Raw genomic sequence first — 72,089 nt, forward strand, 5'->3', positions numbered from 1 at the left:
ATTGAATATTCTGGTATTCACCAAGCTTTGAAAAGTTTGATCAACTTTCATGAATATATAACAGACATCAAAGTCTTTTGGAGTAATGGAACATTTTCAAAAACTTGTTATCTTTCTTAATTGAATGATGAGCGTTTTAATAGAATAATTGTATATCTTATAACGATGTTTTTCCTTTTACTTTTACTACTATTGTATCACTTTCACTTTCACTAATTCACTTTTTACTTTCACTATCACTTAAAAAACAATAGTTAACGAAATACGTATCTATTATAGTGTTTATAAAATAGGTTGTGAAAGTAAATTGTTATCTTTAATTTAATTTCTTCCATATAGACTATTATGGAGAGTTCGTTGGATATACTATGCTAATATCAACATGAAGCATGAGGGTGATAATTTATTAACTAGAAAAAGTTCTGAATACTGCAACTTTATTTTGTAGTCTGTGAGAGGGAAATCACAAATCGAGTGTCGTCACAATACATGACATGTTGAGAAATTGAGCTCGTGGGAGAGAATTTTCTCACTCAAATTTGAATTTTTTGGCTCTCTGAGGACTGGTAGTTAAGCAGCTAACACTGTATAGGGAAAAATCATTTTTATTAAATTGTAGCTTGTTTAAAAATAATTTTCGGGGAAAAACTGTACGTCAAAGTCATTGACTAATTTATTTAGGTTGTTGTTTATTTTTTGACCTGAATATGCACCGAAAGTGAATTATCACCACTTCTCTCAATTTCTATATTTTTATCACTTTTTAGCATCGCAACAGCGCCATCTCTGTGGAAAATTGCCGAAAATAAAAAAAAATCGGGACCGCAAATATTTTTTATAGAAAAACTATAGCTTTTTTTAAACATTATATCAGACGGCATTTAGATTAGAAGACAGGTTTCAAATACGCCATTTGAAATTTTAGCAAGGTTCGAAATTGACGAACTTTAGGACAAATATGAATGATTTCTGGTTGCACACAATTATGCAAATATTGTAACCATTTTAACTTCACTTCAGATCTCCCTGATTTGCCTCTGGTTTGCCACAATTCTTTGTTCGCCGATGACTCAGTCATTTCTGCTAAAGCAATAAAGTCTTCATATTTTTTGCAGGAGATTGCAAAATTTTAGACATTTTCTCATCTTATTAACAATAATTAAAGATTTCTTCTAACGTATCTAAAACTCAATTTATAATAAAATACCTTCGCGGTTTTTGCAACACGTTCTCATTAGTTATATTTTACTCAATTGTGTACCAAGGCTTTCTGGATATATAAAAGGTGTCCACGATGAAATTGCCACACACAAAATTGATTCGCAAAGTTCGAGTTTTCATCCGATTGCCATCAAATTTTCAGGGATTGAGAAATAACTATTAACCTTCATTTTACCATTTTACTCGTATTTTATTTACAGTCCATACGCAAATGCCCGCACCTTGGCCTTAACCCCAGCCATAAGATTCTGCACAACCTGTGAATCAACCGTTTTTTGCATGTAAACCCATAATTTCTTCAGTTCCTCGACTGTCTTCACTACCTTAGGTCGTTTAAGAAGGTGCTGCTTCATAATCGCCCAGTACTTCTCGATGGGGCGGAGCTCCGGAGTGTTGGGAGGGTTGAAAATTTTCGGCACGAAATTGACCTTATTGTCCGCATACCACTTCAGCACGTCCTTGGAGTAGTGGCATGAGGCCAAATCCGGCCAGAAGATTGTTGGGACGTTGTGGGCCTTCAGGAGAGGAAGCAGCCGCTTCTGGAGGCACTCTTTTATGTACACCTGTCCGTTCATCGTGTCCTGGGTCACGAAAGGTGCACTCCGCTTCCCGCACGTGCAGATGGCTTGCCAAACCAGGAATTTCTTCGCAAATTTGGACATCTTCTGAGTGCGGACATGCTCCGGAACGCTGAACTTATCCTTGGCCGTGAAAAACAGGTTGCCGGGGATCTGTTTGAAGTCGGCCTTCACATATGTTTTGTCGTCCATGATGCAGCATTCAACTTTCGTCAGCATGTTGAGGTACAACTTCCTGGCACGGGTTTTGGCGGACTTGTTCTGCTTCTCGTCGCGATTAGGGGCCTTTTGTACCTTGAACGTTCGAAGCCCAGCCTTAGTTTTGGCCTTCTGGACAAAATTTCGGCTTAGGTGCAGCTTCTTAGCCACATCCCTAACGGAGGCGTTCGGATTTCGGTTGAAGGCCCCAACTACGCGGTTGTGATTTTTGGTGTTGTACGGAATACTTTTTCCTTCACTTCTGGGCTTCCGATCGGTGGTCAACCGTTCCTCGAACCGCTTAATCACTCGCGACACCGTGGAATTCACGATTCCCAACGTTTTAGCGATGGAACGATGCAAGAGATCCTTGTTCTCGTGATGAATGCGCAAGATTTTATCACGCACGAGCTGTTCTTTCGACTCCATTTCCGCGAGTTTTGATCACAGGACTTTAAAACTTGCAGGATGTAAATAATGCACTATGAACTAAATCCACCCAAATTTTCATTAAATTCTACCCAACGGTTAAAAAGTTAGAGCAATTTCATAGTGTGGCAATTTCATCGTGGACACCCTTTATATTAATGCGTTATCATTCATCCCTGATCCCTAACCCTTTGTCGATACCTCTAAAATAAACGTAAGTTCATTGCGAAAAACCTTCAACACGGGAATAAAATAAAATTCGGAATATGTCTCAACTAAGATGCAAGCATATCATGAAAACTTTAGCATGCAAAAATGTCAGAGAAAAAAATCGTTTTGATCAATAATGAAGATTGCAAAAATTGCCTGGGGTCATATTGACCTCAAGGTACAGACAAAGGATTAAAAGATTTTCTGAAAATTTAATATATATCATTGGCTGTTCAATGGATTTTATAGAAAGTATAAAATCTCAAATACACGTGTTGTCAAAATTTGGAATTCCCACATAAGCCCAGAGCTTCTTTTATGAAGCCTAGTTGTACTTACATAGTCACTATGAACGGAGCTCCGATTAGCTGGTCAAGTCAACTGAAATATCTATTAAGATACACATCGCTGAGGTAAACAAATCATTTCATTTCAGAAATGAAGAAAAACAAATCAGTTAAACATTTCGTTTGTTTCCACTTTGCAGCCTCTTGGGGTATGGTAGTTCGAAGTACCTTTTTCCCCCACAAGGATATCCACAAAGCCACCTGGAGATCACCTGACCAACACACAGAACACCAAATCGATCACGTTCTAATCGACGGGAAATTCTTCTCCGACATTATCAACGTCCGCACGTACCGCAGTGCGAACATAGATTCGGACCACTACCTAGTTGCAGTATGCATGCGCTCAAAACTCTCAACGGTGCATAACACCCGTCGAAGTCGAACGGCGACCCAACATTGAGCAACTACGGGACGCCGGAGTTGCTCAGGACTACGCGCAGCAGCTGGAAGTTGCACTACCCACGGAAGAGCAGCTTGGCGCAGCTTCTCTTGAAGATGGCTGAAGGGACATCCGTTCAGCCATAAGTAGTACTGCTGCAGCGGCACTAGGTACTGCAATCCCGGACCGAAGAAATGACTGGTTTGACGGCGAATGCAAACTGTTAGTAGAGGAGAAGAATGCAGCACGGGCGAGAATGCTGCAACACCGCACGAGATTGAATGTGGAGCGATACAGACAAGCGCGGAACAGACAAAACTAGGTTTTCCGAAGGAAGAAGCGTCAGCAGGAAGGCCGAGATCGCGAGGCGATGGAAAATCTGTACCGCGTAAACGACACACGGAATTTCTACGAGAAACTAAATAGTTCACGCAAAGGCTACGTGCCGCAAGCCGATATGTGCAAGGACTTGGACGGTAACCTTCTCACGACCGAGTGTGAGGTGATTGAGAGGTGGAAGCAGTACTATGACGAGCACCTCAACGGTGAAGCAGCAGAAAACGAAGGTGGCACGGCAACAGACCTTGGAGCACGCGCAGAAGACGACAGGCTAGAACAACAAAGCAACTGGTGTAGATCAACTACCAAGTGAGCTATTAAAATACGGCGGTGAAGCACTGGCTAGAGCGCTGCACTGGGTAATTGCCAGGATTTGGGAGGAGGAGATATTACTGGAGAAGTGGATGGAAGGTGTCGTATGCCCAATCTACAAAAAGGGCGACAAGTTGGATTGCTGCAACTACCGCGCGATCACACTGCTGAGCGCCACCTACAAGGTACTCTCCCAAATTCTATGCCGCCGTCTGTCACCATTTGCAAGAGAGTTCGTGGGGTAATACCAGGCGGGATTCATGGGTGCCCGCGCTACCACGGACCAAATTTTCGCGATTCGGCAGGTTCTGCAGAAATGCCGCGAATACAACGTGCCCACACATCATTTGTTCATCGATTTCAAATCCGCATACGACACAATCGATCGAGATCAGCTATGGCAGATTATGCATGAGAACGGACTTCCGGATAAACTGACGCGATTGGTCAAGGCGACGATGGATCGAGTGGTGTGCGTTGTTCGAGTATCGGGGACACTCTCGAGTCCCTTTGAATCTCGAAGGGGGTTACGGCAGGGTGATGGACTTTCGTGAAGAAGAGCTGGGATAGACACGAGTGGCACGATATTCAGGAAGTCCATCCAGCTCCTTGGCTTCGCCGATGACATTGACATTATGGCAAGGAACTTTGAGATGATGGCGGAAACGTACATCAGACTGAAGGCTGAAGCTAGACGGATTGGACTTGCCATCAACGCATCAAAGACAAAATACATGAAAGGAAGAGGTTCTAGGGAAGACAATGTTAGCCTCCCACCCCGAGTTCAGATTGACGGTGACGAAATCGAGGTGGTCGATGAGTTCGTGTATTTGGGCTTACTGATGACCACCGAAAATGCAGAGAAATTCAAAGACGCATTATGGCAGGAAATCATGCCTACTTTGGACTCCGGAGGACGCTCCGGTCGAATAAAATTCGCCGTCGCACGAAGTTGACTGTCTACAAGACGCTGATTAGACCGGTGGTCCTCTACGGCCACGAGACCTGGACTATGCTCGTGGAGGACCGATGCGCCCTTGGTGTTTTCGAACGGAAGGTGATGCGTACCATCTACGGTGGAGTGCAGATGGATGACGGAACGTGGAGGAGGCGAATGAACCACGAATTGCACCAGCTGCTGGGAGAACCATCCATCGTCCACATTGCAAAAATTGGGCGACTACGACGACCCAGTGAAAATGGTTCTAGAAAGCGACCCAACAGGAACAAGAAGAAGAGGCGCGCAGCGGGCAAGGTGGATCGACCAAGTAGAAGGCGACCTGCGGACCCTTCGCAGACTACGAGGCTGGCGAAGTGTGGCCATGGATCGAGTAGAGTGGAGACGACTTCTTCGGACAGCAGAGGACAACAAGGCCTTAGTCTGATTGGTCAGGTAAGTAAGAGGGTAATCCATAGGATACGCCCTGCGGGCGTTGCTGGAAATCGTTATATCAAGCATTTAATAAATAGAAGCTGTAATAAGTTTATCTGTCCGTTGTTGCTGCCCGTTACCTAAGCATATTATTCAAAGCAGTCTTCAGATTTTGGAATTAAGAAACGGTATCAGCTCGATCCGGTTGCTCCATTGCGCCTGAAAATGTTTGTGCTCAATTGATTCTGATCGATAGGAGGTTCTCATGTGTAAAAGGTTATTAATAGTATATAGAATCGTAGATTAGAATGAAGATTTGCCCTTGGCCTAACTCCCACTGTCTGACAGTGGCATTATGGAAAAAAAAATCTGCCTGCAATCATTTCTTATGAATGCAAGAAGCTTGAACCCGGGAGTTAGAAGGCGACAGCTCTACCGCAGCTACAATAGCCCATTTCAAGAACGCAAGCATTCCAAAGCTATTTTCACATTATCGATGCAAATATACACCATTGATAATGTACTGAAACTTTCAATCATGCAGTAGTGCAGTACTTGATTGACGCGTATTTAGTAAGTTTTGAAATGATCGTCTTGAATTAGATGGATATTTCCTATCGAGGACAGAAGAACGAAAAGGTAAATAAACTTAGCTGAGCGTAACTACGCGTAGGTTAGAACAGTCGGCACCACATGCAACGGATAAGAATTTGAAAATTTTAACTTAATGCATTTTTCAACATCACTTCTGTACCTTCAAATTAACACTTTTTAAAAATGAAATTGTAAATTTATAACATTTTCACTAGAACGAAAACGACGCAGCAAAACAAAAACACGTCATTTTAGCAGCGCGGCCTACTTCGATCTCCTTCATTGTGAAAAAACTTCAACATGGGAATTAAATAAAATTCGGAATATGCCTCAATACGAAGAAGACTTTAGCATGCAATTTGTTTTGATGAATAATCAAGTCTTCAAAAATTGCCTGGGGTCATATTGACGCAAGGTACAGACAAAGGGTTAAAGAATTTTCTGGGAATTTGATGGATTTTGTTCGATGGATTTAATAGAAAGTGTGAATTCCCAAGTACACGTGTTGCCAAAGCTGCTTTTATAAAACATAGCTGTACTTACATAGTCACTATGAACGAAGCTCCGATTACCTGGTCAAGTCAACTGAAATATCTTTTAAAATACACATCACTGAGGTAGACAAATCGCGAAGAAGGACATTTAATTTCAGAAATGAAGCTAAACAAATCAGTTAAACATTTCGTTGGTTTCCACTTTGTATATTGACAAACCAAAACTTGAAATCGGATGAAATTAATTTCTTAACAAAAATAAAAACCGGAACATCCCTCCTGCAGCCGAAACACATCGTCCATCTCACACTTTTAGCCCTCTTATCTCCAAGGCCAATAAATTCTTCACTTTCTGGGTCGGCACCTTTCGGAAGGCAAAAGTGCGAGACAGAGATCGAGACTTAAAACAAACACACAAAACTCCGGATGTCGGATGGATGCAGCGAGAGAATCCCACGCGTTGGACCACCCTCCGGATTCCAATTCCCGAAAGAGCGGCTTTAGCCTATTGAAGATGAAGAAGAATAAGCAGAGACAAAACTCGAATCAGTGAAAAATTACCACCCCCACTCATTCCCCATAAAAAAAACAGCGCCAGCTGATATCAGTTCCAATTCATTCTATCCAAAAGAGCGGTGTGCTATCACCCAAAGCCTGTGACTCTTTTGTTCCCGGACGGACGCAAAGCGCGCTTTTTTGCTTAGTTCGTTGTTGTCGGTCCTAAAACAAATTGAATCGGTGGCCAGTGGCGGCCGTGATTCGGATCGGGATGGTACGGCACTTCTATTTCTGCTTCGTCTTGTCCCTACTCTCGTGTGTGTGTGTCACTCGATTCCATATCAGGTCCGGCAATCGACGGCCATCAAGCAGGCAACCTCTCGAAAGCGAGATGAAATGGAAAAGAATCCGATTGCTTTATTTATGACGCCTCTCTGTCGGACGGATGCCCGTTGACAACTCTGCGAGCGCCTTTCGTTTGCCGTGTGTAGCCGTCGTCGTCGTTGGGGGTGCCTGCCTGATCCTCTGCTGCTGGTGCTGCCTCGCCTTGGCAAGCTTTCTCGACGATTTGTGGATATTGTGAGAACAGATAGAGACGTTACCAAGGATGATAAAATGCTCTGGAATGTCGATGATGTAACGCGTTGATGGAGCATTGTTTGAAGATAACACGGAACTCAAACGATTCATACGGGTGGTAATAAATAATGGAATTCTTTGGGAATGAAACGATTTCCACGGAACTGTCACGTGTGTCATATTTGAATATATTTGAGGGTTACAGCTTGAGTTTACGGATCTGAACAAAATTCATGCCAATTTATTTATTTGTTTTTAGGGAGCCAATTGTGTGTGGCATCTTTTCGATTGAACAGCTTTGAGTCTATGGAACATAAAATGGGATTTCTTGTCTCCAATTATTACTGCCAATTTTGATTTGGTTTATGATGCTTCCCCTGAACTAACCAAATTGCCCGTTTCTCCGTCTCAGGGCACTGAATAATAAAAATTAAACAATTTGCATAATTCAAGTAGAAAATCACAATTTTATATGCTAGAAAAAATAACCATTTCGAACGGAGGCCCTGGCATAAAAAATTCATATCAACAGCCCGCATCTGGGTTGCATTATTAGTTGCCATCAAACTACGTAAAACTTATTGGCGCATGGGAGCGCGGCCAGGCCAGGGCACAGTTTAGCGTGTAATTTGTCCATTACCCGGCGATAAATCATTATCGATAATTCTCCCCTCGCGATAGAATTAGCCTTAGCCGTCTCCCTTTGCCGCCATGAGTTGCATGAGCGTGCAAAAACGGAAAATCTCCTTAATCCATCGAAAAACTGTCGGTCGGCGCTAAAAAGGCACGTCCGCTCAACAGCTCAACTGCATACGGGCGCGCATGCAATCCGGAATGGACGGACGAACGGCTTAGGTTAGAACGCGAAAATATTGACGCTTGTAATAATCAGGAAAAACTTTGCGCGCTGATTACCAGAGAGTCGAATGGCGTTGTTGAACGGAGGAAGCGCTGCGGCAAAGCAGCAACAAGACCGAAGGCTCCAAGGCATTGTGTCATTAGCGAGGCAAGCGATCAACGAGCTACGACTTCTTGGTTCGGTGTTGTTGTTGTTGGCTAACAGTTTAATGTATCCAATATTGCTCGGTGGTCGTTTAACAACATGCCATCTCACGCCAAGCTGCTTCCACCCGCATCATTACCAAGTACCAACGGCGAACCCACCACCATTCGTGATCGAAAACAGAGCCAGTAGGTTTAGGTACCTTTCTAACAATCAGCGATAGTGTACTCGCAATGTTCGTAGCATGTTGCTCACACGAAGCGAGATAAACACAGCATCGAGAGATACATATTCTCATGCAAAGAGCAACATGCATTTGGGATCTGGTTCCATGATGATGCGGTTGATTTGCTAAAATCGGTTAACTGCACTGATGCAGTGTTGCTTTCAATTGGTTTTATTACTGTAGCTCTGCTGAATTTTAAGAGCAGATTCATTGTCCGACGAGACATGATTTTCAGACAAGCTAATTTGATAATTCGCAAAATTTTGTTCGGACTTTTAGAGAATTTCAAATAAGTGTAGTACAAATGTCAACTCTCTCTTTCTAGTTTACTTTTAACATTCTCACACGTGATATTCTCTGTTACTGGATTCAAATCTGGTCCATTTAGAATATAAAAATTGCAAATTTCTTCCTTACACTAGCGTGCACAGGAGTCTTGTTAAGGAGGGGCAAATTTTTTCTATGGTGCATTTAATCTGGGGATGGGGAGTACTCCAAAGTGCGTGGGAGATGGTGCTGTCCACCCACAACTGTTTCTCTATTGTTTAATTTAGCTAATTTTATTTATTTTTTTGCTCCGGTGGTGGTTCATCTTCTTCAATGCGAACTGAGGAAATTGGCAATTTAATCGCATCGGCGATGATGAACCGTCCCAAAGTACCGTCAGTCGGGGTGACAAAAAATTATGCCGAACATTCAATATGTTTTAAAGATGATACAAAAGACAAACCTGAATTTATTGCAACGCACATAAACAGCTGTAACTTTTTAACCACGGTAACAAATGACTTGAAATTTTCATAGAAGATTCTTAGGCGAATTTTTAGTAAGACAACAATAGACCAAGGTTCAATGGCGAACTAATACCCACTTTTCAATTAGGGAATCCAAAAGCTGTCTTTAAACTTTGTACAGTTGCGAAAAAGTCCATCCTCAGAATTCTTTGAGGTTCTTTTCGAAATTTTTAGAAGTCTATGAGCTCTATTGAAGTTATTCTCAGAAGTTCTCTGGAATTATTTTTAGAACTCTTTTTGGAACTGAAATTCCCTTAGAGTTTCAGAAGAATTTCCTCAAAAAAATGTTCCTGGAATGAGCTAGAAATTATCGGTACTCCCTTGAAATTTTCCTCAAAATCCCTTTGGAATTTCACTCAAAATTTAATTTTCTTTGTATTCTTTTCGGAATTATCTAGGAACTATCTGCAGGATTCACTAGAAATTACACGCAGAATTTTCTTGGAATACTCCCCAGAAATCCTTTGAAACTGTCCTCAGAATTCAATATCCTTGAGGTTCTTCTCAGATTTTTTTAAAACCCTCCTAAGAGCTCTTTTGAAATTCTTCTCAGAAGTCAACTGGAATTATATTTATAACTCTTCATGATTTTTTTCTCAGAACACATTGGAATTGAATGAGTTAGAAATTATCCTCGGAATTCGCTTGAAATCTTGCTTAAAATCCCCGAGGGAGGCGACTCTATCTACGATGCAGGAAAAATTGTGTTTTGCTGTGGTGAGCTGCGCGCACGCTGGGTAGATATGAAGAAGATTGATGACAGTTTTGAAGATTTCCTGCAAAAAAATGATGCGCGATGCAAGTAGATGCGAGAAATCAAAAAAGATTTTTCGAAGCTTGATTCGCTAGTGTGAGATTTGTTGAGCATCTAGAATTGAGATTTAGATGTGTCGCCCCCCTCGAAAATCCCTTAGAAATCACACAATTGGATTTTCTTGGTATTCTTTTCGAAATTTTCTTGGAACTATCTGCAAAATGCACTAAAAATTATCTGCAGAATTTTCTTTGAATTCTCCCCAGAAATATTTTGGAACTGAATTCTTACAATATCCTTGAGATTCTTCTCGGAATATTTTAGAACTTTTTTTTTTCTCAGAACACCTTGGAACTGAGATTCCCCTAAAGTTTCAGAAGAATTTCCTCTGCGTTCTACAGAAAGTCTTCCCAGAATAAACTTGAAATTATCCTCGGAACTCCATTGAAATTTTTCTCAGCATCCCTTTGGAATTTCATTCAAAATTGGATTCTCTCGGTATTCTTTTCGAAATTATCTTGGAACTATATGCAGGATTCACTAGAAATTATTCGCAGAATTTTCATGTAAACATCCCCAGAAATCTTTTCTTTTAGAACTTTCCTCAGAATTCAATACCCCTGAGGTTCTTCTCGGAAATCAAGTTTAAGTTGTCCGACCATTCACCAAATCGTTGTAGTTTTTCTGTCATAAATGTTCAACAAAGCTTGCCCTTCCATTCACCAGCACTGTGCAATTTTTACATCAGACCTCTCCATGCAGCAGATTGTTGCAGATCTTACACCAGAAATTTTCAATACAAACTTGCCACCAGAAAATTTCAATTGGTCAGAACGATGCAAATTTACCACCGTTAATGTTCAATAAAAATTGCTTCTCCAATCTTCTGATTGGTGCATTTTCCACCAGACATTTTCAATATAGCTTGCTTCTCGTATCATCAGAATGTTGCAGGTTTTCCACCAAATAAAGCTTGCTTAAGCCTCGTTAAAACGATCTCTCGGCCTCACCGATCCAACAACCGCGATGTTCGGTTCGGGGTGGCGCGAGTCATCATCGACAGTAGGTTGCTTTACGGGACGGAAATTACTTGCATCGCTTCCGAGAAGCTGATTAGAACCCTAGCACCAGTCTACAACAGCTACATCCGCATCATATCTGGTCCCCTGCCATCCACTCCAGCAGACGCCGCATGCATCGAAGCGGGTCTTCTTACTTTCCGGTTCTGCTTAAACGCAAATATTGCCACAAAAGCCGCCGCCTTTTCCGCCAAGACCTCCGGAAACAATAGGATCTTTCTCCTCGACGAGGGGAACAGAGTCCTCCGCACGGCCGCCGACATCGACCCCCCCCCCCCCCCCAGTGGCCAAAGTTGGCATGGAGAGAAAAGTTGGCACTCTTCACGAATCCAATTGGACAATCGGATCAAGAACCGCTTCAAAGCAGGGGATGCATCCATCATTTTGCGCAGATCGGTCGCCGAGTTACTTGGGTCCAACTATGCCGACCACGTACATCGGTACACCGACGGCTCCCGATCGATAAACGGAGTAGGTATCGGGATTTTTAGAGACGGTATTGCTGAAAGCAGCAGTCTTCCTCCACAATGCTCGGTTTTCTCGGCCGAGGCTGCAGCGATCTTCCGTGCCGCTACGACGCCAGCCAACAAACCGATACTTATATTAACCGACTCACACAGCGTCGTTCAAGCGATCACCTCGGAAGCACCAAAATACCCATGGATCCAGGCGATTATCAAGTACGCCCCACCAAACACCGTGTACACATGGATTCCCGGACACTGCGGAGTGCCAGGTAACGAGTCTGCTGATCACCTTGCCGGAGCCGGGACATCGGGTCCCAGACTCACCAAACAAGGTACCCCTACAGGACGTCAGACGGTGGATCATGCGGACCATTCGAGTGGCATGGGAAGCTGAGTGGTTCCGCAACAGAACTGCCTTTATCCGCAAAGTAAAAGGGTCAACTGAACCATGGAGAGAACTGGACAACCTGAGGGATCAACGCGTGATTTCGCGGCTTCGAACCGGGCACACTAAACTCTACTATAACTATGGTGGCCTGCCGTTCCGCAGAAGCTGCATCATCTGTGGTGTACCTTACACCGTCGAACACATCCTGTGCAACTGCCCGGAATTCCAAAATCTTCGGGAGTCACTCTGCCTGTCTTCCAGCATCTGCGATCTGCTCGGGAATGATACTTCGGCCTCGGCAGCACTAGTAACCTTCTTAAAAGAAGCCAAAATCTACCACTTGGTATAGCAGGAATTTCTTTCGACCGTCGGGACATCTCAGCTGGATGGATTTCCCCTATTGGACCCATGCCAGCTGAGCTCTGTTTTGTTTGGATTAATCGTTTGTAGCTTGTCTTAAATCATTGTGTTTTCTGTTGTTCCTCTGTTTCATTATTTTATGTATTGTTATTTTTTCATATAAGTTGAACAGCCAGCAACCAAAGTTATTAACTAAATATTAATATACCATGTATCTAGAGGTCAGTCAAATACGAGAAGGACATGTTAAGAAAATGGAAAAAAAACTGAGAAACTGGTCACACTGTAAAGACTTTGATGGAGGGCATCAAGCGAAAATGCGTTCAATTTTACACTCAAGGCTCCATCGATTAACTTTTCTTTTGATTTTTAAAGTAAATACATATATGTATAAAACTACCCTAAAATTTTGGTTTGATTCTAAACATTATAAGAAAATTGGCATGACATTTTCGGTGTCGCAATAGTTATGTGTTCGCCCTTTAGTCATTGAATCGATGGAAAATAAACTTTTCATCGTCTAGTTACATTTGTTTATTCAAAACTTTAAGCTTGGTCAAACCAAATAAAGCTCGTAGCCTTCTTGAATTTCCTTCTTCATAAATTCGTTCTATGTAATTTGAATTGCGTAAATTTATAGTTAAAATTGTAGACCCCTAATTTGCTAGAAACATACAGCGACCCATCATAATGCACACCTTTCTGGATGTTTCAACAACAATTTCACTGTTGCTGCCATATTCTCCGGAGCTATTTATATAGCTAGCTAATTTTCTATCTTATTGTCCACTCATACCCAAAAGCTTCCGCTTGACTCTACGATTCCCCAAGCTAACCATACAATCCAAGCTTAAATATCCCATTTATACCCTTCGAATGGTTTCAGAAAACTTTAAACGGATGCGAAGGATCTTTGTGGATGGATTGATCTGGATTGGATAATCTTAAAATCACACATCCTGCTCATATTTTGCTTAAAAATTTACAGGGCTGTTACAAGATTTTATAAATTTGATCCGCGACTTCAAATACTAATCCGCGACAAAAAAACTGTTTTCATTACCTAAAAGTACCATTTCTATACTAGGCAGGTACTACATGGCATTTCAAGCTTATTGTTATATGTATAGCATATTAAATTTTAATCTGCTCTCAACTTAGTGTTCTTTGAAGTACTTTCACATTTTAATTGAGAGCTTTCTATGCCTGTACCATCCTATGCCCAAGAAAGTAGAGAAATTTTCCAACTCGAAAAATTAATAGACCGGACGGGAAACGAATCAGTCGCCTCCTGCATGGAGTTGCTTTGTGGCTGCGCCTTTACCGACTGAGCTAAAGGAGTATCGTTTGTAACCTAAAAAAATAACAATGTATCATCTTCAGTTATTTATGTATAGTATAAATTCTGATTAATTCCTGAACATAATAAAACACCCTTACATTATGAGATTCTATTAAATAATATCGGCCTAGATTTGATGAAACATTATTTTAAAAAAATGCATTTTCATTTGAAATGAAAATTTTCTTGAAAATTAACCTTTGCGTCTCTGACGTATTTTGCTGGCCTAAATGTTGTAGTTAGTTTGGCTCTAGTTTTCTCAATTTTTTACCGGTTCAAACCAAACAGCCTGCACATAATCGAGAAATTACCAGAGTTTCATAAGTCACAGTTGTTGTTCACGTCGCGGTTCTGTATTTACACGGATATTCCTTGGGGTCTGTCATGGTGAGACATTTTCATGAAATTTCTTTATTCTAATATGAACCTAACCTAACCTTTTCGTTATCATATCATAACCGAATCGTATATATGTGACATTGTATCATGCACGACTTATTACTATGTATACCGAAAATTATAGGTTTTCCAAATCGTCCAGGACATAAGTTGATTTGTTCTACTAGATCAACCAAGACTGCAATAATGCTATTTCCGAGTAATCCAGATGTTCAAGATTCTTCAAATCGTCCTGGAGTTCAGATAATTTGATCTACTAGATTAACCGAAATTGGGACAATGTCTTTAGTATCTAAATATCTCAGGACAGATGCACAGTGTCTATGTCGATCATGCATGAACTATTACCATGTATACCAGATATTTTAAGTTCTCCAAATCGTTCATTATTCTACATGACTGGGATAAAGTCTGTAGTATCGAAATTTATCCAAACAGATTCATAATAGACACTATGATAATGTTTAATTATTTCCACGTATACCAGACGATCTAGGTTCTCCAAATCGTCCTGCAGTTCAGATGATTTCTTTTTTTACTAGATCAACAAAGACTGGGATAATATTGGTAGTATCGAAATATCGATTTGGAAATCCTAGAACATTTGGCATACCCGGAAATAGGTTGGCATGATCCACATAGACGCTGCAAATTTGTTTGGGCATATTTTGATACTACAGGTATTTAATTAGTCTTTGGTGATCTAGTAGAAAAAATAATCTGATCTCCAGAATGATTTCAGAACCTATAACATCTTGTATACGTAGCAATAGGTCGGACACGATCCACATAGGCACTTTGAATCTGTTTGGACATATGTCGATACTACAGACATCATTGCAGTCCTGGTTTATGTAGTAAAACAAATCAACTGAACTCCAGGACGAGTTAGAGAACCTAGAATATCCGGTATAGATGGCAGTTACTCGCATGTATACGATTCGTTTATGATTTGATAACGAAAAATGTTATGTTCATATTGAAAATGAACAACCATGAAAATGTCTCACGTTGGACAGACCCCAGGGAATTTCCGTGTAATTGAGATCATTTCTCGATTACTTGCAGGGTGTTTGGTTTCAACCAGTTAAAAATTGAGAGCCAAATGAACAGCATAATTGATGCCAGCAAAATAATCCGGGGCGGAAAGGTTACAATGAATTCCACAATTTATGTGACAGCAAATCAGTCCCTTCGCGATTTTCGCGACATCATTTAATGTTTCCGCGATTTTCGCGACTGAAAGTTCAAATCCGCGAAAATCGCGAAATCCGCGAAATTCGCGAAATCCGCGCCTGTTGTAACAGCCCTGAATTTAACATATAAGCGAAGACAACAAATCAAGTTTCTTCTACCTTCACTGAAGTGCAGCGCTATTGTACACGCAGAAAAAAACACTGAGGCGTAAACCAACAAAATATTTTGTTATTATTCAATGCAAAATTTCTATGTGTTTCAGTTCGTAAACAAGTTTCCAATGAATACAGAAGCCCATTTAAATCAAACCAATACAATTGTTTAAAACTGTTTTTTTTTTTATTATTGTGTGTGCAGTGCACGTTTATAAATTTCTAAACTAGCAATCAGCCTTAACTAATATTTGAAATTTCAGTGTTGACGTATGATAGGGCACAATTTGCATGAGTATTTGGTTCGTCTGAACCAACGAGAAGGTGAAGATGGGGATTCCAACTTGGATAGAAGCTGAATAAATTAACCAGCGTGGGGATCATTTAGAAATGAATAAGCAAACATTTTTTCAAATTAATAAAAACCGATGTTCAATTTAATAAAGTTAGAAGTATTATTCCAACTCAATTTTATTGCTGAATCAATCCATCAATTTTATTGATCCATATTATATTCATTCTAGTTTAAAATGAAACATAATTTGTTTGGTTGAACTATTTTTTTTCTCTGCGTGTCTCTGTCGCTTGGATTCTGGCAAAGTTGCCAGTCTTCTTGATATGATGTTTTCGATATAAGCAGGGTGTCGACTACCTGGAAAATCAGGGAATTCATATCTGGACCTGGGAAATCAGGGAATCTCAGGGAATTTTCTTGAAATTCAGGGAAATATTTCGTAATCACAGAAGTATGACAAACTTCGCTAGTTTCAAACAACTTAATTACTCGGTGTAGTTTGAGGATGGTTTAAAATTTTAAATAGAGTTGCGAATTTGTGGCATTGGTTGCTCAATGCTTGATGTGGCATTTTTGCAAGTTGAGCAAGAATTACTAAAATAAAAGGGTATATTAATGATTTAGCGCCTAATACAAACTCAGTTGGCTCCTACTGGGTGTTGACACATTCCTGAGTTAAACTGAGATCCTGAGGGCAAAATATAACCTCCAAATGGGTATGTGCGTCTCTTAATAGATGTTACGCCTGATTGCGTCTGACGTAGGGGAAAAGTTGGCTTCGCCAATACCTTAACCTATTATCGTCAGGGGGGTAAACAACGTCCTTGAGAGTTTAATTTTTGGCATGTGGATACATTGTGTTTCAGAGCAACTATTGGCCAAATTTGAGTGCTCTAGGACTTTGTTTACCCCCCTGACGATAATAGGTTAAGGTATTGCCGAAACCAACTTTTCCCCTAGATCCTTTGGGCGCATTGGAGCGCTTTTTAACAAATTCAAGACTGGTAAAGAGTTAAGAGAAGAAGATGATTTTTTTCTGATCACTTGTAGTTCTTGTTCCTTATTGTGTTCTTAACAGCCTGACTAGCTCAGAAAATAAACTAAATGAGTATTTACGATAACGGCCTTGAAATAGCACTTTTATGATTGAATAATGATTCAAGAAACGTAGACTAACATTGCCTCGACAGCATATAGTGGGGTCTTTCAGTATTTTAGTTCTTCATTGTAAATCTGGTTGGCTTAGAAAATTATCTTCTCAATGAAGTTTTAGTATTGCAATTGCGATGAAATTAAGCTACTGAATTTTGGAGGTGAAAGCGTTGGTTTTAAGATTTCCCACCCTGTGGGAATCTGGCCGTGAATTAGTGTTTTGTTAAGCGTATTATCCGGAATATTTTTTTTTGTGGAGCTGGGTCTCAAATTGTACTAAAGGGAAAAAATCATAAAGGGATTAAAGGCAAGTGTTTCATATGCAAGATGTAGCAAAACTGCTTCTTAAAACCTCTTCTCATATCATGAAGTTAATCGAGTAAATTTGCTGCAAACTTTAACCGATTAAGCAAGCCTTGTTTGTAGTTTTGATATCGAGATGGTTGCATGTTGCAGCACCGACAAACCGACATGGAATGACCATAGAAATTACCACGAAATTTCTGCTCAAAGCACACTACCGACATCTGTCTCCGTGTTCGCGGAAAACGTTTGTCTAAGCCACGAGCACGTTATTTTTATCTAGATGAAAAGTTTAAGTTTCATGTCGGTTTGTCGGTGGTTGCAGGTTCCTTCACACATCATTGTTAATCGTGAATTGAACTGATTCACTGGCGCTTACAATTTGTTAATTTAGGAAAAAAGCGGTGCCTTCCCGTTTTTGGCGAACACTTTATTCAATTTGACATTGTACTGGACCACTCTCCATGGGTTGGAGGTCCATGAAAAAATGTGTAGAAAGCATTACCCAACTAACAATTTTGGCTGCAGACTACCTAATAAAGCCAAAAATGTCCTTATGCAGCTAATTTGTGCCTGTATAGGCTGGTGTTTGTTGGGTAGTACATATCTGAGGAAAGTAATAGCTGATGAGGTTGTGTTGACAAAACCATGTAGACACTTTACCTTGATTTTTTTCGAAAATTACTGGAAAATCAGGGAATTTGGTTTGCTTCATTGAGTCGAAACCCTGATAAGGGTAATGGCCTGTAAATGAATTAAATTGGACTGGAGTATTTGTATCATTATAATAAAATAATTTGAAAAAGATCACTCTGACAGTTGATGTTTATTCAAACATGTTTTTTTTTATTTTATATTTGTTGATGAATGTACGGCCTCGTGTGCGACTACTCTGATCAATTTTGAATAATCATGAGTTACTCAAATTTACTCGCTGCATAAATATTAACTCTGAGTACAGCTGGCTTGCCCCTTGATTATGTCCTGAGGTACGGAAAAATATCTAAACTTTTTTAAATTATGTCTAAAAGGATGGAATGGGACCTTGAGTGGGACTCATTTTCGATTATTTTTGCGATAAATTGTCAGAACGATTAGAAGTCGGTCCCATACAGGGGTGCCAGGTGTTTTGAGAAAAAGTCTTCAATGAGATCGGAAAAATGTCATCACATGTCTTCACCGATTCTTTTAAAGATAGTGAGCGAAGGGGGGGGGGGGCGTTCAATACCTAGATATATTTTTTAATAATCATAAAATTATAACAGAGGAATACTGGGAGAATGCTACCCATAATACTGCATTCCATAACAGTAGCTTAATAAATTTCCTGAATTTTGGAAATTTCAGGAGCTCAATCTTGAAACATTTTTTAGTTTTCAAATAATCCATGTAGGCACTTACTAGAATTTACATCCATTTATGTGTGCGATTTCTAAAGCTTTTCAAAATCTCTGATATTTTAAATTTCATAGAAACTTTTCGAAGTCTGTGAACGCTACTGAGATAAACACGAATTTTGCAAATACAGTCAACTTTCCACAACTCGATGGATTCTGCGGTCCCTTCATTTCCCCATGTTAGTCGATATTTCTACAAGTCGATGTCTCCTTTGATCGATGATCTATTTAGTGTTCAGGGCTGGTAGCGAGTCACTTTTTAGTGACTTGGTCACTTTTTTCAAGCCTCCTTTTTTAAGGCCAAGTCACTAAAATCACTTATTGGATTTTGCTCAAAAAAAAAGTCTCTGTGTTTTTATGGATTTTATCAAATTTGAACGATTAAAAAAAAAACTCTAAAATTGATTGTGTAAAAAAAAAAGATCTTATTCCGGATTTGTATCTGAAGGACGAAAATTGGAAGAGGCTGATAGGCAAACAGAAGGTCATCAAGATGGAGTGAATCAAGCGAGTTGGTCGCTGGTAAGGGCCAGTAAGTGCTGCCAGCAGATGAATCAGGTATTCGAAACAAAATTGGTAAGAAATGTCCATTCAAATCGATTTAATACAGTTGAACAAATTTCAAAACTATATACGTGCCAGATTTGGAAATAATATTTTTTGAATCTGGAAGTGTGTTTATGATACCATTATCCATTTGATAAAGGTAGAGTGAACATGCGGGGCTTATTGTAAGTAAAAGTGACCTCGGAGTGGTCGTGAATTACCAGGCATTCTGAAATGGGTCACTGGAGCTGCAATAGAGCTAACACCTTCTAACTCCCGGACTAAACCTGCTTTAATTTAAGGGTAATAAAAAGCAGTTTTCTTCCATAATAACACTGCCGGACAGTGGGGGTTAGATTGTACACACACACACACACACACCATGTATCTAGAGGTTACTCACTCTGAGCCCTCTCCTTTCTTCGGAGATGAACTAGCCATAGGCTAAAAATCTCCTTAATAAAGAACTAAAAAAAAAAGCACGGCTAGGATGGCCAACTCGATGTGAGTTCACTTCGGACCTGGAAAAAACGAGCCAACGGATCATGAAATATTCCAATTCATGAGGGTGAAGATGGGGCTGAACGCAGCAGGTCTCCTGTCCATGTACAAAGATCCCAGGAAACATTGTATTATCATCAAGTTTAAGACGGAAGAACAATTGAAGGGAGCGCTGCTACGTCTTCCCTCGTCAATGGATTTTGACTACAGCAAGTATGAGTCGACCAAGGTTACGTTCTCTGCTGCTTCTGCGGTGTTCAGGTATGTCCGGATCTTCAATCTCCCACCAGAGATTGAGGACAAAGAAATATCCACCGTGCTTTCGAAGTACGGTATCATTCAAAGGATGGTACGTGAAAAGTACGGCGTAGAGACAGGATACCCTATTTGGACATCGGTCCGCGGAGTCCATATGGAAATCAAACATGACATTCCTGCGACAATCCATGTACGGAATTTTCAAGCACGGGTGTTTTATAAGGGTCTACAGAATAAATGCTTTGTTTGTGGAAGCATGGAGCATTTGAAGGTTAACTGCCCTAAACGTAGCAACATCATTCAGCGCCTAGTGCAGAACGATGAAACGGACACGGCTGGTTCACCGAAACCAGACACATCGGAGCAAGCGGGGCCAAGTGGGGCAAACAAAACGAAACCAGGGGCATCAGGTTCAGGTTCATCCAATCCATTGTTCAGTGATATGGCAGCCGGCCGTTGGTCGGGAAGACCCACTCCGAAACCTAAAGTCGTGGAAAACAATGGAATGGTTGTGTTGAACAAAACCAAACCGGAAAAAGAGAAGAATGTTAAGGAAGATGGTGGCTCGACCGCCATTGCAGAGACAGGTGAGAATTCTATGGAGGTAGACGCCAAGGCTGTTGGCGAAGCAGAGCAGCTGAAGGACATCCCAACGGGTGATCAACTTTCTGGATCGTTGTCTAAAGCAGAAGTCGATGATGATCTTTCATCGGGATCAGAAGCATTGGAGGAAGACAGGGAGGAAAACAGGGAGGAAGAGTTTCAAACGGTCAAGGACCGTAAACGAGCACATCGATCGCGTAAAGCTAATGCTGAATCGTCATCTGATGGCTCCATCGAATCCGAGCGCGTAAAGGTGGTTACCGGAGTGACTAAAGGTATTGGAGAATCACAAAGCGTGCTTACTCGAGGTAGGTCTAAACTGATCGTTCTCAACAACGACGGAGCCACATCGGATATCAAAAATATTGAAGCGAATTTGAAAAATAAGTAACACGTTCAACTCTGATGTTTTATTTATGGAGCCTCTACGTTTTTTCAGATAGTTCAATCTATGTTATAGCATTTAATTTTTAAAAATGAATCATGTAATGAAAATCGCAACGGTGAACTTGAACAGTACTAAGACGGTACTTAATCAAAATTTACTCAGGGATTTCGTATGGAATCATGAGATTGATTTGGTTCTCTTGCAAGAACTATGTTACGAAAACTTCGCCTTTATCCCATCTCATCATGCATTTGTGAATCTGAACGACAAAGGAATGGGTACTGGTATTTTGTTGAGGAAAATGTTTGAGTACAGGGATGTTATTCTTGATCCCAATGGCCGAATAATTTCGATTATTGTGAATGATATTAATTACATAAATATTTATGCATTTTTAGGAACAAATAAGAAGAAAGAAAGGGAGGATTTGTTTTTGAATAACCTTTCTGTTCATATAAACAAGCCAGTAATTAAGTACTCTGTACTAGGAGGAGATTTCAATTGTATTTTAAATTCATCGGACACTCTTGGGAATTCTAAAAATATGTCATCCGGTCTTCAGCGAGTTGTTGAATCTTTCCAATCGAAAGATATCTTGTGCGAGCTCAAAAAGAATGAGTTCACTTTTTTTAGATCAGGTTCAGCGTCCCGTCTGGATCGTTTCTATGGACCAAAAGAATTTTCAAACTCAGTTCTGTTAGTTGAAACAGTTCCAGTTTCATTCTCAGATCATTGTGCTGTAGTGTTGAAGGTTAAGATTGATCCAGATTGCTTACCTACCAAAGGTCGTGGCTATTGGAAAATTAACTCCACAATTTTAGAAAATGAACGCGTTGTAGAAGATTTTGCTAACAGTTATATTTCTTGGAAATCTCGATCTATGTATTGCACAAATCGCAGCAGTTGGTGGAACTATTTGGCTAAAAATAAAACAAAACAGTTCTATAAAGCAGAAAGTTGGTCTAACAATCTTAGAATAGCTCAAGAGAAAAGTTATTTTCATTCAATATTGATTAACTTACACATCAGATTGCGCTCAGGAGAAGACGTTCACAAAGACATCGGTATAGTAAAATCACGGTTGATGGAAATAGAAAATGATAGATTAAAATACTACTGCAGCAAATTGAACAGCTTTTCATTTGCTCAAGAGGAAACAATCAGTATTTTCCAAGTATCTGCGCAAATACAAAGGCACTCAAAATCAAACAATTTAAAGCTTTTAGATGGAAATGTAGTTACAGGAGAAACAACAAGATTGAAAGACATCACCTTTGATTATTATTCTACTCAATTTCAAGCGACTAACAATTTTTTGGTACATAACGCAAATGACGATCCAATTAATCACGTAACGAAGTTTTTAACCTCTGAGCAGCAAAGAGTATTAATAGAACCTATAACGATCGATGAAATTTTTGATACACTTAAACTGTGCACTAAAAAGAAAAGTCCGGGTCCTGATGGACTAAATTACGAATTTTATTTGAAACATTTTGAGCTTATTAAAGAAGATTTAGTTTTAATTTTCAATAGTTATTTATCCGGTAACAATTGTCCCCCCAAAGAGTTTTCCTCAGGAATAATAACTTTATTCACAAACAAGGCAGCAGACATGAACTAGATCAATACAGGCCAATCAGTCTCTTGAATTGCGACTACAAACTTTTTACTAAAATCATAGCTCTCCGCATCCAAGCGGTCTTAGGAAATCTGTTAGGACCGGAACAAACCGCTTGTAAACCCAAGCATTCTTGCATAGACAACCTTAAAGACATTCGAAGAGTAATTTTGCGTGCTAGAGAATCAGTAAGATTTAAAGAAGCTCTCGTTAGCTTAGACCTCCAGAAAGCTTTCGACAAAGTTGATCATGAGTACCTGTGGAAAGTACTTAGGCATTTTAGGTTTCCAGATAGTTTAATCCAGTGTATTAGGAATCTTTACAGTGTTGCCACTTCTCGCGTGCTTTTTAACGGATTTTTCACTAACGAGTTTGAAATTGGCTGCTCGGTTCGCCAAGGATGCCCTTTAAGCATGATCCTGTTTGTATTGTACATAGAGCAATTGCTTAAAAAAATTAGTGATAGCATTTCAGGTGTACTTATCTACGATAAGTTTATCAAAACTATTGCTTATGCTGATGACATTAATGTATTTGTTAAAAACGATGAGGAATTTGATTTGCTCATGCAAATCTTACATTCCTTTGAAAAGTGGGGTAAAATTAAATTAAATTTCAACAAATCGGTTTTTATCAGGCTGAATAGGTGTACTTTAGGACCACAACTAATTCATGAGGTTGACGCTACAAAAATATTGGGAATTGAAATAACAAGCAAAGTTTCTTCAATAGTAAGTTTAAACTACGACAGGATAATTTGCAACGCCAAACAGGTGTTAAAAATGCATAGTCTGAGGAACCTAAATTTGATAGAAAGAAGCTGGTTGATAAATGCTTTTGTTTTATCAAAATTTTGGTATCTAGCGCAGATAGTTCCACCAAATCAGAAACAGCTAGGTGAAATCAAATCCGCTGTAGGACAGTTTTTATGGGCCAAATATATTTTCAAAACAAACCGTGAACAGCTTTACTTAGATTACGATAAGGGAGGAATTCAATTAGTTGACCCGGAATCCAAAATGAAGGCGCTCTTCATTAAAAACATTTTGAGTAACGACAATGGCAATTCTTCAGAGATTTATCTATTGGAATATTGCAGAACGCAAAGTCTACCATTCAATTTCAAGAACTGGATTGGTGTTGCCATTAACATTGAAGAAGAAAATGATTTACATTCAACAGCATCTATTTACAGATTTTTAATATCACAGAAAAACATTATTCCTAAAGTTAAAATCGATTTCCCTCAAATTGAGTGGGATATAATCTGGAAAAACTTCAACTACAATTTCATAGCATCTGAGGATAGATCGAGGATATTTGCATTTTGTAACAATATAATAGCTAATAAAGAAAAGCTAGTAGCTTATAATATTGGAAGGCTAAATGATAGCAATTGCGACACATGCTCACGACCGGATAATAATAAACACAGAATCGAAGAGTGTCCGTCGGCCAGAATAATTTCAAATTCTACAAAAAATGTTATTCAAACCAAATGTAAAATAGTTTTAAACAGCTTGGAAGATATGCTAGCATTTGAAATTGATACCAAGAGCCACCGTGAAAAAGCAGCATTATGGTTAGCTATACGATGAATTTCCTTCTGTTTGAAATGGTACCCTAATCCCAGTCTGTATGTTTTCAAAAACGAAATAAGAGAAATGAGGTGGAAACATAAAGATTTCTTTAGACGACATTTCGGAAATTGTGTAAATATTTGCTAAGAAAATCAATGAAAACAGTGATATGAAAAAGTAAAGAAAGCAATGAACAAAATTTTAGGTTAAGATAGGTTAAGTTAGGCTAAGTTTCCCTTCCCTTGTATTCGTGTGTTCGGTTATATATGTATGGATGAAATAGAGTGAGTGAATATGAATGAGTGTACATGAGTGAATGTGTTAACCCCGAGTACGCCGCTGGTAATCGGTTTCCCAAGTGTAACGTAGGTTCTATGTTAGTTTAAGAACCGTGAAAGGAAAAAAAAAGAAAAACAAGAAATGCCGGTACAGGAAAAAGAACTGCAGGTACCTGAAGAAAAATAACGGAAAATTGTTTGTAATTTTAATTTTAAACTTTTTCAATAAAAAAAAAAAAAAAAAAGTACTCCGCAACATGTTGATTGAAGTAGAGAATACCGTGAATTTGCGTCCGCTAACGCATGTGCCGATAGAAGATTCGGCACCAGCACTGACACCGAACCACTTTCTGCTCGGCTCATCCAACGGGACGAAACCGTTCACTAATTTCGACGATACCGTGGTGACCCTCAGGCAGAACTGGTGCACATCGCAGATTCTTGCAAACCAGTACTGGAAGTATTGGGTATCGGACTATCTGCCAGATATTACCCGCCATACCAAGTGGTTTCAGCGGGTGAAGCCGATCGCCGTGGGCGATATTGTGATCTTTGCCGATTCCAACATGCCTCGCAACTGTTGGCCAAAGGAGAAAGTCATAAGCATCAAAGTCAGTAAGGACGGCCAGGTACGGTCCGCAACCGTGAGGACAGTGAGTGGTTTTTACGACCCACCGGTGACGAAGTTAGCCGTATTAGACGTTCGGTGCGGGGGAGTGTTGGCCACACTGGCGATAGCGCACCTGCCGTTGGGAACATCCCTGCAGTGAGTGACAGCGTAGCCTGTCACACCGGGTGAGTGACGAAGATGAAGAGATTAAACATTAGCCAGATAACGATTACAAATCCCACGTTGATAAGTAGAAGTGATTTTATGCATCTATTTCTCAAATTATCTTAGTTTCTTAAATTACCTTAAATTAGTGATAGAGCTTAAGTTAAAAACTATCGGTGAGAAATTATTGGACTTTATTCTAACCACAAATCTAAAACTGTTTAGGATATTGTCGCGAATTTCTTTGCTAAGAGGTCGCGTAAGGAACGAATCGTAACCAACGAAGCTACACAGCTAAAAAAAGTAGTGTAAATTTCCGTTACTATGATGAACATAAATGGAGCGTCATATATCATACAATTTTAGATTATAGATCGTGTAAATTTATTTGTCATGCAATATTCCATATATTGTATGCAACCGTCCACTTTTGTTTGCAACATTTCTTGCAAGCTGCTTGTTTACGTGAAAAGGAAGTTTACATGTATGAATGTTTGCATGCATGGATGTTTACATCGCCAGTAAAATTCAGAATTTTTTGGTGTGTACAAACGAATATAGGACAAGCACACTAATCTGGTCGAGAACCTACTCAAATCCCAACCGGGAGTTATATCTGAAAGGAACTAAACGTAAATCTTACTAGCTAGAAATACCATCTAAATCAATATCGATAAACTAAACACTTAGAAATAACTAATTTAACACACACACACACACCAAAAAATTCTGAATTTTACTGGCGATGTAAACATCCATGCATGCAAACATTGATACACGTAAACTTCCTTTTCACGTAAACTAGCAGCTTGCAAGTGGACAGTTGCATACAATATAAAGAATACTGCATGACATGTCTCATAAATTTACACGATCTTTAATCTAAACTTGTATGATATATGACGCTCCATTTATGTGCATCATAGTAACGGAAATTTACACTACTTTTTTTTTTAGCTGTGCATGATGGAATCCATCTTTGACATAAAGGATCAGATGTAAACAAATATGCCATGTAAAATTAAGTGCTCCGAGACTGAAAAGTTTGCTACTTGACGATTAGGTATTTCTAAGTGTGTATATAACATTGATGTCATCTTAAAGGAAAATTATATTTTCCCAAAACCGATCATTCGCGTTGTGTTGCCGTCGGTCAGAGAATACTTTTTTGGAAACTTATTCCGTTGAAACGACTTTCAACAATTTTTGTCCACCTGCTTTGGAAATCTTCCACAGTGCACTTCAGGGTGGTCAACAGATGTCAATGCTGGCTTGTGAACAACTATTAATACCAAAGACAGAGATATTCATAGAAAAAAATTAAAAGATGTCCAAAGTAAGGAGGAAATTGTAATATTTGTTCAGACTATAGACAAGCTTTTATCAAGTTTGCCTGATAACATTTTATAAGTTACGCAGAGTACAATGTTTTATTCCGTGAAAACTTTCCCTGACGCAATCGTTTAGTTAGCTACCAGCAATCTTCAGCCACAATCAAACCGAATGCGATATTGGAGTGACTTTTCTACGCAGCTTCACCGCATCGTGTGTCCATTCCTACACGAACGGGGACAGGCCTCGCGGGTCGAATGAAAAATGACGACCGACGACGACGGTGCAGATGAAAACCACGGAACGTGCGAAAGGGCTTTCGTTCGAGTCGAGCTAGGCGTCTGGCATCGTGATAAGTTAGATTTTTATTATTATTTTCTTCGGCTTATATTTATTTGTTTACATCATGCAGTGACTTGTAATGGCATTGTTGAGTGCAAGACACCAGTTCAAGTCAGTGGGACAGTCGAGCATCATCGGTAAGCAAGGCTAGATGGAGCAATGGAAATGCACATCGTCAGAAGAGTGCGGTCCATCATCGGCGGGATGCCTTTGGGTGAATTTGGAGCAGAAGTTGGGCTGGGGGTGGCGGAAAAAAATAAATATTCAAAGTGCTACAACTATGGTGACTGGAGGTGGTCCCGGCCATGCTTCCGAGTGTTTACTTCGGCATCGCGTTCGATTCAAAGAACTGCCCGTTCCCTTCTGGGGTACAAAACCCTTCGATGTGCTTGTTTTTCAGAAGAAAGTGTACTCTGCCACTGCTGACCGGGTGGAGCTCGTGGGAGTTGATGGATACGATAGAATGTGGTTTCACTTACATGGCAGTTTGGACGGGTCTAGTTGACCGGTTAGATTTAATCGTATACCACACCGATTGAGGACAACACAAACCATACGGCGCACTCCGAATGCACTGACTGCTCCCTGCTTCTTCTGTGGAGCAAGAAACAGGCCCTTACCTCAAATTAGGTGGATGGTGTGAAAAGAAACCAGAAAGATGATGTGCTATATTATTATTAGGGGTATAGAGGTACTATGCTGACTGCTTTGCGGTTCGCCGCGCGCCGTCTCTACTAATAGTTGACCAGCGCATGATCACGCTCCGGTCGTGCAGCCCTGGAAAAAAAAAACAAAACAGGGAACCGAATCTACGGATTATGAGACATGCTTCTGATGCTATGCTCTGTTACTGCAGCAGAGTGCCGACTGAACCGATCCCCCAAACCAGACATCGTGGACCGGATCGCGCCGTATCTATCTACCTACTATAGCATGGAAGATTGCCGAGGGACCAAATCTAACGAACCAATAATTTTATGGCCAAGCTCGATTTTCGATTCGCATGAATGAGCGATGAAAACAGGGCTCTTTTCACGAAAAAAAAAAGAGGAGAAGGTGGAATAGTAGAAAACTAGTAAAAACAAGGGCTTTCGTCCGAAATTACGTGCCCCCCTGTAGGCGATGGCGCAAGAACGTGAAAGTTTCCAGTTTCCCGAGGATAAAACGTTTGAATGCGGAAAAAGGGTCAAGCATAAATTGGCGGCTTGAAGTTGTGATTTTCAGTAGGAACACGTTTACTGGCAGATTGTTTTTTTGTTGAAGGTGCTTCGAGCGTAGAGAAAGGTTTCGTCCCCGGCAATTAAGACTCGATTTTTTTTTCTCCAATTTCCAGTTCGAATACAAGCAGCACCAACCTTGTTCTCGCTATTCACGCAGGTGAACGTTGAGCAAATAGAATTATTCATCTCAAAGCTCAAACGCTCTTTATATGATGTTTGTTGATGTAAAACGCATTTATTGCTAACCAAATAAAGCACCCATACAAAAAAGAACCAGTTCAAAATGCACTCAAGTCTCGAGTCCTTCGGTCGTTGTCGTCGGCATCGGTTGGAAGCCAACCGTATTAAAGTATTTATTTTATTGGTTTAGAATGTCTTCCAACTCCCGGTCGTCCATTCTCTTCCCTTTCCTCACCTTGGCTACTTTGAGGGCTGTCTATTTGTCTGAAGTCAGCAAAAAACACAAACAAAGCACGGTGTCGAAAGAACAAAAACAAAAGGCTCATCCGGTACCTACCAGGAGGCGTCGTCTTGCCCCCGCAGATGAGCTAAAATGATGGAAGATGCTGCTGCAGCGTGTATCACTTTGCTTAGTTGGCAGGAATATGAACTTCTAGAAAGCGGATACTCATTCTTTCTACTCTCCCGACGACGACGACGACGCAGACGGAGTGTTCTGAGTGTGTTTGATGCCATTTCACAACTTTAATGCGTTTCTTATTTGCAGAAGATATTGTACTGAGTGACTCGGCAGTGAGCGTTTGAATGCTTGAGAATGTTTCCGAACAGACGGCGTGCTAGTCGGAGGTTGCTTATTCAATAAATTAAGCAATCTGTACATTCATCAGCTACCTAGACAGCTTGTTGAAGGGGGGAAGGTAGCTCTGGTATCAAGTATGTACGGTCCACACAAATTTTTCGACGTATTATTTTCTTAATTCGCTTATTTATTCAGGCTGACTTTGGAGATAAAAACTGCAAATGAAGAACACAATAAAACAAATAGGTCAGACCAAAAATCTTTTTTAGTTTAGAACCAGCCCAGGGCTGAAAGTCTGCTTAATACAGATATATAAAATAAAAACAAGACGTACACACGCCTAATGAGATCAGTTAATTATTTTTTCAGAACATTTATGCAACTCATGGTGAGAACAAGCGAGATTATCAATATTTGCCATATCTCCAATGGCCAATGATGAACATTACAGTTGATAATTTATCCCTCGATGAAATCATTCGTGCTCTTGAAACCTTGGATGCTTCAAAGGGGGCTGGACCAGATGGTTTACCACCTATTTTCTAAACTCACTTTCAAAGGAGCTAGCTAAACCTTTAGTTTGGTAATTAAATTCCTCTATGGCTTCCAGTGTGGCTTCAATTTGGATGGAATCATTTTCAATCCCAACTTTTAAAAATGAGAAAAGGTCTGATATAGCAAATTACAAAATTACTAAATTAATTCCTAAACTATTCGAATCCATCATTAATGACATGGGGTTCTCGCAGGCTAAATCCTCAATTACTAGCAAGCAACATGGGTTTGTTAAGGAAAGGTCCACAGCTACTAGCTTCATACATTTGGTAACTTTTTCTCTAAACGTAATGGATAAAGAAAACTATGTTCAAAGGTTATATACTGACTTTAGTAAAGCATTTGACAGAGTTGACATACCGCTCTTCCTTTTTACGCTATCCAAGTTGGGTTTCAACCCCAGGCTACTGAAAAGGATCGAGTCATATTTATCACAGAGAAGATTTGAAGGAAATGTATCTACCATAGTTAACGTCACATCAGGTGTGCCACAAGGTACACATCTTGGTGGTCCATTACTGTTTATTTTATTTGTCAACGATATAGAACACATTATGAAATTCCTTCATGTCTCAATATATGCAGACGACATGAAACTTGTCATTGAGATAACCAAAGCGTTTGACATTCAAACATTCCAACATGAAACTGACGTTTTTTGCAAATTTGTTAGAACTTAATTTAAAAGAATGCATTTCCATACCGTTCTCTAGAAAGTATGATATTTTTCAAGACAAAATTACTCCAGGCCAGAAAACACTTCAAAAATGTTATTAAGTTAGAGACTTAGGTGTTGTTTTCGATTCTAAGTTGTCATTTTCTGATCAAAACAATAGCATTATCTATAAAGCAAATAACATGCTCGGGTTTATCAATCGATTTTGTATGTACTTTAATTATCCTTACACAATCAAAGCACTGTACGTAGCATATCTGAGAGCTCTTCTTGAATACTATAGCGTAGTTTGAGCTCCTTATCATGATAAACATGTTAACCGTATTGAGTCTATTCAAAAACAGTTCTTGTTGTTTGCTCTAAGAAAGTTAGGTTGAAAGAGTTTTCCACTCCCATCTTATGAGTCGCGATGTATGTTAATAAATTTAGATGATTTCAAAAAATGAAGAAAGTTTGCATTCATAAATAATGATGTTTTGCAAAACATGAACAGTCCAGAGGTTTAGGAAAATATTAATTTTTATGTTTTCACTCGCTCACTAACGAATAGAATCTTATTTGATGTTAACAACCAAAGAACAAACTATGCCAGAAATGGATTATTAAAAATAATGGTGTCTTGCTATAATGCATATTACGAATAAATTGATTTAAGAGTGAGTAAAAGGTCACTAAAAAGGACTTTCTTTTCGAGGTCAGCCAGGCAAAAACATTAATTTATCATAAGATACAGTGGCAGCCTTTAAAATAGCATAATAGGCTGATTTTCATACAAACTAGCCAACGTTGGCATGTTGCAACTATGTTCTATTATAATCAATTGAGCTGAAATTTTGACAATATGCTGAATTTTGCGAGTACGTTATATCAAATTATTGGCAACGCTTGCCGGAAATTGACGGGGTTGAAAACGGCCAATAAATTAGCACATTTAAAATCCAAATCTCCGAAGTCTATTATTTCGGAAATTTTTAACCATATCGTAAATAACTTTCTTAAGCACGCCGTCCTTTATTGATAATAAGGTTGAAAATTTTAACACTCCGTATATTTCGAATTATAAATGTGCATTTTCAACCAGCCCGTCAATTTTTGGCAAGCGCTTCCAATAATATGATAAGACGTACAGGCAAATTTAGCATATTTGTAGTTCTGTGTCAAAATTTCAGCTCAACTGATTTTAACAAAACATAGTTGCAACATGCCAAAGTTGCCTCGTTTGTATGAAGATCGGCCTATTGGGATATTTTAAAGGAAACGATATTTATATATTTGTTTAAACATAGTAAAATCATAAAACAGCACTTAGGGCAACTATTTTTAAACGGTTTACAAATAAATCAATGTCTTATAAAAACTCTAATGAACCTATTAAATCCGAGATTTCAATCTGGGATGATACTGCTTGCCGCTTGCTTTTTACAGCTTCAACTTCCTTCTTTTTTGAGCATGATCATGAGCATTGACGACCATAAATTTCATATTGCTACTCCATGATTGACCAGATTTAGCGAAATTTGCATAAAGAACCATATGAATGGGGCTTGGGATTAGCAATCCATTCTCAGTGTGTAAATCCGGTGAATCCTTATTTTTGAGGTCAATAACGACCACGTCCTTACGGTCATCGAGGAGGGAATGGATTGTTATTTCGGCACCCATTATTACTAGAAACCTAGAGAGTTATGCGATCTTTTTAAGGTTTGTAAGCAAATAATGCGACCCTATCAACTAAGTAATGAAAAGGGGCTTAGATCCTTACCCACGATTTTCTACTTAGTAATCAAAAACGATCGCTCTAAGTTCACCGTACCCCTTACATCAAGCTACGACCGACGATCGTTCATTATCGGCTACAAGAAACTATTAAAATGAAATGACATCTCCGAAAGCAGTTAACAATGTCTTCCGAAGCGGCCCAAGTGTACGTTACTTTTGTCTTAACATATGAATTACTTTTTTGAATCGTTCCGCCAAGTTCCATTTCAACAATAGAGGCCTGGGACAGATCGACTCCGTAATGTAACAAGACCTCGGTTCTAACCCATGATCCTCTGTTCAATAAGCAAAAACTTTTGCTCTATAGCCACCGTGCTCCTTACATTACCACAATCTACGACCGACATACACCCTTTCCGAAAATCCAAACTTAACAAACGCATCTAATCGCAACAACCAAACTACACACGATACGCGAAAATCAAGATCAGTGATAACAAATTTATTTTGCATGCCTCCCATTTGGAACAAACGCACCAAATCCAGCCATAATCGATGTCCAATGGGGTCGTTTCACACATTTTGAATTCAAACTGCACCACCTCTGCACTCACTTGGTTCACGTCACCATGTGGCTGCCAGAAGTCGCGAGTGGTTTGTTGGGTCGCCAGTGCAATCGCCTAGGCTCACGTCCTGGGAAATAACTGTTCAATACCAGTCTAGATCAACTCCCAAGCTGCTCGCCGTGGTCGCCGGTGAAAATTCGGGTGATACGACCACCCTACTCTCTGCAAGTTGGAAAACCAAACAGGATTTTCGGGAAAACGCTTCGCAGTGTGGCAAAGCATCGCCAATCTACGTCATCGCTCGTCCGATAACGCTCCCGGCATTTAAACGGTTTGACGGAGAGTGCGTCCTGGGTAACTCAGCGGTACACGAGCGTCACATATCTCCGTCATTGCATCGGTGCTCATCGTTCGTTATATTATGATCCCGACCACTCAACGACAACTCCGTCTCAGGTAAACCACCTAACCGAATCAAGCTGTAAGTACCGTATTGTTTTTATATGAGCACCCACACGACACACACCAATACCACATAAGGTATTAGTAGGGAATAACAGACTGTTACTCTATAAAAAATCTTCACGTCCGATTTGCGTGAAATATCACGTACCTGATGTATTTAGAAAATCTCAAATGTTACGTGACGCTAGTAGCTTTGACCTGTATTACATGTCATGTCCACTTGAAATGTTGGTGAAATTGACCGTATATTCACGTAAACAGATTTAGTGTATTTGTGTTGGTGTGTTTGGGACTTCGATATTATGAGATTTACATGATTTTCAGGTCAATATGGCGTCACCGAGCGTGGTGGAAGAACTCCTTAAAGATTCGAAGTTTCTCAGCAGCTTGCTGCAAATGTTGGGTAATTAGATTCTTTTACATTTATTGATTTATGATTATATATGTAGCCTTTTTCTAGTTTTATAATTTCAGACGGTGTCATCAGCATTGTGAGTCTGCAAACAGGTGTTAGTAGTTTGTCAGAAATAAAAAAAACTCATACACGTTTCTACCTTATAATAATCAATTCGTAAATTTTTTACAATTTTATGAAATTTATACCTTTTCGATAAAATTGCATAATATTGACTGCTTCTATATATACTTCTCATTATTCTCATTAAAAAATCATTTGTACATGAAAAGCAGTTTACTTGGACGTGGAAAAGGAGATTCCCTGCTCGCTTAATTTCCTCAATTGGAAGAATATATTCTATCCGGAAAACAAGAACAAATGCTTTATGTGTAAGACTGAGGGACCATGACCAGGAAACAGAGGAAGTGGTAGAGGTACTGCATGAATGGGTAGTGAAAATGGACGTGCTAGCCCCGGGGACCAAATCCCGACAATCTGAACCCGAACTGACGGTAGAAGATTGGGCGGATCTGGCAGCACCCGAAGCGAAAGAGAAGAAAATGAGTTTGGAGTAGAAAAATCAAGATCTCAACAATTTATTGTAAACAAAAATATTAGTCCATCGGATTCGTTTAGAGGCAATGAGCCTACCAAATGAATACTTTGAAAATCACATATTTTTAATTTGGAAAAATATGTTTGTTCATTTCTGGCAGTTGGTTCTGCATAATAAAAGAACATGTATGCAGTATTCAAACTTCATACGTGAAGTATACGATTTTCATAGTTGATTGGAAATGCTATCTAACATGAAGTTTTAGTGTGATAATTCATTAGCTAAAGAAAGGTCAGCTATGGCAGATTATGCACGAGTAAGGATTTTCGGATAAACTGGCGCGATTGGTCAAGGTGACGATGGATCGAGTGATGTGCGTTGTTCGAGTATCGGGGACACTCTCGAGTCCCTTTGAATCTCGAAGGGGGTTACGGCAAGGTGATGAACTTTCGTGTCTGTTATTCAACATCGCGTTAGAAGGTGTGATCAGAAGAGCTGGGAAAGACACGAGTGGCATGATCTTTAGGAAGTCCACCCAACAAGCAATTCAGAGTCACAAATAAGCATATATATTGAATAAATGCTGTATAACAACACATAACATATGTGGAATTTCATACAAAATAACTGACTAAAAGTTGGCCCCTTTTTTGTGTTGCCTCAGTGGTATAACTGGTATAGTTGGCCATCGATCTGTCAAAATAAAATTCTCATGATATCTGATCGTTCACAAGGACCAATGTTGAAAACGAAAACAATGGCTTCTTTCGTAAATTTCTCGTAGTTCAAAGTCAATCCATGTAAGCCACCAATGCTATTGGATAAGGGGGACTCTCCCTCTACATAATTATCATGGTGGTTAACTTGAGTGGTTTTCCATTCTCGAGAAATTCGCGCAAATAGTCATTGTTTACGTTTGCGACATTGGCTCTTATGAAAGAGAAGCAGATATATGGTTGCATGCTCATTAAGCATTGACGTTTTTCGACGACTCTGCATTGCAACTCTTTACTCCTATGGTAAAATCCCATAAACATCTGTCAATCTGTGCATGAAATCTAGCGAACTTTGTATTATCTCTTCACTCCACAACACGGTAACCGCAAAATACCCAATAATTACTATAAAAGACTCGATATTGACTACAAAGTAAGTATTTTCGAGGGAGACTGGGACTACCCATTGAATGAGTAAAAAGATTACCCATTTATGAGTATTTGTTACTCACAAATGAATACTTACTACTTATTTTTGTAGTTGTAATTACTCATAAATGGGTAAAATTTTACTCATTTAAAGAATAGTCCTAGTTTCTCTCGAAAATGCTTACCTTGTAGTCATTATTGGGTTATTTGCGGTTACTGTGCATGGTACCAGTAAGGCGCCGTCTCTTCATGCAAAGCTGGACTGTATTTTAAGGGATTTTCATAGGAGTGAAAGGGTAAGGAAATGTCCACAATGTTTTACGCACAGACTGACGTTTGCTGATGAGTGTTTACCATAGGAGTAAAGAGTTACAGAGTGGCCGGCGATTTGTTTATCATCAAGGTACAGCGGCCATTTTTTTCGACTTGCTGTACAGGGGGCTTTTCAAAGGATTTTTAACTGGTATTTTCAAGTCTGTTGAAAGCGAATCAAAAGCGTTATTAATCAGTAATCTTTTTCACTGTGCTTTTAGTAAGTCAAATTATGAATATTATGATTTCAGCACGAAATATTCTGTGGATGGATGGACTTTTATTTAAAAAAAAGTTGTAATTCTTCTTAAACGGCAAGAAATAAAACTAGAGTAAATGTGCTAGTTTTAGGCCCTAGTGGTGCTCGAATTGGCCCTTAGTTAAATTACACATTTTTGTATTATTTTAATTTTTTTACCGAACAAGGTTCGAATATATGTTTAATTTAAAAATATATTTCAAATTTGATTTAGACCCTACGGCAAAAACTGGACCAAATTAGTAAACTAACTCTACGTAAAATAGATCCAAACCATTTCTTTCGTTTGTAAATAGTGCTTAATATTGATAGGAAAAATAAACCTTCCTGGTAACTTTGAGACCATCATCTGGCAGTATTACCAACAATCAATACGAAACTAACGATTTTAAATTGGCTTACTACTTGACTAGCCTATTGGTCCCAAGCAAACGATTAACGTACCCCATTCTAGTCGAAATTCTAGTACTACGCAATGTTTGTTTTGATTCGCTATGAAAGTTTGACAGATAAAATGAGGGGTTATTGGTTTTTCCTATGTTTCGAGGGGTGAATCGATTAGCTTGAGACCGAAGATAGTACCAGAGCTGAGCCAAAAAGTTGAGCACGTTATTTCGGGATCTTCTAGTCTTAGAGTTACCTCTATGGTATTACCCTGGGACCTTAGCCATACAAAGTTTTCTACACGCAAACCAAAAATCTATTACAATGAATGTTAGTTCCGTTTCCTATCATCCTCTGTTCATGAACATCGCAACGAATGTTAGAAATTGACCATGCAGGCGATGTAATGGTTTTTTTGTCTTTTTTTATTTCGTGTTCCATCTACGCTTTCGACTATACCAGTAAGCTTGTAGAACGACGTACATTGTAGAACATTGTAGAACGACGCACACACTTAACTCGAATCTCTCCTGCAGAAAAAGCATACGAAGTCGAGCATTTTTATTTCGTGTTGCATCTACGCTTTCGACTATAGGTACCAGTAAGCTTGTAGAACGACGCACATTGTAGAACATTGTAGAACGACGCACACACTTAACTCGAATCTCTCCTACAGAAAAAGCATACGAAGTCGAGCATGCGAGAAAATGAGCGCTTCATGTTTGCTTTTAGGCTGACCATATTCAGAAGCGTGGAGAGAGTAGTGGAGAAAGTACAGGTCTGATAATCGCAACGTCCGTGGTTCGAGTCCAGTCGGCAACCTTTTTTCTATTTTTTTTCGACATAATTAATTTCACTCACTAATACAACTCCACATTTTTCGATATCCAATTTTCTTACATCGGACCGCAGCTAGGTATATCGCATCCTCGGTTCATGCGGTCTCCACTTACATCCTCTGATGATGAATCCCACATAATTGTAAGCGAATCTTACATCCACCGGTTGGGTGTAGGATCCTGTTTCGCCCGTCCTTTCCCTTTTAGATCACGTTTTTTAGTACAAAGTAATTGGAGTAGATCTTTGTGCTGGGGTTTGAGCATTTGGCCGGAGTTGAGAAACATATGGAGGGCTGAATCCTTGGGTATTACAGGTATCGAGACACTCGATTTGTTTTATCGTCCTGCTTGCGAAATTATTGCGAATAAAACGATGGTCACCTGAAACACTGCAAATTTTTAGCTTAAACCTGGTCACTTGCTGCAAAATTGCTGCTTCGCTCTGGACTTCAAGATGTAGGTACATGGTTCGAATCTCATGCAAAGATATGTATAAGTATTTAATAAATCTTCTAATATCTGTGTAGTGTGAGCCACGTCAGCAATAAAAAAAAACAATCACTTAGAAATACACCCTTCCCTTTCCCCGTCCCTCTTATTTTCGGGTTAATTATCCCACAGTTGAATAATGGATTATTAAATGTAAAATAATGTCTTATTAAACGCTTCACGTGAGAATCAAGCGTATACAGAGCATCACTGTTTTAAGGAAGCAGTGATGCCTAATAAACGCTGAATAATAAAAAAAAGGGTTGTGTCCTAGATACGATCGCAGTATGACATAGAACCACGCAAAATTGATGTTTGTCATGCATTTTTGACTATTATACTTATTATTAAGAATGGGGCGGGGTAGAAAGTTTCTTTTGTGCAGAATATGTAAAAAGGATGGACTTTGGATGTTAATCTAATTGCATATATAGAGGTACCCGATATGTTTTACAGTCAGTTGTTGGTAATTCATCGAATGTATGTCTCCTCTTAAGCAACTTTTTTTTTTTTTGAAAATTTTGGCTCTGCGTGTAAAAAATAGTTTTTACTTATAAGGGGCTGTTCATAAACTACGTAGACAGAGTTTAGGGGGGGGGGGGTAATTATCTTCAGCCCATACAAATTAATCGTTTTGTCAAGCTTCTGCATTCTTGTTGCATCAGATGTCACTGCTGTTGTTTGCGGTGACACCTATCGGAAACTACACACAATGTGTTTTCCGTTAATTGTTCATAGAGGACACTGCAGTGCAAAACATGTCTGGTACCTTGGAGGCGAACCAGCCTAAGGCTGAAAGCCTCCTAAATAAAGCTAAATTAATTAATTAATGTCTGGTACCTCTATAAATGCATTTAGATTAACATTCTCTTTTAGGGACTTCCTCTCTTTTAACACATTCTGTACACAAAATTGCTCACCCCTCAAATAATTTCCCGCCGATTTTTATGTATGGGGCGGGGCAGAAAGTATCTTTTAGGCAGAATATGAAAAATAGGAGGGACTTCAAATAATAAACTAAAAATAGAGGTTCCAGATATTTTTTGTAGTGACAGGTACTCTATGTTGTAATCTGTGAAAGGTAAATCCCCAAGCAACACGGCTTGTCATAAAGAAGTTGAAAATACTTTTTAATGACTTACGTAAAGAATCAATAATACTTTAATATACGTCATTTAATACATTTATATAACCTAAAAAGTGCAAGACGCGGAGCTTATACAACTAAATACTGGTCTTATAACATGTTTTGGAAACATCATAAATCCCAGCAGAAAAAAAAAAATCACAAAAAAAACTGAGCATGGGATTCGATCACGGGTCCTTGGCGTGGTAGACTTATTACTTCCTTACTAGACCAACTCCGCTTGATGAGAGGTTTGTTATAAGTATCTATCATGTTCTTGCCAATGGCATGAAAATTATATCCGCGTACAACACGCTTTCGATCCGTCATAAAGATGTTTTGATAGCAGCAAAACATCTTTATGACAGAATGTTATTTTAAAGTATTTTCATCTCCTTTAAAGACAACTTGCACATTTTCAGATGTATTAATTTATGAGATGTCATAAAAAAGTGTTTTCAACTTTCTTTATAACAAACATCCGAATACCTCATAAGAAACTGCCAATCACTGCGTGAAGAGACAGTCCGGCTCAATTGCGCCTTCAATGTTTAAGTCAATCTGGAAAGTTCAGAACTTTATAAATTCAACTAAGATTGATTTTGTATACGACAAGTTTTATAGTGGTATTAAAACAGTAAGATGCACGTTTAAATAACATTTAAATATAAAAGCAAAATAAAATTATTTTGGAAAATGGTGAATCTAGGAAGTATGAAGAAAACGTCTATAAACCTCATACATTACGTGGAATGTTTTCTGCATCACTTATAATACATTTATATAACAAGCCGTTCTAATTATTTTTCAAAAAGATGTTTTATGTGTTACTTGGGTTACAAATCGAGCGTCATCAGAATACATGGCATGTTGAGAGATTGAGCTCGTGAGAGAGAATTTCTCTCTCAAATTTGAAATTTTTTGGCTCTCTGGGGACTGGTAGTAAAGCAGGTAAAACTATATGGGGAAAAATCATTTATATTTAATTGTAGCTTGTTTAGCATTAATTTCCGGAAAAAACTGAACGATAAAGTCAAGTCTTTTTCGGGTTGTTGTTAAGGGGGGGGGGGGGGGGGGAGGAAGGGTTTTACATGCATAATTTTCCAAGTCTAATTCCTCGTTGTGGGGGTCATGGTCACGCCGTTATCCACCTTTAGCCGCTGTCTTGGTCCTGTTTGCTGCAGGACCTAGTGCCACGCCGTCCGAAGCGGTAATCAGCAGAGGTAGTATTTTAGTAAAATTTACGTTTATTTTCTGGGTTTTATGTTTCAACATTTGATTTAACATTTCAATTGGTTAGCCTTTGGCTCTTCATCTTTGTTCTTGTTAATTGGTTATTCTAATGTGATGATTGCGTTTAGCGCTAATTTACAGGATACCCTTTGTGGGATTGTTTTGGTTTGAATTTAAAAATTTGATAACCTACCTACTTGAGCACCTAACTACTTAAACTAGGTTGCCAAATCACGAATGATCTGGTGGTTTGATCGCAGACAGGCGACTCTGAACCTTTCCAGCGTGGAAGTCTTTCGCTCCTCGAGTGTTTGAAGACCGGCCAGGTGGTGAATCTCAGAATTACGAGTTCGCGGTGGACTGTTAAAGATCATTCTGAGGATCTTGTTTTGGATCCTCTGAAGCTTTAAGTGGTGGCACTTTGCACAACTCTCCCAGATTGGCATACCATACTCAATAGCCGGCAGAATGATTTGCTTGTGGACAGCAAGCTTGTTTTTCAGGGACAGGGTGGACTTCCTGTTTATCAGAGGGTAGAGCGACCTGATCAAGATGTTACACTTGGTGGATGTCTTGTCCACATGGGATCGGAATAGCAATTTGCTATCGAGGGTGAGACCAAGGTAGACTACTTCACTCGACCATTCAATGGGAGTGCTATCAAGATGGATCTTGACGTTAGCAGACGGAACAAGCCGAGGTGAATACGAATGTGGAAACAGAATGGTTTGTGTTTTAGCTGCATTGATACAAATCTTCCAGCTCTTAAAATAGTCGGACAAAACATCCAGGCCTGATTGTAGTTTACTCGCCAGAGCACGGATCACTCGACCCTTATAGATGATGGAGGTGTCATCTGCGAACATTGACAGGATACCACCACCCGGCAGGGGAGGAACGTCTGACGTGAAAATGTTGAATAGGATAGGCCCAAGCAGGCTACCTTGAGGGACCCCTGCATCAACGTTGAACGTATCAGAGGAGACATTGTTCAAGTAGACCTGGAATGATCTGCCCGACAAGTAGTTTTTGATGATCTTCACGAGGTAGTTCGGTAGTTGTATCGATGCAGCTTGTACACTAGACCATCATGCCAGACATTGTCGAACGCCTTCTCGACGTCCAACAATGCCATGGCAGATGTATTGGAAACGGACTTGTTCCGCTTGATGATGTTAGTAACCCGTGCGAGTTGGTGGATGGTAGAGTGGCCTTTCCTAAACCCGAATTGCTCTTTGAGAAAGATGTTATTATCATTTGAAAACACCAGCAGACGGCTGAGTATCAATTTTTCGAATAGCTTCGAGATGGAGGACAAGAGGCTGATGGGGCGATAGCTTTTGGCACTGGTAGGGTCTTTGCCAGGTTTGTGAATTGGAATAACTTTGGATAACTTCCAGCATGCAGGGAAGTAGCCAAGCATTAAACACTTGTTGAAGACCACTGCAAGGTGCTTGAAGAAGTCAACACTCAAGTTTTTCAGCTCGTGGTTGACCACTCCATCGACACCAGCGGCCTTCATGTTCTTTGTTGATTTAATCGCTGCTATCACCTCATCAGCCGATATTCTACTTTCGTCAGGGACAACTACGGGGGTGGCAGCGACACTAGCCATTGCCTGTGATACTGCAGGCTCGTGGGGACTCACCATGGTGTGGCCAAGGTTATGTGAATTTACAAAGTGTTGTCCAAGAGCATTGGCCTTTTCAAATGGGGTTATTAGTAAAGATGGGTCCGAATTTTGGTTAGGAGAGGAAAGGGGAGGAATGGGCCTCGGCTTATTTTTCAAAATCTTTGCCATTTTCCAGAATGGCTTAGCACAATCTGGGAGAGAGCGAATCTTGTTTGCAAAATCGATATTTCTGAGATCCACCATCCTGGCTTGGATGATTTTGTTCAAACGGTTGCAGTTGGTCTTCAGGTTAGGCAGCCCAGTACGCTGGTACTGCCTACGAATCGTGTTGCGGAGTCTAATGAGGTCTTTAGTAGGCCTGTCAAGGTTCAGAGTATTACTCACCTGTCTGGATACTGGCACATGTAGCTCCCTGGCCCGGGAAATTGCTTGATAGATGGAGCGCAGACACCGGTCAACATCTTCGGACGATTCCGGTTGGACATCGTAGTCTACAGCGGAGTCGACGCAATGTTGGAACTGACCCCAGTCAACACGATGATAGTTGCGCCGGAAAGCTTCAAATCGATTTACGGAGGATCCCACCTCAGTCACCTCCGGGTAGTGGTCCGAGCTGAGTTCCTGATAGGTGATAGGTTGAGCGATGTTGTTGCCCATGTTGCTGATGAAGATATCGATGGTAGCGTGAACACCGGACCGACTCAACCGGGTGGGAGTTTCCGGACTCAAGATGTTGTACTGCGCTTCCTGCAGGTCGTTGTTCAGGATGGTGCCGTTTTGATTGCGCCGATTGTTGCCCCAAGCTTGATGTTTGGCGTTCAGGTCGCCAGCGATGATAAAGTTTTCCCGTCGTCGTGTTAGCTTGATAATATCTCGTCGCAGATCTGCTGCCGATCCGTCCCTGATGTTGACTTGTTTGGGGCAGTAAGCCGCGACGATGGTGATGGGGCCGATAGGAGTAGAAACTTCCACCCCTACGGCTTCGATGATCTTCAGCTGAAAGCTGGGCATCAGTCGACAGCAGATGTTTCTCCTTATTGCAATAGCCACTCCTCCTCCTCCAGAGTTGGTTCGATCTAGCCTCACGAGCCGGAAATCGGGAAGGTAGACGTTTGTTTCAGACTTCAGGTGGGTTTCAGTTATGATGGCAATGTCGATGTTTCGTTCATTGAGAAACTCAACAAACTCGATGTTTTTGCTCTTCAAGGAGCAAGCGTTCCAATTTACGATCTTGATGGCTTCACGGTCCATACTTAGTGACAAGGGACAGGGCAGCATGAAGCTGTTCAGATCGAGTCTTGCAGGTGCGCAAGATGATGATGACCTCGGCCACGAGCGTCACAAGTTCCTCCGAGGTGAACGGAGAATCGTCGACAGGCTCACCTGAGACAACACCAGCGTATGATAATCCAGGGGCGGTGGAGGGACCTGGCATTGGCTGGGCAGCAGCAGCAGCGAGACGATGCTGGACTGTTCGATTGTTAGGAATACTCACATGCTTGACTTGTTGGTTGTTGAGCGGAAGTGGTTCTAAGTTTGGAACATGTCGACGGGGCTGGAGAGCTGGGTACTGGACTTCCGTGCGTGCAGGAGGCGAACGATGATTACGGAGGCGACCGGGCTGATTATTGATCGTAGCCTTCCGACGGATATTGATGAACTCCACTCGCTTGGGACATCCGCGATTGGAGGCTTGGTGGTTTCCACCGCAGTTGACACACGTTGGCTCGATGTCATCATCTTGCTCACAGGACGCAGTGGAGTGAGTTCCAGCACACTTGCCGCAGATAGTCTTCATATGGCAGTTTTTGGTGCCATGGCCGTAGGAGAGGCAGTTCATACACTGCGTAACATCACGATGTTGGGATTTGTAATGTTCCCAACTGATGATGACCTGAAACAGGTCCCGGATTTTGGATCTCAGAGCCGCTAGACTGGTGGATCCCTTCGTGAAGTGCACCAGGAACAACTGGTCACGGAAGCTGGTGTTGTGGTTGGAACGCGTTGTGCTGGATTACCACCTTCTTTGAAGGGCCCGCTGCTGAATCATTGGTACGTTTACGCACCATTTGTTTCGTGTTGGCAAGTTGCAGTAAACTTGCCAGAACGCGCGAAGGTGGCGACGCTTCCACGGCGCAACGCGAGAGCACAAACCGAATCGAAGCGAGAACTCGAGCGAAAAAGAAAACGAACTGAACAGCTCAACAGTCGAGCAAAGAGTGTTCGAAATCAACCAATAACTAATAACCTTAAATTATAATCAAAAAGTGGTCTTCAGCAAAGCTGTACACATACTTTTCCGTAGATTTCTTTAGCAAAGGGCTAGAACGTTGAGAACAAAAAGTTCACTTTTCCCATAATAATTCCCATGTAAACTTCAAAGTGCAGTTTGGTTTCGCATCCAAATGAGTTCAAATTTGAAGAGAATTATCAGGACCTGATTTAGAATCGTTGAGCTTGATGGAGCAAAATGTTTTGAAGCACCTTGATGTCCAATCAATGACAAGTCACCAAATCATGTCATCATCATTGAGGCTCAATATCCAATCAGCACTTTTTATCGCTGTTACCGAGAGCATCTTTCTACTATATGACCTTCATCTAATAGGTAACAACTTTTTTCGGACAACTAATGCATTTTTCATTTTCAATCCAGCATGACCGACAATGTACAGTAAAACTTGCACACAGAAACCGTCGGTTTTTGGCCATATCAATCGGAATGGTGTAAATAAGCGAACTTTTATTGTATCACATCGACTTTCTGCTTTTTCGGTGAAATAATATAAAAATCACACCTTTTTGAAGACAATTCATCATTCGCTCAGGACCGTCTCAACCGTTGAGTTCAATCCGAAAGTCACTGGAGCGAATTAATTAAGGCATCTCAAAATATGAAGGTAAAGTAATCAAATCATCTCTTAGTGCAGTCATAAAGTGCAACTGATTCGATTTGATCAATTAATTTCAGGTGTTCGTAGTGTTGTCCATGGCTTTGGCCTTTGCTTCCTGTGTGGCAGTTGACGATTCCTCCAAGAAGGACAAACGAGGCCTCTGGAAACTGGGATACGGTCAGGATTCCCATGGATTTGAAGACCATCATCACGAAGTCAAGCACCAGATCACCACCATCACCAAGAACGTTCCAGTTCCGTATCCAGTTGAGATCGAGAAGCACGTGCCAGTTGAAGTGAATGTTCCATACCCGGTGCATGTTGAGAAGAAGGTTCCAGTCTACGTGGAAAAGAAAGTACCAGTCTATGTAGAGAAAAAGGTTCCAGTCCACGTTGACCGACCAGTCCCATACCCAGTGGAAGTCAAGGTCCCAGTTGTCCACAAGGAATACGTCGAAGTGCCAAAACCGTACGCAGTTCATGTTGAGAAGCCCGTTCCAGTGTACGTCCACAAGCCGGTTTACATCGAGAAGCACGTTCCAGTGACCGTGCACATCAAGGAGCACAAGAAGAAGCACTGGGGACTGTTCTGAGCGATGATTTGTTTGTGAGTGGATAATTGTGAATAAATGTGATTTAATAAGTACCTAATTAAATTTATGAACTAGCAACAACTCCATTTACATGGGACACATTGTATTAGGTAAATTTTATTCCTCTGTGTAATTGAAAGGTCTAATTGATAACATTTGACTAAACATTCTTGATCAGCGTACCGCACACGGTAAAAACACCCTAAATAGAGCCACTCCATAGAAACAATCATGCCACAATAAGAAAGCCGGCAATCGAGGAAACGTAAAATGAAACAAAAACCCAGGGGAGAATTGTTTAGGAAAACACAAATAAAACAAAACACAAAGCGCCGCAACTCAGGATGGCACCTTGAGGAGGAGAAATTATTAGAATATATTAGGTAACGTGCTGTACCTACTTTTCCTCGTTCGCATTGAGGCCATGCTTCTCGACTTTCTTCGGACCTTCTGATCCTCCTGTTGCATTCTGATGGCAGCAGACGACGGCGACGTGCATTTTCAACTTTCCCATTCATTCACATTTTTTTTTTGCTTCTTCAACTTGAAATTGTTTGATGCTGGTAGGAGTTTTGTGTATATTATTGAGTACAAATGAGGCAGCTGAGTCCCCGTACTTTTAATAATAGAGCTCCCTCTCACTCGTGCCGCCATCATCGTCTTCGGCACCAGCTAAGTCAGCCGGCATCGACGGGCTCAGCTGTCGATCGTGCTGTGTGTTGACTGTTCGTCTGTCTGGTGGTTCGAATCTATTGTGGATGGGCCCTTTTTGCCCTCCGAAAACATGACACGAATAAATTGAGCCAAGCGAAAGGTATTCCCTTCTCCGAATATTAATGCGTTTGTCAATTATGAGGTTCAATTGATTTATTACGATACGCGGCCACACCCCGCATGGCTCCGGTTCCTGCTGGATGCCGCGCTGGGTTGGTAGATGACTTAATCGGAATGTAATTTGCCTAGATTCGGAATTTGTGGCCGCTAATTTGATGGGATCAATTCGTGTGCAGATGCTATGGGTGATGCGTGTCTAATTTGAAGTGGATGCGGATGAAGAATTCGAATGATGATATGGTGCTACTATTATCATTTTGGAAAGTTAGACTCATCTGTATTTCGATGAGGGTGCATATTGATGTTTATTAGCTAACACACGAATATCTAATTAAAATTAGCATGCGAGGAAGATCGTTGCCTACAACGGCAACTGAACATAATAATTTGAATCGATGTGTAAGAACATCAAACAACAATCTTTGGTGCACTCTGATTAGCAGTTCGGCGAAATTTTTTTTCCAAAGTTATTAGTATTCCATCATATACTGAGGCAGTCAAAAGAAAAAGGTAAACATTCTTTATAAGGTGCCATCGAGATCATCAGAATGAACAATACACGGGATGAGAAAGAGGCGATGTACAAAAACGGATGCATCCATCGTGTTATGCTACGCTATGCGCTTTCTTTAAGTACCGTAAAACGGGGGCAACATGGTCACAAGGGTAAAATTGATCGGATTGCGTTTTTAAATCATACGTAGAAAATTTTCGCTAGGAGAAATCTTTATTGCAATTAATTATGAGACTTAATTTTGATTTATTTGCATGAACTTCAGTCTTATTTAACTGACGAGCATTTAAACAAACTGTCATAGGGTTGCAACGATTGTTTTCATTAACTTAAAGTGGATTTTTTCACGGAACTAATAGTCAATGAATCTGAAATATTTAAAGAAAAATGGTTTTATGGTTTAGAAACAGATTTCAATATTGGGAAATCAATGGTTATCTGTGGAATTTACAGGTATATTTTTGCAATTTCCGGCGCAACTGTGCATTGTGAGAATTAATCATTTTGTTTTGCTTCTGCATTCTTGTTCTATCAGATGTCACTGCTGTTGTTTGTGGTGACATTTATCGGAAACTACACACAATCTGTTTTCCTATAATTATTCACAGAGGATACTGCAATGCAAAACATGTCTGGTACCTCTTTATATGCATTTAGATTATTATTCGAAGTCCCTCCTTTTTTACACATTCTGCACACAAAATAGCTCACCCCTCACAGAACACATCTTGACAGAGGACCACCAACTATCGACGGAGGACATCACGATTCTACGAACAGTATCTACACCATGAAAACTGGATGTTGCAGAGAGACTCGAGATCAGCAAACAACGGAATTCAACTTTACTCAACAGGGATCAAGGAAACGGACACACATGGCTTTTCAAGTTACTACCTAGGACACATCAACGAGGAAGCAGTGGAGTACCTTCTCCTACAGAAAATAAAATTTAAGTTTACTTAGCTTTTAAGTGAAAAAGTACCTGTGTTAATATACATTCGGTAAAATGCGATGTTTTTCTTCAGTCGAGTATTAGTACAAGACACTGAAGAAGTCTGCACATTTTAGACGAAATACGCGTATCTGTCAAGGATAAGCAAATAAGGCAGTGGAATTAAATGGAAATTACTAATCTCTCTCTCTCTCTCTTTATACAAGTATTCCACTAAGACGTTCACATTTATCAGGATTCAAAAATGTACTAAAAATAATCATGCAGAATCGGTGTTCCCCCATGTTTGTCTTTTTCATACGAGTGTCACCTAGAGATCAAGAGCACATTGCTCTTCAAACCTTGTGTTCACAATCCCTACCCTGCCATCCATTTGTTGCAATTTGTTACCCCTAACCTCGAGATAGCGGCCCCCAATTTACTAACGTTTGTTTTAAGAAATTTTGTTACCTAAAAAATTAATATCGGCTCCGCAAACCTACAGCAAATGAGCCTGGAGAAATAAATGAATTATTGAAAAAAAAAAAATCATGCAGAACTTCTACTCGAAATACCATTAGTTTATTAATTTCGTTTAATGTAAAAGTTTGTTTACATTACAAAGTGATCAATTTTCCCCCCGCATTACGGTACGCTGCTCACTATACTTAGATACATTGGACTGCCTCGGTTTCCAGCACTCTCTAATGCAGCCTATATTTGTTGTTGGCAGTGAGAATCGTGGCGTTTATGCTCGATTGGCCGGTAACAATAAGAGCACAGTACCAGCCAACAACGGCCGTGGAGTCAACCGGAATCGTCATCAACGCCGACAACGACTACCGGCAATGTGATGGCGGAAGGTCCTCTCATGTATCGTCGTGACCGGTCGAGAGGAGTTTTGTGTTTATTTTTTATTTTTTTATTTGTAGGTGCTAGAACGTTCACAGTGGGTGAAATGTATTGAAAGTGACGAAAAGATTGCTGTCAATAGGATTGGACCAACGGTCGCTTGATTGTTTAGAAAATGCAAGTGAAATTTCATCACCAATATGAATAAATGGACAATAACTAAGAAGCAAGTTAAATTCTCACAATATACTCGAGCCATCTGGGGAATGTAAGATTTTTTTGCATTTTTGAATAAAATATGGCCTAAATCTTTAAGGAATCCTGACAAATATAGATTCTGTAATGTGGTTGTAGGAAGGCTTACCAAATAATTAATGAATCTTAGCTAATTTTTTGGAGTATTTTTTATCCCCAAAATCAAAATACCTATAACAAAAAGCTGCTGAAATAACTATCATTACATTTCTCCTCCTTTGATCCTATCCATAGACAATGTACTCCTCTTATCTCGGGTAAGCTGCGAGTGTTTGGCCCAACTCCGACAAGACATATAGCGAAATTGTTTATTATCGGGGTTAACACCAGTTCCAACCCAGTGCGAAACCGAACTTTTTGTCAGTGTGAACCTAAACCTGAGCTAGGTTTTAAAAACAAGCGAGCAAACTGACGTTTGTCAGAAAACAAGCAGACCCAATCTTGATACCCGATCCAGATTGGTACTGAATAATAAACGAATTCGCTAATAGAAATAAGTGAATTTTGTTACAAACAATGAACAATGAATTATTTACTCTGAAAAGCTAACGCAACTGTGTCTTCCAAATAAACGAAATACATTAAATAAAAATATGTACAATTTTTTAAAACTTTGTAGAAATTTTGAAAAACTTTAAGAAATTTGACAAATTGGGGGGTATTTCGATGCAGCTCAGGAATTTTATTTTACTTCAGGACTTCGAAGAACTTCAGGCACTTTATAGATGTTCAGGTAACTTTGCAGAAATTCTGAGAACTTTATTTGAGCTACAGAGAACTTCGTGGAAATTAAGGGAACTTTGTAAAAGTTGGGAAAAATTTGTGGAACCTGGAACTTTGTACAAGTCTGGGAAAATTCAAATATGTTAAGGGAACTTTTTTTGTTACAGGGATTTTTGGAAAAGATTGGAGGTCTTCTTTTAACTTCATGCAACATCGTTGAAGTTTAATGGACTTGGAATAGGTTAGGGAATGCCGTGGCAATTCAGAAACATCGCAGAATTTCAAGAAACTTCGCTGAAAAATCAGAAATTCGTGATACTTCGTGAAAGAAACTTCATAGAAGTGCAGGGAATTTTGTAACAATTCAGAGAACCTCTAAGAAATTCGGTAAACTTTGTTAAAGCTCTGTAAATTTGGTAGAAGTTCAAGGAACTCCATTGAAGTTCAGGAAATTTTGTAAAAGATTAGAAAACTTATTAGTAACTCAGGGCCTTTTGTATCAGTTTAGGGAACTTCGTAGCAGTTTGTCAGAGAACTTACTTTAAAATAATTTAATAAACTTCCTGGAAGATTTGGTAATTTCAATAAATTTCAAGGAACTGTTCAGCTGATCAGAAGTTTTCGTAGAAATCGTTCAGTGTCATCCCAGAAGTTCGAAGAAGTTAAGAGATATTCTGATATCATGCTAAAATTAAAACTATTGGAACTCAGAATAAGCTCAAAGGATTGGTAGGAATTAAAAAAGATCGTTTGCGTTAAAGAAACTTTATAGGCGTTATGGGAACCTGGGAATTGATGTGTGTTGTGAATAGCTTTTCAGTCTCGACAAAATCAAAATACTGCTATTTAATTTTTTGTCCACCGTTTTGGTCCGTTTAAGACCTTCTACAGGGACTCTAAAATTGTTTATTAACATTTTAGTTGGTTGAAAATGTGTTTTAATAATTGTGTTATTTCTACCAATAATTACAGTTTTCTCGTCTTGTGTGGTTCTGTGGAACCTGGAAATGTCCAGGACAAAAAATAAAATAGCTGTATTTTGATTTTGTCGAGACTGAAAAGCCATTCACATTACACAGTAATAGGAACCTTCATAGAGATTCAAAGATCTATGTTGGTACACACGGATTTACCATAAGATATCAATAAAGTCCTCTGGATATTTCATAAGGCGTTATTGATATTCTGAAGATCAGTAACTATTTAAAAATTCAAATATTCTTCCAAGACGGCAGGTTGTTTGGGAATTATTTGATGGTAGGTTTCTAAATATTTTCCAAGCCATATTGTTCTGAAGATCTTCGGCTGTTCAAAAATTAAAGTGAGTCTCTTAAATATTCTCCTTAGACAGCAGTTTGATAAGGGAGTACTGAATAGATCTCAAACTGAACGAAGATTTCAGTAATGTCCCCTGGATATTTGTTCAACACTTCAGGATGATCATGTATTCTTCTGCAAATCTTCAAGTATTCATAAATTCAAATGACAGCGCACAGATATTTTCACAAGAAAGCAGGTTGATTTTTAAGTATTCAAATGATTGCCAGCTACTGAAGATTTCATTAAGTCCTGTGCATTGTCATGGTCGATGCAGTATTATCATAGAGGTAACTCTAAGACCACTGGGTCCCGAAGAAAATCATTATTATTTTTGGCTCACTCAGTACCAGAACAACGGTCCCAAGCAGTCCCAAGCTATTTCACTCACCCCTGCATGTTCTGCATGAATCCACACACCCCTGATGTTATCTGTCAAACTTTCATAGCGAATCAAAACAAACATAGTGTAGTAATAGAATTTCAACTAGAATAGGGTACGTTAATCGTTTGCTTGGGACCAATAGGCTACTAAAGTGGTGAGCCAATTTAAAATCGTTAGTTTCGTATTGATTGTTGGTATTATTCTCAAAAAAAAAAAATTAAGAAAGAGCGAAGATCAACATCTGTATTTCTATAACAAAAACAGCTTAAAATATATAAAAAAAATCAATGCCATTTTGAATCCCTGAATGTCCCAGCATTCACATAGAGATTCTTTGGTTTCGAAGTTCGACGTTCCGCCCTAAAGTACACAAAGAGAAGGCAACCATCACTGAGAAACTTTATGTGTCTCTCCTCTCCGTACAGTTGCTCTGCGTCTTAGGATGGGTACTGTACTGGAAAGAGTGGCTGCGTTTCTGTTGTAGTACGCTGATTAAATCATCACTTTATGCCTTATTTCAGACGAAGTATTATTATTATTTAGCTTTATTTAGGAGGCTTTCAGCCTTAGGCTGGTTCGCCTCCATCAGACGAAGTATATGTATAATGTATTTTGTGATCTACGTGGTGCATTTTCACATAAATTTTACAGATGGAAAATTTAAAAATAACCCTCCTTCACCAGATTTATTTCTGACAGACAAGTAATTAATTCTAACAAACATCTTCTCACAAATCGGTCGATCAACAACATTGGGATTTTCGAACATTTAAATTTTCTTTCGAAGTATCAAGTTGAAAAGAAAGAACAGTCAAAAATTGATTGGCTCAAATTTTGTGAATTGTTTTTAATCGTGCATTTAAAAAACCGCCTCTATTTTGTTTTTGCCATTTTCCATTCAGTTGTCAAAATGGCGTCAAACAGCGTATCCAAATTTTGCTCCAAATTATTCCCAGAGCAGATTGATTGCGTCAGAAATTTGATTGCGTTATAATGAACGATGAAATATACGTCAAGATGAATCTCAAGCAGCTCCCAGGTCAAAAGCTTACACGGCTACCGAAAAAGGAAGGGTTCAAGATAATTTTAAGCAGAAAAAGTTCTCAAAGTTCCCGAAAAAAAACTTGCTTTGGCAGGCGAATTGCACCTGTAAGCTGAAAATTGACATTTTCGTGACAACTGGCTTATTGTCAACCAAGATATTACGAAAAGAAATGTTTGCAAAAACGATTGTTGTCTTTTTTGAAGAAACACAGTTGTTCCGAGCTGTTTTGGCCAAACCTCGCTTCCTGTCACTACGGGAAAATGGGTCAGGACAAAAACCCTTCAAACTCCCTGGAGCTGCACGCAATTGAAAAATATTGGGCAATCGTTAAGCGGAGCCTCAAGAAAACTTAGAGAACAGTTGGAAATGAGAAACAGTTCAAAGCAAATTGGCTTCCTGCATCAAATAAGGTTGATACAACAGCGGTACAAAATATTATGGAAAGAGTGAAACGTATATCCCGGCAGTTTGCTGAAAATTCGGAAGCCTAATCAAATCTTCTTTCTTCTTTCCTTTATTTAACGTCTGTCTCTGTTCCGCAATCTAGTGCCATTCACCGACGGACATCGATAGACATCCATTGATCGTAACATTCATTGATGCCAATCGAATTTGCAGGAAGACAGCTTCAACACCTGCGTAGGCTATCGTACTCTTTCAACATACATGGGCCGGGACCAACGGCTTTACTTCCCTTCCGAAGGAAGACGTGACTCAGAAAAATCGCACCGAACTCGGCTGGGATTAAACCCAGACCCATTGGGGTGAGAAAGCAGTCACGTTTACCACTACACTACCGGTGCAGGCTAGCCTAATAAAATATTTTTCCTGTATTTTGAAGTCATTGAACTTAAAAAACAAGTTTGATCATTTTTTTTTCCTTTGATTTGTTTTCCGTCGATCTTGTTTTCCATGCTGAGAACCAATGCTACCGACGCCAGGGAGGCAGCTTGCACACCTGGACCCTACCTATCGACCCATCAACTCATGAACCGGATCGGAACCGGACGTGATCAGAGATGTTATGCCTCAGAACATCCCGGCGGTGTCGACTGGGATTAAACCCAGGCCTGCTGGGGTGAGAGGTAATCACGCTTACCACTACACCACCGGCGCCGCTAAAGTTTGATCATGTATACAACAACATAATCAGTGTTCACTTAATAATGACTGACCATTTTCCACCCTTTAAGTGTAAATTCACCAAATGAAACACAGCCTAAGCCTGTGGAATCACTCGCCGAGTTAAATTAGACTCGTGGTTAAAAGTGACATTACGAAAGTTATTTTCTATGTTCGAAAATCCCTGTGTTATCGATCGACTCATTTTCGAACAGAAGTCAAGAACGATTGTCAAAATTTAACTTCTTGGCGGTCAGAAAAAACCACGATCGGATGCAGGATTAATCGATAGCTTTCCATCTGTAAAATTTTGACCAAAAGTTGAAATATCCGTCAAATGGTTCATAGCCTAAGAGCAATGAAATTTACATGACAAGTTTGATTACGTTTCATCCTTCATGTCAAACATCCCAAGTAACATTTTAAGTTTTATGAAATACTACAAAGTTACTATAAAACAACATTCATAAAACCCTGGTAAAGATTGCTTTGCCATTGATGCATCCACCAAAACCTCATTGATGCTAGAATCTGTCTAGTTGGCACACCCTGGAAAAGGTTCTGAAGGGTATATTTGCGAAGCTATTCAAGATTGATTTACTGTAAAATGGTTGTGCGATGAACGCATTGAGATCCATTTCAAACCCGTATTTAAGCTACAATAAAAGCTATTTGGCAACAATTAAAACCATTATAAGAGCCATTTACCCTAGCTGCTTGCTAAGTTCACAAGGAAAACAACAATCAAGATGAAAATTGATTTATAAATACCATCCGATCTTATCAAAATAATTAAAATAAAAACTGATCGTATAAAAATCCTGCCGAATTTCAAACATTATAAAATAGTTCTCATGAATGGCCTAGTTTTAAGTGTCATATAAAAAAACATCGAAAAACTTGAGCCCACCCACGGAAAACATCGATTTTACTAATTATTTTACATTAGGAAAAAAAAAAAAAAAACATTCTTCAGATCGATCATTAACCTTAGCCGAGATTTTTATTTCTTCATGATTTTTGCATTCTAAATATTTTCTTATTGCTAAAATAACTCAAATAAAGTTATATCCAAGGAAACATAGATTGAAAATCGAAAATTGTAAAAAACAAACAAAATAATTGTAACATGGCGGAGGCGTAAAAGTTGATTTTCATGGGCTATTTGTGAAAAAGTTATTTTGCTTTCAAGAAATCCTTATCAAATTCATGAGGTTTTGAAATATCTTTTACAAAGAAAACGTCAAAGTTTGTTTATCTTTCGATAGTTGCGCTGTGCGATTAAGCATTCTTCCAGGCAATTCTCACCCGATGGCTTGGAAGCAGTTACACAGAAAGTGTTCACAACATTTCGCCTTTCGCACAGCTGTAACCTCGATCATTCCCGAAAAGATCCTCTTCTTCCGGATGGTTCTGGAAGTGCACCACCAAACGATGCAGGAATGTACGGTTGAATGATTTTTTCCAAGTGATTCACCGAATAAAATCGCAGCTATGGATTGGAAACCAACTAGTGTCCGCTAACTGACAGTTTCAGTGGTTTGCTGTCGGTACTGACGCAAGTTATTCCGATCTTCATCTATTCGCAAGGTCTGGAGAAGGCTGGTCTGTTTTCAGGCTGTTTTGAGAATGTTTTATGAATTTGAGGACCACGCTCACTATTCTCCACCAGATGGTACCCGTTCCGCCGGACGTGCTGGTTCTTCTAAAGAACTAAATTTTATTGAAATTGACTTCCCTTCGGTCGTTAGCGGCGCTTGAATTTTTCCTACAACTTCGTTTATCCTTCGAGATATCCTTGTCATAAATTTGGTTTTTATTCACTATGAGGATCCATCCTTAAAGTTCAATTAGTAAACAGAGGAGATTTTATGATACACTTTTAAAAGCCTAAAAGGCAACAATACATGAATTTTACTCTCATTTAAAACCGAATGGTTTTATGATTGATTTTAAAATGAAAGAACAGGTTTATAGAGTATTTTATCAAGGCATTAATAAAAAATTGCGAATGATGCTTATGATTGATTTATAGAACAGCTTTATGGTGGAATTGAGAACTACTTTAAATTTAATTTTAAAACAAGACAGTTTTTGACTTCTCGCCAGACTGTAAAAGGTTTTTAAAACAGCGAAAAGGTAAACTACTAAGCAGGAACGTTATACATTGTGAAATGCTGTATTTAAACTAAATGGATTATTCATTGCTATAAATCAGAGTGGATGCCAAATGATTGCAGAATTGTTACTTGGGATGCATTCCGTCACGTGAAAATAAGTTTTTTTTTCTAAGTGTGTGACTTTAGTAATTTAACCAGGCTTTGATCCAAGCCCAATGTGCGCTGTGCTTTATGGCACGGCGGAGAACAGAAATGAGTCTAGAATAGAGCATTAAAAATTTTATTCAACATAATTCGATACGGGATCAAAAGTGGAACGAATGCAGCATGGCAAGCCAAGCGGAGGAGAGGTCAGATGAGTGAGTGCATTTCTATCAACGAGTCGCAACATACATCCGTAACATCCGAGAGTTACTGCTGGTGCTGTTGCTGATGGTGATGATGATGATTATGATTTTATGAGCTCATATGGTTAGTGTAATGTGCTTCTATCGTTGGTAATACTGTCTGACTGCCAGCAACCAACGATAGGAGGAGTGAGTCGAGACATTAGGAAAACGATCCCTCTGTTTAGCATCGCTCCCCACTTGGGGATAATGTTCGAGTTGGGGATATGTTTTTGTTTTGACGCAAATAGTGGAAAAACGGTGCGGTAGTTTATACGATTATGATTAATTGAGTTTTTTCCCTTCATCAGTCAACCGTCAGTGGACGAAAAAAAAAGACGAAAAGTTACTTTACACAAATATTTACACAGAACGATGAGTATATTTACTTGCCGCTTTTTGGGGAGATTAGCAGGAGCTTCAAACAGGAATGAATCTGAAGCACGGATTTTCATCGCCCCGTGCCGGTGCATACCAACTGGCTTTACTGCTCGGAAAATATTTGTTTGAAAAGTGCTTGAGGCATTTTGTTTTGAAAATAATTTTATTTTCTTTCATAACACTGACTGTCGGTCTGTCAGGCATTCATCAGGCGTTTCGGTATTACAACTCTCGTTAAAATTTGTTTTACGAGCGCATCATAAATAGAAGATTTATATTCAAACCACGGTTGATCAAATTGCTCCGATGAACGATGACGGACGGATGGAAGGTGCACCGGTTAAGGTATCAAATGCTACACCGCGACTGTCCATTTTATCTGCCACCGAAAATCTTTACGCTTCGTGAAAGTAGCAACGGTAACTGCAACAGCAAACAGGCAGCAGCTTCAGTTACCTACCTATCCAGCGCACATTCCACCGGCGACCACTTGGGGATGCACTTGAGTAAGTAGTGGTGGCTACCTTTAGGCTGAATCCGTTCGATGGTTGGTTGGACAAGTTGAGGATCATCTTTCAGATTTCCTGGATTTGATCTGAAGACGGCCGGGTGATGATACGGTGACTCAGAAAGTGGACAACGCAGTTTATGATGCATGTTTGCTTGCCACACGCAGCACCAGCAGCAGAGCCATCGGAACAGTTATAACTGTCAGGGGCATTTTTGTTTTGGGTTAAACACTGAACAGATAGAGATCTCATCTTAGCAAGTCGTCACGTGAATACCCATATCGACTTTCTTTTTGAGAGCTTGGTTCAGGAAATAAAAGATGGACATCGAGCAGAAATCCTCCAATTTCAGCAAGCGGAGATATTTTGTAGCCCGGATACGGATTTATTGTAAAGTCAGATTAATTAAGCAGCTCAGTGCGGATGTTAATTGATAGCTTTTCAACGACAAAATCGAAATAAGTTGCTACAACGTTTTGATTACATTAATAATAAAATGTCTTACTGGTAAATTTCAAATAATGATTTAAGTAAACAAAAAACGCCACACCGGGGGTGAAGTGGTAAGCGTGATTACTGCTCACCCCAGCAGGCCTAGGCTCAATCCCAGTCGGCGCCGCCGGGATGTTCTGAGGCATAACATCTCTGATCAAGGGAAGTAAAGCCGTTGGTCCCCGGTCTATGAGTTGATGGGTCGATTGGTACGGTCCAGGTGTGGGAGCTGTGTCCCTGGCGTCGGTAACATTGGTGCTCAGCATGGAGAACAAGATCGACGGAATACAAATCAAGGGAAAAATGGTAGGCAAAAAACACTTCATATTGCACTTAAATTAAGTTTGAAAGTTTATTGATCCAATATAAAAAAGAAAAGAGTGCATTCGATGAAAATGGCACACACATAAACAGCTATAACGTACAGTTGGTTAATTACGAGAAGTAGTCAATAGAACAACACAAATTTCAAAAGTGTTCAGTTCCCTCTAGATGGGTTCAGCGATAAATAAGTTATTTCCGCTGTCGAATGTTTTGATGATGATGCTGCGGTTTGATTATTGGTGCAAATTTCAGACAAATATACTAAAATTAGAATAAATTCCTCTTTGAATACTTCGAGGAACATGAAAAACGGGAAGAAGAGATAGCGGTTTGGGTTTTTTGAGCAAAAATGGGCATTTTTAGAGCACTTACAACTTTTTAGGACTTTGAAATATTTTCCAAATTCAAACAAAAAAGTTACGGTAAATGAACGGTTTAAGGGATACTAATATCATCTACAATAATGAGAGAGAGAGAGAAGGATTAGTAATTTCCATTTAATTCCACTACCTTATTTGCTTATCCTTGACAGATACGCGTATTTCGTCTACAATGTGCAGACTTCTTCAGTGTCTTGTACTAATACTCGACTGTCGAGTATTAGTACAAGACACTGAAGAAGTATTAGTACAAGACACTGAAGAAGCCTGCACATTGTAGACAAAATACGCGTATCTGTCAAGGATAAGCAAATACGGCAGTGGAATTAAATGGAAATTACTAATCCTTCTCTCTCTCATTATACAGGTATTCCACTAAGACGCTCACATTCATCAGGAATCATCTACAATGTTTTCATAAATGTTCATCGATGTTAACAAGACATGAAAAAAAAAGTAAAAAGATTGACTGCTTAGGCAGTGAATGATGAGGCATATGGCAGTTCATATTCATATGACAATGACTCATTGAAGCTGACTGTTTTGAGCACTGGAGAGAACGATCGACAAAATGTACATTGGATGTGGGATTTGTGTGTGATCATTTCGTCCACTATCGGTGATCGATGGACGGAGGCTGCTTGCGTATGGGCACTAGACTGATGCAAAATTTGAAATTTTCGTTCCACAGAGCTCAAACGGTTCCAAATTGGGCTCTGATTAGCCTCCCAAAATTTGAACTCATTTAGTAAAAAGTAGAAGGGTCTGTGCCTAGGGGCACGAATGGGAGCTTGACGTAGGACCGCTAGGGCACGGAACAAATGTGAAGTTTTATTTAATTAGTTCTTTTAATTGGTCGATCATCTATTACCTTAACTCTTTCCGTTTTTGATTTGTAGGCGAACCAAATTTGTAGTGTTTTTTTTTTTTCAAAGAGAAAATTGATGAAAAGAATCAATCAAAATCATTTTTACAACTCTGGAGAGCATTTTGTGTGGTCGTTGGGGGCATGTTATTCTGAATATGGACCAACAGGCAGATAAATTCTATTCTATTTTACTGTAATAAGCTTGGCTCAGAAAAGGGCCGATTTGCTGTCAAAGCTGGTGCCAATTTTGGTGATAATTTAACGAAACTCCGAAACAGTACAGAGTTCGTCTGTCGCTTCAAAGCATAGACGTCATCGATGGCCCCTTACGCTTGGCGTGTTCAGTATAGGTGACAGCATCACGGATCACATTTTCCAAGAACACCTTCAGCACACCTCATGTTTTCTCGTAGATCAGACCGGAGACACGTTTGATACCGCCACGGCGAGCCAGACGACTGCTTTTGCTGCTTCTGCTGCCTGCTCATAACGGCGTCCGAAACGAAAATGAGTTGAGGCTAGACAGTAGCGTTGTTTTATATCTTTTCAGGTTAAAGCAGAACGATGTGCAACCAAGTGGTACTCGATTATGACGACTGCGTTTGGAAACAACGATTATTTCATGAAAACAGTGAAACAATTATCACTGTTTATTTGTACTTTGAATAATGCTTGACATTACCACTTTTTCAATAGTTTCTTGTTGAAAATCTTCAGTTGGAAGCATTACGTAGACATATTTCTCATCGATTGGCGATAAAATTATTGAAATTGATCCAGGGGCAGCTGAGGTATTAATGTTCAAAATGTTTCATAATTTTGTTCCGTGTTCCATTTTCGGTTTTCACAAAGTGTATCCCAGTATTGAAATTAAAGACGTAGTCCTATGTCAAAAACTGACTTGGCACAAACCATTTGAAGTTTATATGGAAACAATTACCTGGATCATAGACTACATGCTTTCCGACAAGGCTTTGGTTCAGGAACATACTTTGCTTCTTTGGGCCAGGTTCTTGATGAAGCTCTAAGAGACAACCAACATGTCGACGTTGCCATTCTAGATCTCTCCAAAGCATATAATCGTGCTTGAACTCCCGGAGTACTAAAGATGCTGAGAGAATGGAGCCTGTCTGGTCACATTCTTCGCTCCATCCAAAACTTTCTTATCAATAGAACGTTCCAGGTGACCATAGGAAACACGAAAAGTAAAAAAGTTCCTCAGGAAACGAGTGTGCCACAAGGCTCCGTTCTGGCCGTCACATTACTCTTAGTGGCTATGAATGGAGTATTTGATTGCCTTCCAAGCGGTGTCTGCATTTTTGAATATGCGGACAAAATCCTACTGGTTGTTGCTGGAAAATACCCCAAAAAAAATCCAGAGAAAACTTCAGACGTCAACAAATGCTGTTGCCAAATGGGCCGAAAATTCTGGGTCTCCGTTAATCAGAGTGGAATAACCCACCGTCCTGGAAGTGGTCCATTTCGATTGACGGGGAGGAAATACCCTATGAAAAGCAATGTCGAGTGCTCGGTGTTCTCCTCGATCGCCGCCTAAGTTTTAAACCACATTTCACAGTAGTTAGAGAGAACTGCCAGTCCCGGATTCAGCTCTTGCGGGTTGCCATCAATGTAATAACCGACCCATTGCACTTCGAATCACCAACAGCCGTAGTAACAAGCAGGCTTCTCTACGGGATCGAAATCACATGCCATGTGGCCGACTTGATGGTCGCAATGCTGGGACCGATCTACAACCGGTGTATCAGGACCGTATCAAGGCTACTCCCATCCACTCCAGAAAAAATTGCTTGCATCGAAACCTACGTGTTCCAAAGCAGTTAGCTTTCTTGAACGCACCATCGGTGAGAATGAGGAAGTGTTCCTCCTCACGGATGTGACTATGGCATGACCAGACACTCCCGGGTAACTAGCTCAGTAGCATGAGACCCCTGAACTGTGTCGCAGGGCCGGCATGTTACTGGGTATTCGGAGGGGCTACGCGCACAAAGTATGAAAACAGGAATATTTACATTTTCTACAACATTTATTGCCCTATTCTGTGGCGTGTGGGTGTTGGTTTTAACAAATATGTGGCGTGTATGCGAGGGTTTAGCACATTTAGTACTATACTCACTGCTGCAGCGGGAACTCCTACGGTGTCGTGACGCTGGCGTTGGCCCACACGGCTGCTCTTGCACTACAGTGTGGCCGGAAACTTGCGGCGTGGGCTGCAGACAGTGTTGTTGCAGCTTTAGGAGAATGGCGGATCTGGTGGGGTTCATCAGCCACATACGGCTCAGCAGGTGTCGCTGGCTCGTTTGGCTGGCAGGCGTCTTCCGTCGTTGACGGCATTGGCTGACCGCCTGAGGGAATCGTCCCTGATGGACGATCTAGGATCATTCGCAATTAGGCTCGGGAGCCATCTTGACTTCCGAGCCGAGCCGTGTAAGACCGTTTTATTTTATGGTACGAGGTCCTATTGTAGGGTATATTTCCGTAAGGTTGGCTGATAGCAATAATTTAATACTATTTACCTGAACGGAGGAAGTCCTTCCATCCCGAGCCCTTAAAAGGAGGGGGGGGTATAAACCATTTCACTGCACTTCACTATGGTCTTGTTCACACGGACGCCTGTTTACTTCTGCCTAATTTTCCATATCTAAGATCTCTCTCTTCAATCAATTTTGCCAATCCTCTTTTCAGCATATGCGCATCCATATTTTCCTCCCTTCAGTATGCTTTGAGTTTTTTGGCAGCGGCACAAGCCCTCTCGCTCTTGTGTGTGTCTACTGTTTTAGGTTTAACAAAACGTGAATTTTCCCAACCAACAATAACTCATACAGACGAAAATCCACGGATTGTAACCAACTGGTTACACGGAGGCGAACAAACTCCTTCAATATCTGACCAATCAAGAGCTCCCTCCAGTTTCTGAGGCTCACTGGGTAGGAGACAAAGATTGGAACTCTTCTCAATTGAAAATCGACTGGACAATGAGAAGGAACTTCAGAGCTGGAGAAAACTCTATTCATCTTCACACAGCATACCTACAATTCATTTCTACCAAACTTGCCAATCTCCAACTCATATTCACCGACGGCTTTAAAGCACTTAGTCACGAGGGAATTGGGGTTACCGGTCTCAATATAACTTACTTTCATCGCCTACCTGATACCTGTTCCGTGTTCACAGCCGAAGCTGTCGCCATATTTTTAGCTACCTCTGGAGCTTCATCGTGTCCTACGGCAATCCTCTACGACTCAACAAGTGTACTTTCGGCCACCCACGATTATTCCATAGTACCAGACAGGCACAAACGATGCGATATGAGGATCATCGACGTCTGTATGGTATCCACGCTGGAGTGCGAGACGTTCTAAGTAACGATCCTTCATACGAATCTGTCTTGCTGTGCTTCCTGAAAGACACCGAAATCTACAAACAAATTTGAAAAACTTATCTTCTGTCCACCGACATACATACATATACAATATACATTGTATAATATGCCATGAACTAACAACTGAAACTATTTATTATTCAATTATCAAGGAGGGCCTCAGTGGATCTTTCAAATGCCCTCTCCATGTTATCATTAAACGGGAGATGAACCAGCCTGCGGTTGAAAATCTCGATAATAACTGAATAATAATGCTACCTCAAAATTGATGGAAATTCAGATGGGACTGATTTGCGGTTACCGGTAGTTGTAAAGTTACGTTTTATTTCCAATTGATTATGATTTTACATTGTTCCATTGATTCGTTTCCATTGATTTAGCCTGTAGGGCTCTCCATTTTTGTTTAATTAGTTATTCTAATTTACGTGTTTTCGATTTTCAAACAGTTCACAGATTACCCCTTTGGGTGCATTTCGATTGAATTGAAAAAAATATTTGATAACCTACCTAACTACTACTGTTTGATTAATGGCTTCAATGCATTATCAGTGGTATATTAGCATCGATAATGTATTAGCTTCGGATAATGAAAATAGCTTCGGAACGCTTGCGTTCTAGAAATGGGTTATTGGATCAAAGGTAGAGCTGTCTAGAAGGTGACTTCCGGATTCAAGCTTCTTTCAGTCATAGGACATGATTGAAGGGAGATTTTATCCATAATTTAACTGCCAGCCACTGGGAGTTGGATTGTAAATTTACAGGGGAAATGGCTTTAATGTTGGCCTATGGATCTAAGATTGGGCCCATCGCTAAAAATCTGCTATTTATCAATTTTATCAAGATGAACGCGTTATTGGGATGGTACTAATGGATATTTTTGGTTGCTATTGAAAATTTAGTCGATTGCTGAATTTATGTATGGGTCCAAATTCGTGGCATTTAGGCCGAAATAACATCCATTTCCCCTACAATATTACATTCACTAACTGAACATGAATCATCATAATTTTTTTTTCCTTGATTTGTTTTCCGTCGATTTTGTTTTTCTTGCTGAACACCAATGCTACCGACGCCAGGGATCCTATCTATCGCTCATCATCATGAACCGGGGACTAACGGCTTTACTTCCCTTCCGAAGGAAGGCGTGATAAGAGATGTTATACCTCAGAACATCCCGGCGGCACCAACTGGGATTGAACCCAGGCCTGCTGGGGTGAGAGGCAATCACGCTTACCACTACACCCCTGGCACCACTATCATAAAATGTACGAGGCTTTTAGAGCATAGTTAACCATAATAATGAAATTGAAAAAGTGTACGGAATTGTGGCATAATTGTCCTGATTTCCTAACCCTACAAAGAGGATCCTTCGATTTTATTATCAAGAAAATTGCAACTCTTTGTACCGCTTTATTCTGACTAACTTATTAATCCGTAATGTGTCTCCCTGAAAAGTCCTCCAACTTTTCCGAGAAAGCGCCTGTCACAAATTGGACATCATCTGCAATTATGTAGTTCATTCAATATTGATAGCCCAATTCAACGGATTGCATGAGTGCACGAAGAGCCTGGTACAAATCGTAGCCAGAGGGCAAGGGCGGGGTTAATAATAGAACAATTACGCCGTGGCTTGTCCCATTCGAGCCCAAATCAGCGTCACCACCCCACACTGGACCACCGACCGATGCGATCCAGCCAACTGGTGCGACAGTTTTCCTCCCTCGAGCGCAGAGTGCAGTACCTAGTGCGGTGGAGCTATAGCAGGGCCCAAACTGTATGTGACCACGTGCGGCCGGCCGGCGGACAACTCACCATCAACCAAATTACTGGTCCTTCTGATATTTTTCGTTTCAATTATTCATACCTCTCCTTCCATTCCATCCTGGTCATTCAGTCTCTCCGGTGCGGAGATCGGGCGAGACACACATAATCGCTTGTGAACTAACAAATAACTGGAATAATATGAAAAATAAATATTATTTCAATATTCAACAACGGCCAACTGTGCGCTCCCTTTCCGCCTCATTCTCCCACGGCTTATGTTGGTTTTCGTTTTGCCACCTCGGTCCGAGGTCCGAGGTCCGTCGTCGTCGTTGTCAGCAGAGTTGGACAGAACGGGTTGCGACTCGTGGGCGACTGGCAGATCGAACCATGACAAACCGAGTGACCACCGATGAAGGACAGAACGGTGCTGGGAAGGGTAGGGAGAGGTTGTTTTCTCGAAAGAAAAGAATAGTAAATATCGAGGTAATTGAAAGCGAATATCAACATACTCATACACATACGGCAGCACACAATCCGAGCCACTAGTGATGGGAGAGAACGAGGAAAAGCTCCGATACCCTGAGCCCTCGATTGGGGAATTGAGGTTGACAGGCCTGATTGGGATTAAGCTCGGTTTTTGGCTGTTGGGTTTTCGTGTCTCCTTTCCCTTTTTTTTCCTGGATGAGATTTTTCCCCAAGACCTCAACAGCCGGAGGTGGTGAAGCGGTGTGTGGATGTGGATGTGGTGTGGTGTGTGGCCATGCCGGACTGGCTTCAGGATCAATCGATTTCAGGCGACAATATCTGGCTCTCTTAGCGTCCAAGCCATTTGTCCATTTGCTGTCGGTTGAACTGGTGAGCTCACAATGCAACGGTACGGCAGTCGTGGGGGTGATCATGGAGTTTTCACATGTCAGCACGTTGAATAACTTTAAAACAAAACAAAATCTGCATTCGTTAATCGTTCTCCATTCGAAAGAAAGGACTTTTCCCATCATTTTAACATAATTACTTAAATCTTTCATCGATGAGTCGGACCATTTTTTTTTCGATTTTATTTTAATATAAAAATAATCAGAATAAAACGGCGCCATAGAAAGAAACGCAAAAATTTACCCATATTTTGAATGAAAAGTGTCTCCGATTAAAAATTTAAGTAATAGCAAAGACAAACAGGCATAACCCTCGCAAGTTTTCCATCGAACACGCATTTAACGATCAATTTCAATGTTTCTTAGTATGCAGTACCACCATTTGTGGCGCAAATAGTCAGTTCGCGTGTTTTTGACGTTTACATACTACCGCCATCTATTGAGCGTACTGCCCATCACAGTGTACTCAACAGATGGCTGAACTGTTTTAGCGACGATGTTTTATAGTAAAGTGATAAATACTAAATGTGTTATGTCTGTTTGAGTGGTAATCAGAGCTGGTAAATATCACGGTCGTCATTTGACCATGAGGAAACAGGTCCTCTCACTATCACGAGACGAAACTACCTTGAGCTTTCTTGGCATTATCCAATGATCAAGCACTCGTGATTATTCTCGTGGTTTTCGGTTTTGTAATCAAAATTTCAAACGGATTTAGGTTTTTCCTTAATTCACCTAAATCCGTTTGAAATTTTGATTACAAAACAGCATGTAATCGGTTGAGTGAATAAAGGGTGTCCCACATCACATTGCATCACGGAAAAAAACGTTGAAGAAAATTACCTAGTTGACCAATGCTTTTCAAACTTTCAGATAGTCCTCAAAATATAACCCATTAGTAAGCTTTTGGCATATTTATTTCATTCAACTTCAATACCATAACCGTACGCTCGCACCTTATGCTTATCTCCACTCATTAGGTTCTGTACAACATCTGGCTGCAGCTTTTTCTGTACGGAAACCCACTTTTTTCATGTCTTCCTCAGATTTGACCTCCTTGGGATACTTCCGTAGTGCCTGCTTCATAATAGCCCAGTATTTTTCGATGGGCCTGTTGGCTTCGTACCACTCCAGGACAACATTTGAATAGGGGCACGAAGCTAGATCTGGCCAGAAAATCGTAGCGCCCTCGTGTTGCTTCAACAGACGCTTCTGTAGCTCCTTGAGGTAGATCTCCCCGTGTACAGTCCCGGCAGTCACGAACGGCGCACTCAGTTTGCCACATGTGCAGATCGCTTGCCAAATCATGTATTTCTTGGCAAACTTTGCAAGTTTTTGCGTCCTTACTTCCTCCGGAACATCAAACTTGTGCTGGGTGGTGAAGAACAGTAGCCCCGGAAGCTATTGGAAGTGCGGCTTTGACTAAATCTCATCATCCATGATGAGACAATGAGGCTTCTTCAGCATCTGGGTGTACAGTTTCCGGGCTCGTGACTTTCCCACCGTATTTTGCCGTTCGTCACGATTCAACTTTTTGGCCACATCCCTGACCGAAGCATTATTGGGAGGAGATTCGGAGTAGGCCTTGCTGAGGTCGGTTGACTTTTTAAGAGCTGTCACGATTTTTTTTTTCTATTTTTCCGTGAGTATGATTATTTGATATACAAGGCATAATGATAGTGAATCCGGAATGGACTTATCGGACAATAAACTATTTTTGGTGTATTGATTTAGTCGTTTGTTGCTTGTTTGGAAGAGGAAGTGAAGTTTTTTGTGTTGATAGGGAGTAGTGTTGGACGATTGGTCAGCGTTGGATAGAGAAGAAAGGGTGAAGGGAGTTGTCGTGACCGGACTCGATTTCTGGACCATCCATTTCCAAGCGGCTTTATCTGGAACCTTCTTTCTTTTTTTTCTAGTTTTCACTAAACAGACGACTTTTTATTTTTTGCTTCCGTTCGTTACAAACTCACTCTTAAGACTCATTTATTGTGTCCTTTTTATCAACTAGCCTACTATTGATCTCTAATGAATTGTTATAACCGATATATTAGTCCTATTCTCTACATCCCTTTCCTTATCTACTCTCTATTCATATACACAATACAAGAACATGTTATTAAATTTAGATGGTTTTTGAATTGATCTGTTCGGTCTATTAGTAGGCTTCACATCACTTTCTTGAACCTCGTCTGGTAGAAAATTACTCAAACTGTGTTCAGTATTGATCAAATTATGATCTATTGGAACATCCGTACCTAATTTAATTGAAAAATTATATTAGACATGATTCTTTTTTAAAGATACCTACTTCTATATTTGTTATTGATCTATACCCAATTCATCTTGATTACTAATTCTTGAAGAATGGTGGATCATATCTGATTCTCCAACATCATCTGACTGCACTTCATAGGACGCCTGCTTGACATCTTGAATGTTTCGAGCGTACTGAATCCCACGTTCACTTCTTACAACAATTTTTCCACCTTCCCTTGTATTATCTGTATTATGTAAATCTTTCTTGAGAAAAAATGGATCTGTTTTGGTTTTCCTTCGTACAACAACAACAACTTTATCTCCAGTTTTTTATCGGAATATTTCGCTCCCCTGTGCTTGTCTGCATATTTCTTACTGTCCAACTTCGCTACTGCATATCTATCCCTTATTTCATCTCGATCTAACCTTCCAGATTCAGATTCCCAAAGAGCCGGAAAAGTTCCTCTATACTTCCATCCAACAAGAAGTTCAAATGTTGTAATCCCCAATCTTGAATGCTGTTTGACTGTATTATGTACGTGGACATAAGTTTGTAGAGCGTTCTTCCAATTTTGACCATCTTGTCTGGCCCCAGCTATTGCTTTTATTAGCCTCTGGTTTTGACGTTCAACAGCTCCGTTTGATTGAGGACTAAGAGGAATGGATTTCCTTACACTAACTCCTTTATTTTTCCAGTATTCAATAAATTCCTTACTTATAAAGGGTGGACCATTATCGCTCTGAAGCACTAGAGGTAAACCCCAGTTAAAAAATATTCTGCAGAGAGCCAGATTGGTGCTTGCTGCATCAGTCGGTTTCATTTCCACCACTGTCAAATATCTTGAGTAAGTATCAACCAAAACTAAGAACTCACAGGAACCGCACGAAGGAATATACAGGAAATTTACTTGCAAAATTTCCCACGGACCTTTTGGAAGACATCGACTAACCAGTGGTATTGGTGGGATATTTTTTGATGACGTTTCAACCTCATTACTCATAAAGGGTGATACGGTCAAAATTTGGTCAAGGGAAAACGCGTGTAAATCGGTGAAATCGTTTATTTAAAAAATCAAATTAAATTTCTTTTTCAAGTTCAATTAGTATAAAATTCAGGAAAAATATTCAGTTAGGCTTCCGCTTTTCCAAATCCGAATTGCCGGGCCTTACGCTTGACCCCTGCCATCAGATTTTGTACAGCCACCTTGTCCACCTTCTTCGCCGCAGAAAGCCAGTTTGCCTTGAACTGCTGCTCGCCCTTAGCAGTTTTTTGGTCTTCTTTAGGTTCCACTTGACAATAGCCCAGTATTTCTCAATTGGGCGGAGCTCTGGCGTGTTGGGAGGGTTCTTGTTCTTGGGAACCACCTGCACGTTGTTGGCGGCGTACCACTCCATCCCAACAAACAATTTTAGCTGCAGATCAGCTTATACAGACAAAAATTAGCTGCATAAGGCAATTTTCGGCTGTGTAAGCTAGTCTGCAGCTAAAATTGTTAGTTGGGATGGCCTTTTTACCGTAATGGCAAGATGCCAAATCCGGCCAAAACAGTACGGAACAACCGTGTTTCTTCAGGAAAGGCAGCAGACGTTTATTCAAACACTCTTTCACGTAAATTTCTTGGTTGACAGTCCCGGAAGCTATGAAAATGCTGCTTTTCAAGCCACAGGTACAGATGGCTTGCCAAACCAGATATTTCTTTGCGAACTTTGACAGTTTCATGTGCTTGAAAACATCTGCTACCTTTCCCCTTCCTTTTGCCGTATAAAACTCCTGTCCCGGAAGCTGCTTGTAGTCGGCTTTGACGTAGGTTTCGTCGTCCATTACCACGCAGTCAAACTTCGTCAGCATCGTCGTGTACAGCCTCCGGGATCGCGCTTTGGCCGTCGTATTTTGTTTATCATCGCGATTTGGAGTCACTACCTTCTTGTAAGTCGATAGTCCGGCTCGTGTTTTGGCTCGATGCACGGTTGTAGACGATACACCCAGCTTATTTGCGGCATCTCGGAGAGAGAGGTTAGGGTTTCGCTTGAAACTACCGGCAACTCTCTTTGTCGTCTCAGCGGCTTCCGGTTTTCGATTTCCCCCCGACCCAGACTTCCTGGCTGTCGACAAACGTTCCCCAAACACTTTAATTACATTTGTAACGGTTGATTTGGCAACTTTTAGCGATTTTGCCAACTTTGCGTGCGAGTAGCTCGGATTTTCGCGATGCACGAGCAAAATTTTGATACGCTGCTCTTCTTGCTTAAACGGCATTTTGACAACTGAAGAGTGAATTCCAAAATCAAAATAGGAGCAACATTCTACACACACACACACCTTCAAAATGAGGGGTGTTCAGGTTTTTTAAATGCAAAATTGAAAGAAATACGTCAAGTTGATATTGACCAAATTTTGACCGTATCACCCTTTAGTAGCCATGATTTGTGTGTCCTATTGTACGCCCCAGAAACACCAATGTTGCCTGCTGAGCAGTTGATTGAGCATGATCATAAGACATCCGCGCATTGAACAATTGATAACTTTCGATCCTTGAATTTAATCAAAAAGTGGTATTGTGCAAAGTTGTAGCTGGGAAAATTTCCTACAAGTACAATTGAAAACTTTTGAAGCAGACGGATATGGTGAATTATTAGATAGACATGAACAAAAATCTTGGTTTTACCATAGTAATTCCCATACAAACTTCAAATGGTTTGTGCCATCTCAGTTTCTCACAAAATTGGTTCAAATTTTGAGAGGTTAGTCAGGATCCGATTTGGAATCGTTTAAGTATTGTGGAGCTAAAATTTCAAATTTTGCATCACTCTATTGGTCATTGCATTGCAGAGAACCAGCTATGTCAACTATGAACCGACACGCATTTTGCAGCCTTGGTACTTTGAGGATGTTTCGATGGCTTGGGATTATGCCAGTTAAACCTCTTTCTAAGAAAACTAGGTGTAGCGGAATCATTTTTGCGTCGATTTAACCCTCAGCTTCAATCGAGGCTTCAACTTTACACTTTGTGAATAGTCTCGCAATATCAAAGGAGCTTGTAAAATACATATCAAGCATTACGCGTGATATTGATAGCGTATGAGAGCGAAAAAATATCAATTTTCCAATGATCATGTCATCACTGATTGAGTTTATAAAAAATCTAAATCTACCTATTGAAGTGATTTCATCTTCCCAGCACTTAACCATCCGGAGCTCGGAAAAATGGTCGGGTTTTAAAAAATCAGAGTTCCCTGCAACTTTTCAAGCATCCCTGCTCCTATCCTTCGACCCGATACGATTCATCAAGCACCGTCGAGTGAAGGAGTAGGAGCAAAGCAGCGCCCAACATTGGGACCCATATCCATCAATAAAATGTCCATAAATCATGTGGATAGAAGGTTTTCCACGACCACACTTTTTTCCTGCTTTGAATTTTCGCCTTCTTCGCTAGTTTCTGCTATTTAGCCCTGCCAATGTGTACGGGCGCAAGAGCTGGATGCTGACTCAGACCTTCTACACCTTCTCATGCAGCTCGTCTATTGCAGCAAATTCTTGCGTCGATGACTGACACTCTCAACTCTTGCTAGTCCGGTGGTGGTGGTCGTACCAGTTAGAGTAAGTGGCGCCTGCGGTGGGGGACAGGACAGCAGTTTTCGATTCAATGACCAAACCCGAATTTTTGTCGCAATCCCTTCCTACCCTCCATCCTACATTAATACCACCCACCCGGGATCAGTTGCGCACGTAGTCAGAGCACTCTTGCATACTGTCGAAGAGCGTTGGAAAAATTCATGCATTATTAATCCGATTATAATGATACCGAAAACTCTCCTTCGCTACACACGCTTTGGCCATGAACTGAAGCCGAGTAGAAGAGGGGGAGGGCGGGGAAGAAGAGGAGATCTGGACCTGGCCGAGAATGGGCCCCGCGAGACCTCTGAATGTGCGCCATAGCAGTTGGCCACGTACTTGCAGGGAATCATCGAGCAGCACGGACCACGACGAACCCAAGCTTGGTATGTGTATATTGTTTGAGCTTAGAGAATTTCTCATTCACCGTGGCAGCAGCAATTTGCGATACTGGCTCCGGTAAAAATCAATGCAAATTGAGGGGAATGGCGTGAAGATGCGGAAGCTCCAGCAGCCGGTAGGACCCATAAAGGTGGGACATCTCTTTCGGTTGCAATGTCAGCAAAAATACGTGAGCACAAAAAATAACCAGAATTTGTATATAGGTAGGTAAAAGCCCCAATCTAGCACGGGTGGTACCGAGAGCAGTACCGAGATTGGCAGCAAGAAAGGTGCGCTGGTCGAGTGAAGGAAAATATCTGTGAATGGTTCACTCGTGCGAGGCGAAACAGGATTTGCACGTTTGATGGCACAGAAGGAAGCGACACTGTTCGGAAAGAAAAATATACGGCCAAGTGGCATGTTTCGGGGAGAGTCCCGAAAAATTCCATCGAAGGAAATGATTTCTGGTGGTAGCAGGAGGTTCAACTAAATCTACCATTCCGATTGAGTAAACCGAAAATTCAGAATATTTATCGGATTACGTTTGATTGGCTTAATCGGAAGCAGTCTCAAATTGAGCAGATTTGCTTAATACTGTGAAGCAATGAAAAGACGTAAGCCGAAAAACACCTGAACCTTAATATAGTTTTAACATGGCAGGATAAATTCCTAATGTTTAAGACAATTCAATTAACCTGATTGCTGTGGAACAAATAATGGATTTACAAACATAAGTGTTCATGTATGACCATAAGCCCTGGTTTAAGGATTCAACTCTTTGCTTGAAATTATTATATTTTTCCAGAATTATATTGCAGAAAAAAAAGTGACACAAAATTAAATATTTCCTTAATCCTTTCATGTAGTTACAGATAAAGAACAGTTATAATTCCGATGTATACAACTAAAATAAATAAATTTAAATAATACGTTTGAAAGTAAGAGGAGTAAATCAGCCTATTCACTAACGGAATTCTGGAAAGTTAAACTAAAAATTGTAATGGAAAACTAATGTGCAAACCAATACGAAATCAAAAATGATTCATAGTCAATTTAAGAATTTCCAGCCAAACAAGGATTAACTATCAGTATCAAACTTTTCAGAGCCGAAAGTCTTAAAACGACAATTTTACAAAATATAAAAAGACTAACACTTTCAATGCAATGGCGTAAGGGAGCCGTGATGAATGTTTGCACCATTGAGCAATGTCAAAATTAAAAAAAAAATCACAAACATTTCGTTTTCGGTTTTTTTTTTAATTAATTTTCTCAGAGTCTTAAACTATGTAAATCATCGATCGAGTTTCCACTTGCTGCAATTACGGCCTCCACACGCTTCCGGAATGCACGGCAGGTTCTAATAATGTAGTCTGGATCCATTTCTCTCCAGGTGCGGGTCAATGTTTGTTTAAGGCTTGCTGCACTCAGGTGGCGTTTAGAACAGACCTTGGCCTTC

General features: G+C 40.1%; 1 protein-coding gene across 1 annotated transcript; it reads left to right on the forward strand.

The window, feature by feature from the left end:
- Nucleotides 1–24,893: 24,893 nt before the first annotated feature.
- Nucleotides 24,894–44,924, forward strand: LOC135714560 (uncharacterized). Its single transcript, XM_065237946.1, has 2 exons — nt 24,894–25,289; nt 44,391–44,924. Exons 1-2 carry the CDS (start codon nt 24,894–24,896, stop codon nt 44,904–44,906), a joined length of 912 nt encoding a protein of 303 aa, XP_065094018.1. The 3' UTR covers nt 44,907–44,924.
- Nucleotides 44,925–72,089: the final 27,165 nt, after the last annotated feature.

Source organism: Ochlerotatus camptorhynchus, unplaced genomic scaffold (genome assembly GCF_037179485.1).
Source record: "Ochlerotatus camptorhynchus isolate MF236.1 unplaced genomic scaffold, CSIRO-AGI_Acam_v1.1 ptg000045l, whole genome shotgun sequence".
Classification (NCBI taxonomy): Eukaryota; Metazoa; Arthropoda; class Insecta; order Diptera; family Culicidae; genus Ochlerotatus; species Ochlerotatus camptorhynchus.

Coding starts and splice junctions, on each gene's coding strand:
- LOC135714560 (XM_065237946.1), top strand. CDS start 24,894: ATGTTGATTGAAGTAGAGAATACCGTGAATTTGCGTCCGCTAACGCAT. Junction 25,290..44,390: donor GGTCCGCAACCGTGAGGACA/GTGAGTGGTTTT, acceptor AATTAATTTCAG/GTGTTCGTAGTGTTGTCCAT.